The sequence below is a fragment of the Ziziphus jujuba genome, chromosome 1 (assembly GCF_031755915.1).
Source record: "Ziziphus jujuba cultivar Dongzao chromosome 1, ASM3175591v1".
NCBI classification, from domain to species: Eukaryota; Viridiplantae; Streptophyta; class Magnoliopsida; order Rosales; family Rhamnaceae; genus Ziziphus; species Ziziphus jujuba.
The window spans coordinates 23276113-23348201 of record NC_083379.1 but is presented as its reverse complement, the minus strand read 5'-3'; the positions used below and the strand labels follow the sequence as shown (position 1 = coordinate 23348201).

At 36.0% G+C, this 72089-nt stretch overlaps 2 protein-coding genes across 3 annotated transcripts; one reads left to right on the top strand and one right to left on the bottom strand.

Annotated features, from left to right (window-relative positions):
- Positions 1-40733: 40733 nt before the first annotated feature.
- LOC107425394 (small ribosomal subunit protein uS5c) lies at positions 40734-42953 on the top strand. The gene is made up of 2 exons (XM_016035401.4): positions 40734-41504; positions 42456-42953. The coding sequence occupies exons 1-2, from the start codon at positions 40825-40827 to the stop codon at positions 42703-42705; spliced, it is 930 nt and encodes a 309-aa protein (XP_015890887.2). The 5' UTR covers positions 40734-40824; the 3' UTR covers positions 42706-42953.
- A 542-nt stretch (positions 42954-43495) lies between these two features.
- LOC107425385 (transcriptional corepressor LEUNIG) lies at positions 43496-57482 on the bottom strand. Of its 2 annotated transcripts, none has more exons than XM_048481390.2 (18): positions 57286-57482; positions 57020-57080; positions 56770-56867; positions 56343-56455; positions 55954-56219; positions 55747-55795; positions 55554-55656; positions 54941-55005; positions 54606-54752; positions 54147-54221; positions 53982-54035; positions 53733-53880; positions 52512-52621; positions 52260-52409; positions 45302-45457; positions 44785-44901; positions 44498-44698; positions 43496-43894 (listed from the first exon to the last, which is right to left on the bottom strand). In XM_048481390.2, exons 2-18 carry the CDS (start codon positions 57052-57054, stop codon positions 43748-43750), a joined length of 2034 nt encoding a protein of 677 aa, XP_048337347.2. In that variant the 5' UTR covers positions 57055-57080; positions 57286-57482; the 3' UTR covers positions 43496-43747. The 2 variants fall into 2 exon arrangements, with proteins under 2 accessions (XP_048337347.2, XP_048337349.2); XM_048481392.2 differs by having other exon boundaries at positions 54941-54990.
- Between the last annotated feature and the right edge of the window lie 14607 nt (positions 57483-72089).

Here is a 72089-nt window from a genome sequence, read left to right as displayed (position 1 = left end):
CATATGCATCCTTCAGGAGTTCTCATGGCTAGCTTCCAGGTACGACCGGTGTTGGTGGATCGTATAGTAGAGACCCAAATGGAAGATCCTAAGTTGAGGACAATTAAGGGCAAGGTACAAGAAGGTCTTGATCCGGAATTTTCCATAAGGAGGGATGGAGCCCTCGTGTATAAAGGACGACTTTGTGTTCCGGATATTCCAGGACTCAAGAAGGAGATTTTAGAGGAGGCGCACAGCTCGATGTATGCGATGCATCCTGGGAGTACCAAGATGTACCGGACGCTTGTGAAGTATTATTGGTGGATTGGTATGAAGAGAGAAGTGGCAGACTTCGTATCAAAGTGTTTGATTTGTCAACAAGTGAAAGCAGAAAGACAGAAGCCTTCGGGACTACTCCAACCTTTACCGATTCCCGTGTGGAAGTGGGAAGAACTCAACATGGACTTCGTATTCAAGCTTCCTTCCACACCTAGAAGGTACGACGGCATTTGGGTAATCATTGATCGTCTCACCAAGTCGGCACACTTCCTACCGGTACGAGAACGTTTTTCACCCGAGAAGTCAGCCCAGTTGTTCGTGCAAGGCATACGTGGGATCAGTTCAAGATGGCCTTCTCTACTGAGTTTTGTCCTCCTGCCTACCGTGAAGCAAGAAGGAGAGAGTTCGAGGAACTGCGACAGGGGAACATGACAGTGATCGAGTACGAGAGGAGATTCCGAGAACTATCAGAATTCTGCATGCACCTAATTCCCGACGATCACACGAAGAAGGTGAGGTTCATAGACGGATTGAAAGAGAGCATCAGCTACACCCTTTCTGGATCAGTACATCCCACCTATCAGTCCGCCAGGGATGCAGCGCTCGAGCTAGAGAGACAGGAGGAGATACACAGACCCGCGAGGCGCAGATCATTCGAAGGTTCGTATAGCGGAGTACCTCGACAGGTGGCAGCTAAGAAGAGCCATAGCTCAGGCTCAGACAGTGATGGGTTAAGCCCACGAGGCAGATTCCAGAGGAGAGATAGTTATCGCATGCCCCAGCCAGCTCGCCATTCGATCAGTGTGGATGCAAGCTCGTATCAGCAGTCACGCATTGGTTCTCCGCGGATTTGTCCACTTTGTAGGGGGAATCATTCTGGGCAGTGTCAGATGGATGGTTTATGCTTTCAGTGTGGGCAGCCAGGCCACATAAGGAGGGATTGCCCTTATGGTAGCGGCAGTGTGCTAGAAGTAGGTCGACGGACACAGCATAAGGGGATATTTCCAGGATAGAGTTCCCAGGGGAGTCAGCCAGTAGGAGTTTCTTCGGGATCAGTACAGCCGTCTGCAGGATCGAGTCGAGGTAGAGGAAGGAGAACCCAGCAGACAAGTCAAGGCCGGGTGTTTGCTAGGACGCAGCAGGGAGCCAGGACTACGCCCGACGATTTCACAGATCAAGTGATGGAAGCAGACCTGATCCTGTTGGATCTATCCGGACTTGAAGTAGTGTTGGGCATGGATTGGTTGGCAAGGAACTACTTAGTCGAGGAAGCGACATGGGAGCCCGAAGCGCAGGTGCGTGATCAGAACCCTTGTTTGTTCCAGTGACGCGCGGAAATTTCGAGGACGAAATTTTTGTAAGGGGGGAAGGCTGTAACACCCCGTCCCAAATCGCACCGGAATCCGTGCACGTTGACCGAGGTTGACCGTTGACCGTTGACCGAAGGGGGTCAAAAGTTGACTTTTTGACTCGGTGGGAATTTCGAGATGACTAGGGCATCGTGGCGAAGTGCACGATGCCACGAGTTCGTAGACTGGTAGCACGTCGAAAACGGAGCTACGGTTTGAAAGTTATGGACGAAACAAGTTGCGGTCCAAACTGTCCAAGGGGTGCCGGAGTTGACTTTTTGTTTATGGGGAATTGAGCTTTGACTCATGCATGGTTGTGAAGTGCTCGTCGATACGAGTTCACAGACTAGCGGCACGCTCAAAACGGACATCCGGTTAAAAAGTTATGGACGTTTGAAGTTTACCAGATACCGTATTATTTTAATGTTTTTGGGTCGTGAACAGTGAAATGCCACGTGTCAGCTTCTGAGTGGTCCACGTGGCATGAACAGTGTCACGCAGGGTTTTAATTTTGAAAAACTCTCGGGGAAGAGAGAGAAAGAGATAGAAGAGAGAGAAAGAGAGAGAGGAGAGAGAAAGAGAGAGAGAGGACCCGCCGGCCGCCGGCCATTTTCACGTTTTTCCAGCCTAGTTACTGTACACGCGCCGGCCAGCCAGATTGCCCACCTCATTTCCGGCAAAACCTCCAAATTTCACGGCGAACGGCCGCCGGACGCGCCCGGATCGGACGTCCGAAGTTTGGCGGCGATTTTTCCCCTCCACCGCCGGCCACCGCGAATCGGCACTATTCCGGCCGATATACAGTACACGCGCCATACACCCAGCATCCTCTCCTCAAGTCCGGCCTACCCACCAAAAATCACGGCCATCGGACCACCGACGCGCCGGGATCGGAGCGTTTTCCTGCGAGGGGTCGAAAATCTTCAAACGGTGATTTCTCCGCCGTCCGACCTCCGTTTTGCTCACCGTCGGTCCCGTTGGATTGCTCTCCTCACGATCTACAAATCTGCAAAATTTCACAGCAAACGGCCACCGTCGGAAATTACTGTTCCGGCGACGGTTGCCGGTGACGTGGCGGCCCGCCGGAAATTACTGTTCCGGCGAGTACCCGAAAATTTCCGGCCAGCTCCAGTCTGCAGTGTTCGACCTCCTGAACCCAAATCCGACTTCCGTTTCCACCAATTCGCGACGGTTTGGGAGAATTGCGGAGCCGAAACCCGAAAAGCTTCCCGATAAAATTCAAACCCCGTCGGGTACGATCATCGAAAATTAAGACCGGATCTGTGATTAGCATCACTCGAGCTTCGATTCGGTATATGATTCGTAAATTTTAGTTATCGTTTGTGTTTTGACCCCCCGGGTACCGGGTATTATTTACCCGAATAAAATATTAATTTATTTGACTGTCTGTGAATTTTGTTCTAGGAGCACCGGTGAGTCGTAGAATTGATCCCGTAGTGGATCATGGGTTAATTGCGTGCTCCAGGTGAGTGACCCACCTTCAAATTAATTTTGGGGAATTTAATTGATGAATATATTATGTGTGAATTAAATATTTGGAATTTAATTTCTATGTGCCAAATATTTATTGAATTTATTGTAGAATTATTTATGAATTTATTGGAATTAAGAAAATGCGAATTCTACAATTTATGCCATGTGGAATTATTTTATGGTTTTGAGGATTTTGAAATTGGTGTGGTTTTAATGGTAAATTGGGCATGATTTGATTTTCAAATATTTCAAAGAAAATATTTGGTTATATTGGTGATTTCAATTTTTATAAAATATGCCCATGGAATATTATGAGATTTGATTATGATATTTCGAGAAATTATTTATGCTATTGGGAAAATGTGGATATTTGAATTGATGGATTTGGAAGTTGGTGGATTTGAAAATCATGGAATTTATGGTATGGATTATAAGGAAATTGTGGAGAATTTCCCGGTTCAAGCGGATGGATTATGCCCGCTATGCTTATGAAAAATGTGAAATTTGTTTTATGATTTAAATTTATGGATTTTATGATTTTTAGATGCACCGTGCACGTACTGGTGTTCTGATTATGTGATATGGTATATGTGATATGGTTAGTGTGCACACGGTTGTGATTAGCGCGCAGGTGGGTGTGATTAGCGCGCAGGTGATGTGATTAGCGCGCAGGTGGGTGTGAGTAGCGCGCGGTTGATATTATGAGAGTGTCCTGTGGATGCCATCGGAGAGGGCGGCCACCCCCCTTTGGCCGGGACACCAGGTTAGCAGCGGCGCTGTGGGACGCCACGCGACCGTATGCCGGTTTCTCTCTATAACCTCCTGCCTGGCGGTACCTTGGGACGCTGGGTACTGTTGGCGCCACTGGTATATAGTGGGTGCATCAAATGATTTTCAGAACTGTGTTTTAAAAATAAAATGTTTGGAAACTGAATTGGAATTAAAAATATAATTGTTACCGCTTCTGGTATTTAATTGATGTCTTGGTTTTCGGGGAGTATGAATAAAGGGTTTTGTGAAAATGTTTTAAAAGGGGAACCTTTCCAACTGAGAGAATTGTAAGGGTTTTGAGAGAAATTATTATTTCCAAATAATTATTATTTATACTTATTACTGTGATATTATATGGTATAGTAGTAGGGTCGCTCACTGAGATGATTAGCATCTCACACTCTTAAATTCCGTTCCTCTAGGTTCCAGGTTGTCGGTGTTCATTCGGAGCGGACTTGATCTTCCTCGCTGTTTTACTTCGTGAAGTACCCTGTTCTTCTTTATTGCAGTTGTATTATTTCTTTCATTCTTGTTGTATTTATTATGCACTGGATTACTGTATTTATTTTGAAGTGCTGAAATTTGTGGAACCAATTTGTAGTATTGTGGGAGGAATAAGGGGATATTTTTGAAGTGTGTTTTCAGTGCAGGTAAATTTATGGTAAGTAAATCCCTTAGGGGAGGTGCTGCCGGATTTTCCGTTGGAAGGTTCGGTGGTATTTCCCTGGGATCAGGGCTGTCTAGGGTTCCGGAGGAGGAATTCTGGACGGGTCCTGACAGTTGGTATCAGAGCTCTGGGTTCTAGTATTCCGAAGGGACTGTGCATTGTTGTGTGTCCCATCCATGTCTAGTCTCTCGTTTTACCCGCGTGGAAGCGTTCTTTCTGTTTGTCTCGAAGTAAATTCGTTGCCCGAGTTTGAATAACTCTAATCTTCGAGGGTGTCAATTAGGATCATCTAGCCTAACGGGGACTTCCTATGGCCTAGTCGATGGTCGAGGATGCCTTTTCTTTTTGAAGGTCAAGCTTATCATCGTGAATGGTATCCGTTTCGTTCATGGAGAAGAAGGATGATTGCCTAAGGATGTGTGTCGATCGATTTCAAGGCGTCAAAATATTTTCCCGATCGATTATCAAAATTTAAATGCTTTTCAAAGTGGTATTTGAAATTAAAGGTGTTTTATTCAAGTATTTTTGGTTTGTGCTCGTACATGTATCTGTATGTTATATTGTTGATATTATATTGCACCATATGGAGGCGGCGAACCAATGTGGTCCATGTAGAGCTAGCCCCATGATCATGTTGCCTACGAGTCTAGGGGATTGGACGGCCAATATAGGCAACCACCCTGGTTTGTATTGGTAGCCGAGTGTCGGCGACAGTTGGAATCATGGATTACGTAACATGTAGAAGGTGTCATACGTACCTCCATTACAAGCGTGCATATTTTATTTTATGCTATGAATTTTAAGGGTTAAGTATCGCCAGTCGAGAATCAAAAGCAGGGTATCGTTGAGTTCAAAAAGGAGATCCTAAAGGAAGCACGTGATTCAATGTATGCGATACACCCCAAGGGTATAAAGACGTATGGAATACTCACTGGATGACATGGTGGTTTGGCACGATAAAGGAAGTTGCAAGATCCGAATAAAGGTACTTAGGTCACCGATAAGTAAAAGTAGGGAGATGTAAACATGGATTTCGTGCTTAAACTATCGTTCACAAAGAGAAGGTACGACAGCGTTTAGAGAATCAAGCAAGATCCGGATAGCGACTAAAGTTCTACTTGGTGGTTGATGAGGTTAATGAGATGAGGATGATTCCTCAGGCATGGTTAGATGATTAAGCATGGTTATTTTCATTCTAGAAGCTAAGATCTTGATATCTTATTTCCTTGGAGATTTAAGGTTCGTATTGGTGGTGCTTTATCGATTCAAGGTGGTTGATATTGTTGGTGATAATTTACAATGATAAGGAGTATGATTTTTGGGACGGAGTTAGAATTTAAGAAGTGTGGAATACTTTATTGGGTTAAGGATCTAGTGATTTGTTCATAGTATTGGTGGTGATGCTAGAATTAAGATTTAAATTTCTTATTGCTTGAGGTGTGGATTCATGGAATTTATTTGAAATAAGGGAAACTTAGGGTTTTCAAGAATGATATTTGGATGTTGAGAATTTTATTCATGACCTTGATGAATTTAGTTAAAAGAAAGATTGATGTTTGTCGAGGTTAAGACTATTGGTTAATCAATGAGGAGCAAGGGTTTTATAATTGTAAGTACTAGGAGGGTAATCGAAGATAAGTGAATTAATCTCAACCTTAACTTGGTGATACCAGTATTTGAGGAAATTAGACTTAAGTTCTAATCTAACCTTTTAAAGTGCTGATCGAGTCACGAGAGTTGGTTGTTGGTTTAAGGATGCATGCTTTAGAAGCACCTTATGGTTAGCGTTCGACTATGACCAAGACTTGTAGATCGTGTTCTCGTGGACCAATTTGACTATCCTTAATTAGTGGGCATGAGAAGGAAAGTTGCACAAGAGGGAAGTTAAAGTCACTATTAGGCGAATGTAGTGGCAGATGCTTTGAGTGGGAAGGCTACTGGATCCCTTGCTCACATCCAAGTCATCCAACTACCTCTCATGGTGGAGTTGAAGAAGATGGGGGTGTTAATGCATATGCATCCTTCAGGAGTTCTCATGGCTAGCTTCCAGGTACGACCGGTGTTGGTGGATCGTATAGTAGAGACCCAAATGGAAGATCCTAAGTTGAGGACAATTAAGGGCAAGGTACAAGAAGGTCTTGATCCGGAATTTTCCATAAGGAGGGATGGAGCCCTCGTGTATAAAGGACGACTTTGTGTTCCGGATATTCCAGGACTCAAGAAGGAGATTTTAGAGGAGGCGCACAGCTCGATGTATGCGATGCATCCTGGGAGTACCAAGATGTACCGGACGCTTGTGAAGTATTATTGGTGGATTGGTATGAAGAGAGAAGTGGCAGACTTCGTATCAAAGTGTTTGATTTGTCAACAAGTGAAAGCAGAAAGACAGAAGCCTTCGGGACTACTCCAACCTTTACCGATTCCCGTGTGGAAGTGGGAAGAACTCAACATGGACTTCGTATTCAAGCTTCCTTCCACACCTAGAAGGTACGACGGCATTTGGGTAATCATTGATCGTCTCACCAAGTCGGCACACTTCCTACCGGTACGAGAACGTTTTTCACCCGAGAAGTCAGCCCAGTTGTTCGTGCAAGGCATACGTGGGATCAGTTCAAGATGGCCTTCTCTACTGAGTTTTGTCCTCCTGCCTACCGTGAAGCAAGAAGGAGAGAGTTCGAGGAACTGCGACAGGGGAACATGACAGTGATCGAGTACGAGAGGAGATTCCGAGAACTATCAGAATTCTGCATGCACCTAATTCCCGACGATCACACGAAGAAGGTGAGGTTCATAGACGGATTGAAAGAGAGCATCAGCTACACCCTTTCTGGATCAGTACATCCCACCTATCAGTCCGCCAGGGATGCAGCGCTCGAGCTAGAGAGACAGGAGGAGATACACAGACCCGCGAGGCGCAGATCATTCGAAGGTTCGTATAGCGGAGTACCTCGACAGGTGGCAGCTAAGAAGAGCCATAGCTCAGGCTCAGACAGTGATGGGTTAAGCCCACGAGGCAGATTCCAGAGGAGAGATAGTTATCGCATGCCCCAGCCAGCTCGCCATTCGATCAGTGTGGATGCAAGCTCGTATCAGCAGTCACGCATTGGTTCTCCGCGGATTTGTCCACTTTGTAGGGGGAATCATTCTGGGCAGTGTCAGATGGATGGTTTATGCTTTCAGTGTGGGCAGCCAGGCCACATAAGGAGGGATTGCCCTTATGGTAGCGGCAGTGTGCTAGAAGTAGGTCGACGGACACAGCATAAGGGGATATTTCCAGGATAGAGTTCCCAGGGGAGTCAGCCAGTAGGAGTTTCTTCGGGATCAGTACAGCCGTCTGCAGGATCGAGTCGAGGTAGAGGAAGGAGAACCCAGCAGACAAGTCAAGGCCGGGTGTTTGCTAGGACGCAGCAGGGAGCCAGGACTACGCCCGACGATTTCACAGATCAAGTGATGGAAGCAGACCTGATCCTGTTGGATCTATCCGGACTTGAAGTAGTGTTGGGCATGGATTGGTTGGCAAGGAACTACTTAGTCGAGGAAGCGACATGGGAGCCCGAAGCGCAGGTGCGTGATCAGAACCCTTGTTTGTTCCAGTGACGCGCGGAAATTTCGAGGACGAAATTTTTGTAAGGGGGGAAGGCTGTAACACCCCGTCCCAAATCGCACCGGAATCCGTGCACGTTGACCGAGGTTGACCGTTGACCGTTGACCGAAGGGGGTCAAAAGTTGACTTTTTGACTCGGTGGGAATTTCGAGATGACTAGGGCATCGTGGCGAAGTGCACGATGCCACGAGTTCGTAGACTGGTAGCACGTCGAAAACGGAGCTACGGTTTGAAAGTTATGGACGAAACAAGTTGCGGTCCAAACTGTCCAAGGGGTGCCGGAGTTGACTTTTTGTTTATGGGGAATTGAGCTTTGACTCATGCATGGTTGTGAAGTGCTCGTCGATACGAGTTCACAGACTAGCGGCACGCTCAAAACGGACATCCGGTTAAAAAGTTATGGACGTTTGAAGTTTACCAGATACCGTATTATTTTAATGTTTTTGGGTCGTGAACAGTGAAATGCCACGTGTCAGCTTCTGAGTGGTCCACGTGGCATGAACAGTGTCACGCAGGGTTTTAATTTTGAAAAACTCTCGGGGAAGAGAGAGAAAGAGATAGAAGAGAGAGAAAGAGAGAGAGGAGAGAGAAAGAGAGAGAGAGGACCCGCCGGCCGCCGGCCATTTTCACGTTTTTCCAGCCTAGTTACTGTACACGCGCCGGCCAGCCAGATTGCCCACCTCATTTCCGGCAAAACCTCCAAATTTCACGGCGAACGGCCGCCGGACGCGCCCGGATCGGACGTCCGAAGTTTGGCGGCGATTTTTCCCCTCCACCGCCGGCCACCGCGAATCGGCACTATTCCGGCCGATATACAGTACACGCGCCATACACCCAGCATCCTCTCCTCAAGTCCGGCCTACCCACCAAAAATCACGGCCATCGGACCACCGACGCGCCGGGATCGGAGCGTTTTCCGGCGAGGGGTCGAAAATCTTCAAACGGTGATTTCTCCGCCGTCCGACCTCCGTTTTGCTCACCGTCGGTCCCGTTGGATTGCTCTCCTCACGATCTACAAATCTGCAAAATTTCACAGCAAACGGCCACCGTCGGAAATTACTGTTCCGGCGACGGTTGCCGGTGACGTGGCGGCCCGCCGGAAATTACTGTTCCGGCGAGTACCCGAAAATTTCCGGCCAGCTCCAGTCTGCAGTGTTCGACCTCCTGAACCCAAATCCGACTTCCGTTTCCACCAATTCGCGACGGTTTGGGAGAATTGCGGAGCCGAAACCCGAAAAGCTTCCCGATAAAATTCAAACCCCGTCGGGTACGATCATCGAAAATTAAGACCGGATCTGTGATTAGCATCACTCGAGCTTCGATTCGGTATATGATTCGTAAATTTTAGTTATCGTTTGTGTTTTGACCCCCCGGGTACCGGGTATTATTTACCCGAATAAAATATTAATTTATTTGACTGTCTGTGAATTTTGTTCTAGGAGCACCGGTGAGTCGTAGAATTGATCCCGTAGTGGATCATGGGTTAATTGCGTGCTCCAGGTGAGTGACCCACCTTCAAATTAATTTTGGGGAATTTAATTGATGAATATATTATGTGTGAATTAAATATTTGGAATTTAATTTCTATGTGCCAAATATTTATTGAATTTATTGTAGAATTATTTATGAATTTATTGGAATTAAGAAAATGCGAATTCTACAATTTATGCCATGTGGAATTATTTTATGGTTTTGAGGATTTTGAAATTGGTGTGGTTTTAATGGTAAATTGGGCATGATTTGATTTTCAAATATTTCAAAGAAAATATTTGGTTATATTGGTGATTTCAATTTTTATAAAATATGCCCATGGAATATTATGAGATTTGATTATGATATTTCGAGAAATTATTTATGCTATTGGGAAAATGTGGATATTTGAATTGATGGATTTGGAAGTTGGTGGATTTGAAAATCATGGAATTTATGGTATGGATTATAAGGAAATTGTGGAGAATTTCCCGGTTCAAGCGGATGGATTATGCCCGCTATGCTTATGAAAAATGTGAAATTTGTTTTATGATTTAAATTTATGGATTTTATGATTTTTAGATGCACCGTGCACGTACTGGTGTTCTGATTATGTGATATGGTATATGTGATATGGTTAGTGTGCACACGGTTGTGATTAGCGCGCAGGTGGGTGTGATTAGCGCGCAGGTGATGTGATTAGCGCGCAGGTGGGTGTGAGTAGCGCGCGGTTGATATTATGAGGGTGTCCTGTGGATGCCATCGGAGAGGGCGGCCACCCCCCTTTGGCCGGGACACCAGGTTAGCAGCGGCGCTGTGGGACGCCACGCGACCGTATGCCGGTTTCTCTCTATAACCTCCTGCCTGGCGGTACCTTGGGACGCTGGGTACTGTTGGCGCCACTGGTATATAGTGGGTGCATCAAATGATTTTCAGAACTGTGTTTTAAAAATAAAATGTTTGGAAACTGAATTGGAATTAAAAATATAATTGTTACCGCTTCTGGTATTTAATTGATGTCTTGGTTTTCGGGGAGTATGAATAAAGGGTTTTGTGAAAATGTTTTAAAAGGGGAACCTTTCCAACTGAGAGAATTGTAAGGGTTTTGAGAGAAATTATTATTTCCAAATAATTATTATTTATACTTATTACTGTGATATTATATGGTATAGTAGTAGGGTCGCTCACTGAGATGATTAGCATCTCACACTCTTAAATTCCGTTCCTCTAGGTTCCAGGTTGTCGGTGTTCATTCGGAGCGGACTTGATCTTCCTCGCTGTTTTACTTCGTGAAGTACCCTGTTCTTCTTTATTGCAGTTGTATTATTTCTTTCATTCTTGTTGTATTTATTATGCACTGGATTACTGTATTTATTTTGAAGTGCTGAAATTTGTGGAACCAATTTGTAGTATTGTGGGAGGAATAAGGGGATATTTTTGAAGTGTGTTTTCAGTGCAGGTAAATTTATGGTAAGTAAATCCCTTAGGGGAGGTGCTGCCGGATTTTCCGTTGGAAGGTTCGGTGGTATTTCCCTGGGATCAGGGCTGTCTAGGGTTCCGGAGGAGGAATTCTGGACGGGTCCTGACACTGATGCTTATGAAGATGTACAAATAGTAACAGCAAAACACATAAGGGGATTTATTTAGACCAACTAAAATGACAACCAGATTGGTCATTGTTTGAAATGATGTTTTGAAATTGATTGTGTTTGAAGTTACTCGATTAATTAAATAGTCTACAAAAGTGAGTGCTTCTCCTCAGTAAGATAATGTCGTGTGAGCTTCAATTAACAAAACTTATGCAACTTCTCATAAGTGTTGATTTTTGCGATCTACAGCCCATTCTATTAGGGTGTGTTAGAACAAGTAGTATGATGAATCATTCCGAGTTCTTCTAAATATTGGTGAAGTTCAATAATTTAATATTCTCCATGATTGTCACTACAAAGAACTTGAATATTTGCATTGCACAGAGTTTCAACTAGTTTATGAAACTTTTGGAATAATTAACTCACTTCGCTTTTTGATTTCATCAATATAACCATGTCATCTTAGCAAAATTATCAATAAACAATACAAACCAATTTGACCCACCCCAAGCAATGTCTTTAAATAAACCCTAGACATCATAATGAATAATAATAAAAATAAGTGGACTTTTATTCGTTCATAATGGAAATGAAACATAATGATTTTTTCAAGTTCTTAAATATTACACCGAAAACTAGAAACATCGACTTTTGTAAATAAAATGGGTTTAGATATCCAAATGAAACATACTATAAATTGAAAGATTGAGGGCAAGGTTTATCTAAGGAGAACAAGGTTTTCTGGTTGTTGGAAATTTGATTTTGGAAGAGACTTGCTCGGCTTTGTTTTGAATAAGCTGGAAAAATTTTCCAGCAAGGCCGGTATGGTGTTTCTCTCGTTTTCAAAAGTGAAAACTAAAGTATTTTTCCAAATCTCAAATCCATTCATTCATTAAAATTTTTGTACATATATATAGCTTATAAAAGTGGTGTCAAAGCGCATCATGACCTATCCTATGCACCAATATTTTTCAAGTTCTTGATGGCGAAGTAAGCATATGTGTAAAGGTAACTTTATCACATGCTTCATAAGATGTTGACAAGTGTTGCTGCCTTATTGAGTACTTCATGTTGAAGTAATCCTCATGCATGATGCCACATGTCTTCACATGTATTGGAGGAGAGGTAGGCTGAATGGTTAAGCTCTATGTCAACAAGCAGTTGTCCAAGTTATCATCCTTATCACCAAGGTGCTTCCATGTCATTAAGATGCTTAAGTTTCCTTAACCCTAATTTAGCTAATACACATTAATCAAAACATTTTGGTGTCTTTGTGCACTAACTTAACTAACATAGATTACACAAAATTTGGCTAGAACATAATACAAACAAAATACAAAAAACAAGATTAGATAGCAACCCCTCGGCCAAGGCACCTTGTACTCGGGTTTGCTTATGTTCATGGCTAACAATGCCATGATTCTCTAACACTCATCCTTGGTAATGTTAGGCATGATATCTAGTAGATTCCTAAGCTTTTGAAGTCTTTCTTTCTGCAATGGCTTTGTAAGAATGTCCGTTAGATGATCTTGAGTGGAGCAATGCATTAAGTTTGTTTCTTTGTTTCTTTCAACCTCTCGGATGCTATGGTACTTCACACGGATGTGTTTTGTTCTTATGTAATGCATTGGATTTTTGGTAATGGCAATAGCTGAAGTATTGTTACAATAAATGGTGGTTGCATTTGTTTGTTTGCAACTTAAGTCATCAAGCAATTGCTTGGTTTGATGTTACAGCCGCTGAAATGTATTCGGCTTCTGCTGTTGATTAAGCTGTGGTTCCTTGCTTGTGTGAACTCCAAGAAAATGGGCTTGAATCGAACATGAATAAGTTTCCAGAGGTACCTTTTATGTCTTCTAAGCTGCCTTCCCAATCATTATCACAATAGCCAATTAGCTCACAAATTTTGCCATGGTTGTATAAGATTGCATAGTTAGCCGTGCTTTTTACATACTTTAGAATTACCTTTGCAGCTTGGTAATGATTCTGAGATAGAGCACTCATGAACCTTGATAATACACTTATAACATACATGATATTAGGTCTTGATGTACATAAATAAAGCAAGCTTTCTATTAAACTTCTATAAACCGATCCATTAGCTTTATCATATCCATCATTGATTTTAAACTTAGCATTTTGAATCATTGTTGTTCCAACGAACTTAGCATTTTCTAGTTGAAATTTATCAAGAAAATTTAAAGCATATCTTTGTTGAGATAAAAATATATTTATTTGTTTGCTTAATCTTCAAACCTAAGAAGTAACTCATTAAGCCAAGATCAGAAATCTCGAAGGTTTGCTTTACTTTGTCTTTGAACTTTTGGATGGCTTCGGTATTGCAACCTGCTATAAGCAAATCATCAACATAAAGAGAGATTAGTATCTTATTTTCATGTGATTTGGCTTTGATGTAGAGGGTAGGCTCATTGTCACTCCTTGAAAGACCTTAATGAGTAAGGAAATCATAAATTCTTGCATACCAAGCTTTTGGAGCTTGTTTGAGTTTGTACAAAGCTTTATTGAGCTTGTTCATTTTCCCCTCCTCTCCTTATTTAACAAAGCATTCAGGTTGCTCAACATAGACTTCTTCTTCTAATATACCATTTAAAAAGGTTGATTTCACATCTAAATGGTATATTCTCTAAGAATTATTGGTTGCATATGCTAGAAGTAGCCGAACAGTTTCATGTCTTAAAACTGGTGCAAAGGTCTTCATGTAGTCTACTCCATATTGTTGGACATATTCTTTCACAACCAATCTTGTGTTTGTTTAAGGTGCCATTAGGGTTTAGTTTGGATCTAAAGACCCATTTAACACCTATAATATGCCCATCTCTTAGTCTCAGCACAAAGCTCCATGTTTCGTTCGTTTCTATCATGTAGAGCTCATCCTTCATTGCAGCTTGCCATTCCTTGTATTATGCAGCTTCGTTGTATGTTGTTGGATCATGTCTTGCCATGCTTGCTCTTTCATAAAGTTCAGCAATTGTTTTTGTACCTTTTTTACCAACATAGTCTTCATTGGCCAGATCATCATCTTTATTGTCTTTGACAACATCAAGATCACTTTGATTCATGGAAGGAGTTCTTGATTGAATATAAATGTTTGCTTCCACTTTATTTTCTTTCCAATTCCAATATGAGTTCTCATTAACTACAACATGATGAGAATCCGCCTACACCGGTGCAAACTACTAGTCTCTAGAGTGCTGATCCTGTGCATTTGAAGATGGGGCCAATTACTAAGGCACAAGCTAAGATATTTAAGAATAATCTGGTTAGCTTCATACAATGTGTGATTAAATATCAATAAGGCATGGTTATACCCTAAGATTCTAAGCCTATACTGAGCATCCAACTTGTGAAGGCATAAATTGACCCAGGAAGATGTGTTGGTGCATCTATGGACTCCGGGCAGAAAGGGTTGGGTTTATTAGCTTATGAACATGATTGAGCTCATCAAGGGATCATGGAATCATGCCAAGGTAGAATCAAAGCTGTCCAAAAACAATATTTGCTCAAACACTTCAATTTAAGCCGAAATGAGCATGATTGGCACTAAGAAGGATATAACTTGTAATCCAAGCAAGTTTTGGTCATTCCAATCAAAGGCAATGTGCAGGACCAGTTCTAATCCTATATGGCATATTGGATCTGATTTGGAGCCTTAATTAGTTGGTGATTGGATAAAGATAGCTTATTGGGAAAACTAGTCAACTACTTTCCAAATCTGAAATTTAACTTCTGTTTTAGGAAATAGTCTTTATGCTTGGTTTTTGTTTAATTATTTTCTTGAAAAATTAATTTAGGAAAGTTGATATTTTTCTATTTTGATTGTAAATTAACTAATTCCTATTTCAAAAATAAGGAATTAATTAATCCAAATTAGTTTGGGAAAAAACTTGGAAATTCGACCACTTTCCTATTCTTTTGCTATGTTGGCCGAATTTTACCTAATGGTTTTAGGGTTTATTTCTTTTGTGATTTTAGCATATTTAAGAGCTTATTTTTCAATGAAAGCAGCTTACATTATTGACTCAAAATTTATAGTGAGAATAATTTTCTTTGTTCTCTTTGAACACCCAAAATACCAAATAATGATCAAGTATTTTAGTTTGACTTATTAATAGAACATCCATAACCTATTATGGGATCTTTATTATATATCAAAGTTTCAAATCATAAGCTGATTAGGGATCAAGGTGACCATTAGAACCTAAACTTTATTTTAATCTGTACTAGTATAATACTGGTTTAGGAGCAAGTCGACTTAGATTCGTATCAATAATACCTTACTAGTGCTGAATGATTGGAAGCCCATCTCATCATTAGCTAGCCACTGAAATTTCAAATTGAACTGCCGTATGGCTCACCTAGACCGATCTAATGAATCCAATGGCAATGACCCACTATTTTTTACTTGGTTAATTAGACCTTTAGCCATTTGACGCCACCCTATAATCTTGTCCGTCCTATTTTGGACCCTTTGACCTCCGTTTGCTAAAATTCCTTATTATTTAAGAGATGCATTAACAAGAAGTTTGGCTAAATCTTTTGACGAATTTTTGTGCCACAGGTAAAACTTTTGGAACAAGATGAGCATATAAATGTGATCCCCATCTCATGAGCTTTTTACTGAGATATAATCTGTGAATTTTGGTTGTCATTTGATAATTTTTTCATCTTTTGAAAAATTAGCTTAATATCGAATAAAAATGGATTGTGGTTGAACAATTTTGGACTAAATTGAGTTGTAGCTATGTAATTAAATGTTAATAGGACCAAATAATGGTTCAATTTCAAAAAATTAGACTTTGGTTGCTGGATATTTGAATTTTAAGTGCTTAAAATTATTTGGATTAAAATTGGTAAAGGATTTGACACAAAAACTTAAATTGCGAGAACAACAATCAACAACTATTCCCTATTTTGTTCAAATTAATTCTTGTTTATTTTTTAAATCTCTTTTCTATATTTTATCCTTGAATTATTGGTTTATTAATATTCTGGTTAGCTTTTTATTCATTCTGAAAGTTTGCTTGTTGATTTACCTTGTTTTACTAGAAAAACCGAGAACTAGGTTTTATTAATTCACTCGGTATTGCTTTTTTTTGCTACTGTTTTGTTGATAAGTTTAATTAGAACATACTTATGATCTAATTGTTGTTTTGCATGTGTTTTAATTAGAACTTTGAGATAATTATCCAAGTGGAAAAAGGCAAGAGAGTGTGAGCTTAAAAGAGTGTAAAAGCCGAAACTAGTGTGCAAACACGAGTGTCGAGACATTGTTTGAGTCAAAAACGTGAGGGAGTCAATTCGGTGAGGATTTTTATATTATTTTTACTAACATGGTATATTTAAGGATGAGGAGAGGAGATAGATCATTAAGAATTAATGAAGAAGAATTCATAGAATTCTAGGCTGATTCCTGAGCTACAGGAAGTGAAAGTGAGCACAAGGACATGATGGTGGTCTTGAACCATAAAGAATTAATGAAGAGGAATCCGTAGGATTCAAAGCTAATTCCCGAGCTACGAGAAGTGGAGGTGAGCACAAGGACATGATGGCAGTGACCAGTTACAGCAGATGAATGCTCGCTTTGATCACCTAGATCAAAGGATGGACAGGTTAGAAACATCATAAGATGGGCCAAATCTAAGGTTTGATGTACATGGAGGCCGAGGTCGACGTCAAGAAGGCTGAGGGCGACCTAAAGAGGAATTCGGGGAAGGTAATTTTGGAGATAATCTTGAAGAAGAAATTGATGATATCTTTGCACTCCAAGGAAGACCAACCCATGGGAGACCAGCAAGGAATGAGGATGATGATCTTGGAAATATTAAGGTCAACATACCACTGTTGGAGTTTGGTATGGTTTTTGGGTTCACTTAGCCAATAGTATTGTACACAAGGTATTAGTCTTGCGCACAACCTTTAATATGGTTTTTGATTTGGTATTTAGGTGATTTTTGTGTTTGTTTTTGGTATGGTGATATTGAAGTTTGTTAGGATTTTGTTTGGAAGAAAGAAAAAGAAGATGAACAAGAAGAGAAGATGCTAAAGCAGTCCACACAAACTAGATAGCACAATGCAATTTTTTTCATTTCATTAATTTGTTGCATTATATAAAAACAAAACTTGTTTTACACATGTTAAGTATGTGTGAGACCAAATGGAAGTCTTTAAAATAAAATTTACATATTTCCCACTCAAAATTCTGATACATAACCATTCAACCACCAACTCACATGTGAGTACACAAATCTGGCAAAGGTTGGTTTGAACTTCAAAAGATTACCTCCACCAAATCAGGTAATGTTACTTTGACCTAATCGAAGGCTGGGATATTGTCATCCAAATTACTTGAATTTTTACATGTAGCATTTGAAATATTGAGGATAAAATCTGGAGAAAATCAGGTCCAGAAGAATTGGATAAGGCCTTCAATTCATCTCAAACCCGTGGACCATAACTGTTAAAAATCTCAGCAGTTATGCCAACTTGCAACCTGCATATCTTAGGCTTCCCAAGTTCTTTTTGAGTCATTCTTTCTGCTATATTTACTTTTACATGTCTAATACAACATATCCAAAAACCATAACCTGGTTATAAAAACCCAGAATATTCAAGCCCCAACAATGGACCTATGCTGCTAGAAACATAATTTCCAGCACATGACCATTTTACAAAACCAAATCAGTACCCAACAAAAAGACAATTCATAAGCTAAATACAACAAAACTTAGGCATTCAAAAGATATTAAAAGGAGCATAAAACATAGACATAAATATTGCTTTAAGATGTTCAACAAAATATTTCTTATGAAGAAAGAAAGATGGTGCAAACCTTTGTGGACTTTGGCTTGCACAAGTGACAAGATTACCACCTTTTCAACCACCACCTTTTATAGGAAGAAGTCATTTGGAGGCTTACCTAGAATGGGAGGAGCGGATGGAGATGATGTTCGACTGTCATAACTATTCGGAGGCTAAGAAAGTTAAATTGGCAACTTTGGAATTTGGTCATTATGCATTCCAATGTGCCATGAGGAAGTGATTCATACTGACCCATTACCATAGGTTCCTGCATCAAACACTCCAATCTTTAACATAAGGAAGTAGGATCGTGAAGGACTATTATAAGGAGATGGAGATGCTCATGATGAGGCTGAGCATGAATAAGAACCATAAGGAAACCATGATAAGGTTTTTGGGTGGTTTGAATCAAAAGATAGCCAACCAAGTGGAGCTACAACAATATGTAGAATTATAGGAGATGCTTCATATGGCTATCTAGATTAAAAACCAATTCAAAAAGAAGGGTACAAGCTCATGGTTTGGAGGAGTTACAAACAGCAGAAGGTCAAATCCAAGTGCTTGGAGAAGCAATCTTATCTATGATTCTAAGCTAATACTGAAACAAGGTGAGGAGAGCACCAATCAGCCAAGGAGAGATGATAGGGTCGAACCTACTCAAGCACATAAATCTAAAGGTAAATCTGATCTAATCCTCCAAGAACTAAGGATATTGTTTGCTTTAAGTGCCAGGGCCAAGGCAATATTGCCGACCAATGCCCAAACGGAAGAATCATGGTGTTAAAGGACAATGGTGAGTTGGAATCCGATAGTGATGAAGCTGAAATTGAGTCTGAGCATGAAGAGGAGAAAATTGAAGATGAAATCAAAACCCTAAAGGCTTCAAATTCCAAATAGAGCTTGGTGGAAAAGAGAGTGGTGACTATATACAAGGATGAGGATTAAGTTCAAAAAGAAAACATCTTCCATATCCGATGTGAAATCCAAGGTAACATTTGTAGCATGATAATTGATGGTGGACGTTATGCTAATGTCATTAGTAATATTGTGGTTGAGAAATTAGGATTAATAACCATTAAACATCCCAAACCATATAGATTACAATCGTTTAATGATAGTGGAGAGATGAAAGTTAACAAACAAGCCAAAGTAAAATTCAGCATTGATAAATATATGGATATTGTATTGTGTGAAGTTGTTTCCATGCATGCTAGCCATATTTTGTTGTGAGTCCATGGCAATTTGATAAAGACACAATACATTATGGAAGAGAGAATGCTATTGTTTTTAAATTCAAGGGAAAGAAGATTAAGTTGGCGGCATTACTTCCAAAGGAAGTGTTTAGAGATCAACTTCAAATGAAACAAAGGATGGAGACTAAACGACTCAAGGAGAAAGCAAGCATGGCACCCACGGTTTCACCATCCATCCAAGAGGGTAGGTTCGAACTTGCTGTCCAAGATAAGTATTCTAAACTCAATTGTGAGGGGAAAAATAATGACAAAGCTGAGAGTGAGAAAAATTTGAAAAAGCCGAGAGTGAGGGGAAAAGGGGGGATCCTGAGTGAGAAAGAAGAAGAAAGGAAAGACAAGAAAAAGAAATTTTTTTACCTTACCTTAGGTGAGCTTAAAAAGGCATTTGTGTGTAATAAACCTATGCTGGTCATGATTTATAAAGATTCTTATTTAAAGATGTTTTTGTTGTATAAAACTTTATCTACATTGTTAAAAGCTTTACTTAGTGGAAATTTGAAAATTTGGAAGAAATTATTTTCTAACTTTAAAAAGTGTGATTTCTGTAAAGATCAATTGGTATTTCTAAGATTTGTTATGATAGTGCTTGACCCAAGAGATTGCATTTGGTTACATCTACAGGAGAGGTTTCCCGAACAAAGAAAGTTGAAGCTTATGCCATGTGGGGATGGACCTTTTCAAGTCTCGGAGCGGGTCAATGAAAACACCTATAAGCTTGACCTACTGGCTAAGTGTAATGTTAGTGCTACATTTAATATTGCTAACTTATCTACTTTTGCTACAGGTGATGAATTTGATTTGAGGGAAAATCATTTTCAAGAGGAGGAGAATGATACGAATCTACCTGTGCTCGTACAATCGACTACCCGCTGGGTGCTGATCCTGTACAAATGAAGACGGGACCAATCACTAGGGCACAAGTTAAGAGATTTAAGATCAAATTAACTAGCTTCATACAAGGAGTTGTTACATCTCGATAAGGCAATCTAATATGTAAAGAACCAAAGTCCGTTTTATGCATCCAAGTAGTCAAGGCTGAGATGGACCCGGTAGCTATTTTGGTGCATCCGTGGACTCCGGGCAGCAAGGAATGGATTCAACACTTTATGAACTCATTAATATCACCAAGAGACCATGGAATCATGTCAAGGCCGAACTAAAGCTGATCAAAAGCTTCTTGCGCGCATAAGTCTTCAATTTGGCCGAAAATGCTCACTTTAGGTGCTGGCTTTGACTTCTTTTGTTGATCAAGCAAGTTTGACTTAGTCCAATCAAAGTCCAATGTATGGGAATCAATATTAATCCTATTTTAAATCTTACATGTCATATTGGAGCTGATTTGAAGCCTTTACAAGCTGAAAATTGGTCAAAGATAGCTTAGTTGTCAAACTACTCAACTAGTTTCCTAATTTGAGTTTGACTTTTTATTTTAGGAAACTATCTTTTATTTTGATTTTATTTATTTAATTTTTGGACAAATTACTTTAGATAAGTTAGAATTTTATTATTTTGATCTTAAATTAATTAATTTCTTTTTCAAAGTTAAGGAATTAATTAATACAAATTAGCTTATAGAAGAGTGTAAAATTAGGTAATTTCCTAATTTGATTCTATGTTGACCAAAATTTCCTAATCCTTTTAGGATTTTATATTGTTCATGCAAAGCCTGTAAAAAGGCTTATGTTCAATGAGAAATCAGCTCACATATTATTCAAAAAATTAATTGTGAGATAGAATTCTTTTTGTTCTCTTTGAACATTTAAAACACCATTAGAAAGTGAGTGTTTTAGTTTTGATTTATCAATAGGAATTTCATAACCTATGGTGGCATCTTCATTATATCAAGGTTTCTAATCACAGGTTAGTTTGGGGTTAAGGTTTTCCCATAGGAACTTGAACTTAATTGAGATCCGGGCTAATATTATACGGGTTTAGGGGCGAGTCAACCCAGGTTAGTATCAGGTTTGATCTATCTTATTTGCTTTATTTTGTTTTGAGTTATTCTATAATTTTAACACTAGGTTAAGATTGTTTCCTATCTATCCACATTCTGCATATTTGAAAAAAAAAAAATTTCTACATAGCCGAATTTGTTTCTCTATTTAGCCAACTTTTTGCTTCCTAGTTTGTTAGTTGTTTTGCATATTAGCTCTTAGTAATTTGGCTAATTGTTAATTATTCTTTGCTATTTTAATCTTAATTAGTTGCATTCATATATTCAAAACAAAACAAAACAAAAAAAAAAGAGATTTGAAAACATATTGTATAATAAACCTAAAAATTTTGCAATTTGTTCTTGTTTGAAATGTGGATCGGGTTTGGTGAGATTTTGGCATTGGAATTGAAATTTTGGTGTTGTTTATTGCTATTGGAGTTGGTGTTTATAATCTGTGAGTGTTTAAAAAAAAAAAAGGAAGAAAAACCGAAGATTAAAAAAAAAATCTGCACAAAGACCTGTTTTGGTTGCTATGTTGCTTATTATTTACTCAATATTTGGTTGCTGGATATTTGAATTTTGAGTGTTAAAATTGTTTGGATCAAAATTGGTAAACGATTTGAAACAAAAACATAAATTACAAGAACTACAACCAACAACTATTTCATATTTTGTTCATATTGTTCTTGTTCATTGTTTGAATCTCTTTTTTTAAAATGTTATCCTTGAATCATTAGCTTATTGATATTTTGGTCTACTCCTTAATTAAATTCCAAAAATTACATTGTTATTTTACCTTTTTTTTTGTTAGTAAAGCCGAGACTAGGTTTCATATATTCACTCGATATTTACTTGTTTTAGTTGCTGTTTTGTTGATAAGTTTAATTAGAGCATACTTGTGATCTAGTGCTGTTTTAAGTATGTTTTAATAGAACTTTGAGATCATTCCTTGAGTGGCAAAAGGCCAAAGAGTGTGAGCTTAAAAGAGGGTTAAAAGCCGAAACTAGTGTACAAACACGAGTGTTGAAACCTTGTTTGAGTGAAACACATGAGGGAGTGAATTTCGTAAGGATTTTTACATTATTTTTACTAACAAGACATATTCAAGAATGTGAAGAGGAGATGGTTCATTTAGAAACATTGAAGAAGAATCTATGGGATTCAAAGTGGATTCTAGAGCTAAGGGTAGTGGCGGTGAACGTACTGACATGATGGCAATCTTGGAACAATTACAACAGTTGAATGCTTACTTTGATCAACTAGATCAAAGGATGGACATGTCTGAAACATCACAACATGGGCTGAATACAAGACATGAACCACATGCAGGTCAGGGAGGCCATGGACGTTATAGGGAGGAATTCAAAAGAGGTAATTATGGAGATAACCTAGAGGAGGAGTTTGAATATGTTTTTACACTCCAAAGAAGGAAAACCCGTGGGAGGCAAGCTAGGGAGGAAGATGATGACCTTGGAAATATTTAGGTCAATATACCACCTTTTATAGGAAAGAGTGATCCGGAGGCTTATCTAGAGTGGGAGAAGCGTACGGAGATGATATTTGATTGTCATAACTACTTTGAGGCAAAGAAGGTTAAATTGGCCGCTTTGGTATTTGGTCATTATGCACTCCAATTGATGCGAGCCCGCCCGAGCTCACACCACCGATAACTCGCTGGGGTACTGATCCGATATGGATGAAGTCTGGACCGATCACTAGGGCTCAAGCTAAGAGGTTTAAGGACAACCTTGCTGCCTTTATCCAGAAAGTAATTCATTGTCAAAAGGGCTTGTCCATACCTGAAGATAAAAGACCTGTTTTAAGTATCCAAGTGGTGGAGGCTGATACATCGGATACCCATACATCGGACATTTTATATCAGACACCCTTGCCTCAGACATCGGAGCCTTGCCTCGGACATCTGATCTCGGACTTCGGACATCGGATGTAACTTAGCTCGGAGAGACACCAGTTAGCTCGGCCAAACACAACTTAGCTCGAACAAACATCAGTTAGCTCGGCCAGACACAAGTTAGTTCGGACAGACATCAATTAGCTCGAATAGGCCATAAGTTAGCTCGGACATCAGGCAGACATAAGTTAGCTCGGTTGAAGACATAATTCCGCCTAGATGTCAAAGTCAACTTGTTACCTAATTTGCGATTGACTTTATTTCTTTTTGGGTTTTTATTTATTTATTTTCTGGACAAATAACTTTAGGAAGATTTTTATTTTATTGTAAATTAATTAATTCCTAATTTAATATAAAGGAATTAATTAATCAAACTTAGATTAGGAAAGGAAGTATAGTTGCGACCAACTAGGTTTCTTTATGTGTGTGGCCGGTTTTCCCTTTGTTTTTAGGGTTTTATTTCGTGGCTTTGTAGCCTATTTAAAGGCTTATTTTTCAATAAGAATACAACTTTGATTTGATTAAGAAAATGCTTGTGAGATTAATTATCTCTTTGTTCTTTGAGAACACCTAAAACACCATTAGAGAATTGGTTGTTTTAGCTTGACTTATCAATAGGTTTTCCATCCCCTATTGTGGCGTCTACATTATACCAAGGTTTCTAACCATAGATTGGTTAGGGGTTGAGGTCAATTCCATTAGAACTTGAACTTAATTAAGATCCGGGCTAATATAATACAGGTTTAGGAGCAGGTCGTCCTAGGTTCGTATCATTTGGTATCAGAGCTAAATTTTATTCAGGTTTGATCTATCTTTATTTGCTTTATTTGTTTTTGTGTTGTTCTGCAATTTTAGCATTAGGTTAAGGTTGCATCCATCCCATACATGTTCTACATCTTTAAAAAAAAAAAAAAATCATTCCTAGTTGAATTAGGATTTCCTAGTTTTATCGTATTTTTGTTTCCTAGTTTGTTGGTTGTTTTTCATCATTGTTCTTGTTAATTTTGGCTTTTGTTGATTGTTCTTTGCTGTTTTAGTCTTAGATATTTGCATTCATATATTCAAAAAAAAAAGAAAAAAAAAAGGGTTTGCGGCAACATTTAAAAAAAAAAAAAACTGCATATTTGTGTTTATTTGGAGGTCACGGGTTTGGTGTTTGTTTTGGAGTTGGAACTGAAATTTTGGTAATTATCCTTGCTACTGCAGTTTTTTATGTTCTGTGAGTGAAAAAAAAGAAAAAAGAAAAAAGAGAAGAGTATTTTGGTTTGTTGGAGTTTGATTTGTTTGCTGGAAATTTGTTGGAGCTGCTGGGTTTTTTTTTATTATTTATTTAAGTTGCTAGGAAATTATTTTTGCTGCTGGATATTTGGATTTTGGGTGCTTAAATTATTTGGATTAAAATCAGTTAAAGGATTTGATACAAAACTTGAATTACAAAGAACAACAACCTACAACTATTCTATATTTTTGTTCAATTTGATTCTTGTTCATATTTGAATTTCTTTTTCTAGAATTTTAGTCTTGAACTCATAATCTATTACCATCTAGTCCAGTTCTTCAAAATTCCAAAGTTTTCTCATTAATTTGCTTTATTTTGTCTAGAAAAGCCGAAAATAGGTATTTTCATTTCGTTCGGTATTTGTTTATTTTTGCTTACTGTTTTGTTGATAAGTTTAATTAAAACATACTAGTGATCTAATTGCTATTTTGTGGGTGTTTTAATTAGAACTTTGAGATAATTTATTGAGTGGAAAAAGGCAAGAGTGTGTGAGATTAAAAGAGGGTAAAAGCCGAAACTAGTGTGCAAACACAAGTATTGAGACCTTGTTTGAGTGAAACACTTGAGGGAGTGAATATTGTGAGGGTTTATTTTATTTTTTGCAGTATTTTACTAACATGGCAGATTCTAGAATAAGAAGAGGAGATCCACCCTTGAGGATCAATGAGGAAGAGTCCATAGCATTCCATGGCGATGCCCGAGATACCGGGAGTGGAAACCAAGTGGACATGAGAGCTGTTTTGGAGTCAATACAGCGGGTTAGTGCTCAAGTTGAGCATGTGAATCAAAGAATGGGAAGGCTAGAAGCCTCACAAGGAATGCCGAATACAAGAAATAGGCAAGAATTCCATGGAGGGCAAGGCCGAGGACGAGGAGGTCGCGAGAGACCGAGAGAGGAATTTGAGGAGGAGAATTTCGGTGGAGACTTTGAGGAAGGCATGGACGAAACCTTTGCTGTCCAAGAGAGAGCTGGCCATGGAAGATATAGGAGGGAAGATACAGATGATGATTTGGGAAATATCAAGGTTAACGTCCCACCTTTTATGGGTAAAAGTGATCCCGAAGCTTATTTGGAGTGGGAAGAAAAAATGGAGATGATTTTTGACTGCCATAACTATTCGGAAGGTAAGAAGGTGAAGTTGGCAGCAATGGAGTTTGGCCATTATGCACTCCAATGGTGGATAAATGAGCAAAGCACCCGAAGGAGAGTTGGTGATGACTTGATTACGACATGGCGACAAATGAAAGGAGCCATGAGAAAGCGGTTTGTGCCATCACATTACCATAGGTTGCTGCATCAAAGGCTTCAATCTTTGTCTCAAGGAAGTAGGTCTGTGGAGGATTATTACAAAGAGATGGAGATGCTCATGATGAGGCTGAATATGAATGAGGATAGGGAGGCAACAATGGCGAGATTTCTTGGTGGTTTGAACCGTGACATTGCCAACCAGCTTGAATTGCAACAATACTTGGAGTTAGAGGAGATATTGCATGTTGCCATTAAGCTTGAGCACCAATTCAGGAGGAGGGGAGTAGGATCACGGCTTGGAGGTGTTTCCAGCAGTGGGAGGTTCAATTCAAGTGGCTGGAGAAACAATTCAACTAGTGAAATCAAACCAAAGTCGAAGGTGGGGGAAGAAAGCTCCAATCGGCCAAAGAAGGAGCATAAAACCGAATCTGTCCAAGCCTATAAAAATGAGGTAAAATATTATCCTAAACCTTCAAAGTCCAGAGAAATAATTTGTTTTAAGTGCCAAGGAAGAGGACACATAGCCAGCCAATGGCCAAATAGAAGAATCATGGTATTAAAGGGTGATGGTGAGCTGGAATCTGCAAGTGAAGAAAGTGAAGCTAAAACCGAGCAAGAGGAGGATTGCAATGAAGATGAAGCCGAACCTGTAGATACATCTAATGCCGAGTTGAGCTTGGTTTCAAGGAGAGTACTTGCTGTCTACAAAAATGAAGAGCAGATACAAAGAGAAAACATCTTCCACACTCGCTGTGAAATACAAGGTAAAATTTGTAGCATGATTATAGATAATGGGAGTTGTACTAATGTGATAAGTAATCTTGTAGTTGATAAATTAGGCTTGAAAACAATTAAACATCCAGAACCCTATAGGTTACAATGGTTAAATGATAGTGGTGAGATGAGGGTAAATAAACAAGCCAAAGTAAAATTTAGTATAGGAAGATATGAGGATGTAGTTTTATGTGATATTGTACCCATGATTGCTGGACATATACTATTAGGTAGGCCATGGCAACTTGACAAAGATGCTACTCATTTTGGTTGAGAAAATAGTATTGTTTTCAGGTTTAAAGGAAAGAAGGTCAAGCTGGAACCATTATCTCCTAAAGAGGTTTACAAAGACCAATTACAAATGCAACAAAGGAGAGAAGCAAAAAAGCTCAAGGAAAAAGCAAGTATGGCACCAACGGCTTCACCATCCTTTCAAGAAGGTAAGATTGGGGTTGCTGACCAAGGTAAGGTTTCTAAGGTTCATACTGAGTGGAAAGATCAAGGGAAAACCAAAAGAGAGGGAAAAGGAAGTGGCAAACCCGAAAGCTTGGAGAAGGAAGAGAAATCCGAAGGTTTGAGCCAATCCAAGGGAAAAAAAAGAAAAAGAAAGAAAAGAAAGGTTAAGTAGCAATTTTTATTTGAGTTTAAGGGATATTAATAAGGTTATTGAGTGTAAGAAACCTTTGCTGGTCATGATTTATAAAGAAAATTATTTTAATGATCAAACTAACTTTTAAGAACTTGAATTGCCAAGTTCAATGATTTCTCTTTTAAAGGAATTTGGAGATGTCTTCCCAAATGAGATTCCAAGTGGACTACCACCTATTCGAGGGATAGAACATCAAATTGACTTTGTTCCAGTGGCTGCCATACCAAATAGACCAGCTTATAGGAGCAATCCGGAAGAAACAAAGGAACTGCAAAAACACGTAAGTGATTTGCTTGATAAAGGATACATTCGGGAGAGTTTAAGTCCATGTGATGTTCCTGTTTTGTTGGTACCTAAAAAGGATGGTTCTTGGAGAATGTGTGTTGATTGTAGGGCTATAAATAACATTACCATCAAATATAGGCATCCCATTCCTAGATTAGATGATATGCTTGCATGGTGCTTGCATGTTTAACAAAATTGATCTTAGGAGTGGTTATCATCAAATTAGGATGAAAGAAGGTGATGAATGGAAAACTGCATTCAAAATTAAATATGGGCTGTATGAATGGTTGGTTATGCCTTTTGGATTATCCAATGCACCTAGTACTTTCATGAGGCTCATGAATCATGTAATGCGTCCATTTATTGGTAAATTTGTGGTTGTTTATTTTGATGACATTCTAATATATAGCCGAAATTTGGGTGACCATGTGGATCAACTTAGGCAAGTTTTGCAGGTTCTTAGAAAGGAAAGATTGTTTGCTAACATTAAAAAATGTGAATTTTGCAAAGATGAGCTTGTGTTTCTAGGATTTGTAGTAAGTGCTGCAGGAATCAAAGTTGACCAAGCTAAGGTGAAGGCAATTCAAGAGTGGCCGGCTCCTACTTCTATCACCCAAGTGAGGAGTTTTCATGGCTTGGCAAGCTTTTATAGAAGATTTGTTAAGGATTTTAGTACCATAGCAGCACCATTGAATGAAGTTGTCAAGAAGAATGTCGGCTTCAAATGGGGGGAAGTACAAGAAAAATCTTTTAATTTGTTGAAAGAAAAATTGTGTAATGCACCTTTGTTAGTTTTGCCAAATTTTTCTAAGACTTTTGAAATTGAGTGTGATGCTTCGGGTGTAGGTATTAAAGCTGTCTTAATGCAAGAAGGAAGACCCATAGCCTATTTTAGTGACAAATTAAATGGAGCTGCCCTAAACTACCTGACTTATGACAAGGAGATGTATGCTTTGGTGAGGGCTTTGGAGACGTGGCAGCATTATCTTATGCCAAAGGAGTTTGTGATTCATACGGATCATGAGTCTTTGAAGCATATCAAGGGTCAAGGAAAGCTCATACCGAAGGCATGCCAAGTGGATTGAATTTATTGAAACCTTTCCATATGTGATCCGCTACAAAAAAGGTAAGGAAAATGTGGTTGGCGATGCATTATCCCGAAGGTATGTCCTTTTTCTACCTTAGATGCTAGATTGCTTGGATTTGAATAACTGAAAGAACTTTATGAGCATGATAGTGACTTTGGAGAAATCTTTAGAACCTGTTTGACACATGGATTTAATAAATTTTACATATCTGAGGGATATTTGTTTAAGGAAAACAAACTTTGTGTGCCTAATTGTAGTATTAGGGAATTATTGGTTCGGGAAGGACATGGGGGTGGTTTAATGGGTCATTTTGGTGTTTTAAAAACTTTATCCTTGCTGCAAGAACATTTTTATTGGCCTAACATGAGGAGAGATGTTGAGAGAATCTGTGAAAGATGTTTGAAGTGCCGAAAAACAAAATCAACATTGAAGTCGCATGGATTGTATAAGCCTTTGTCGATTCCTACCTATCCTTGGGTGGACTTTTCTATGGATTTTATTCTTGGGTTGTCTAGGTCAAGGACAGGTAAGGATTCAATATTTGTTGTAGTAGATAGGTTTTCTAAGATGGCACATTTTATTGCATGTAACAAAGCTGATGATGCATCCAATATTGCTAATTTATTTTTCAAGAAAATTGTGAGATTGCATGGAATGCCAAGAACTATTGTTTCGGATAGGGATGCTAAGTTCTTAAGCTATTTTTGGAAAACTTTGTGGGCTAAATTAGATACTAAGCTTTTATTTTCAACTACTTGTCATCCACAAACTGATGGGCAAACCAAAGTAGTAAATAGAACCTTGTCTGCATTGTTAAGATCATTAATTAGTAGCAATTTAAGAACTTGGGAAGAATGTTTGCCTCATGTTGAATTTGCATATAATAGGTCTTTACATTCAGCAACTAAATTTACTCCATTTGAAATTGCTTATGGTTTTAATCCTTTGACTCCATTAGATTTAACACCTTTACCTTTAAGTGAGCGTGCTAATCTAGATGGAAAACAAAAAGCTGAATTTGTAAAGCAGATTCATGAGAAGACACGAGCAAACATTGAGAGGAGGACCGAGCAATATGTAAAGGTGGCTAATCAAGGCCGAAAATCAATGGTGTTTGAACCTGGAGATTGGGTGTGGCTGCATTTAAGGAAAGAAAGGTTTCCTGAACAAAGGAAATTCAAACTCATGCCAAGGGGCAATGGACCTTTTCAAGTTTTGGAGAGGATAAACGACAATGCCTACAAACTTGATTTACCGGGTGAGTATAGTGTTAGTGCCACCTTTAATGTTGCTGATTTATCTCCTTTTGCTGCAGGTGATGACTTAGATTTGAGGACAAATCCATTTCAAGAGCAGGGAAATGATGCGAACCCGCCCGAGCTCACACCACCGACAACTCGCTGGGGTACTGATCCGATACGGATGAAGTCTGGACCGATCACTAGGGCTCAAGCTAAGAGGTTTAAGGACAACCTTGCTGCCTTTATCCAGAAAGTAATTCATTCTCAAAAGGGCTTGTCCATACCTGAAGATAAAAGACCTGTTTTAAGTATCCAAATGGTGGAGGCTGATACATCGGATACCCATACATCAGACATTTTATATCGGACACCCTTGCCTCGGACATCGGAGCCTTGCCTCGGACATCTGATCTCGGACTTCGAACATCGGATGTAACTTAGCTTGGACAGACACCAGTTAGCTCGGCCAGACATAACTTAGCTCGGATAGACATCAGTTAGCTCGGCCAGACACAAGTTAGTTCGGACAAACATCAGTTAGCTCGGATAGGCCATAAGTTAGCTCGGACATCAGGCAGACATAAGTTAGCTCGGTTGAAGACATAATTCCGCCTAGATGTCAAAGTCAACTTGTTACCTAATTTGCGATTGACTTTATTTCTTTTTGGGTTTTTATTTATTTATTTTCTGGACAAATAACTTTAGGAAGGTTTTTATTTTATTGTAAATTAATTAATTCCTAATTTAATATAAAGGAATTAATTAATCAAACTTAGATTAGGAAAGGAAGTATAGTTGCGGCCAACTAGGTTTCTTTATGTGTGTGACCGGTTTTCCCTTTGTTTTTAGGGTTTTATTTCGTGGCTTTGTAGCCTATTTAAAGGCTTATTTTTCAATAAGAATACAACTTTGATTTGATTAAGAAAATACTTGTGAGATTAATTATCTCTTTGTTCTTTGAGAACACCTAAAACACCATTAGAGAATTGGTTGTTTTAGCTTGACTTATCAATAGGTTTTCCATCCCCTATTGTGGCGTCTACATTATACCAAGGTTTCTAACCACAGGTTGGTTAGGGGTTGAGGTCAATTCCATTAGAACTTAAACTTAATTAAAATCCGGACTAATATAATACGGGTTTAGGAGCAGGTCGTCCTAGGTTCGTATCACCAATGGTGGAATAATGAGCAAGGTACCTGAAGGAGAGTTGGAGATGAACTTATAACCACTTGGCGACAAATGAAGGGAGCCATGAGAAAGAGATTGATGCCGACTTATTACCATAGGTTGCTTCATGAAAAGCTACAATCATTATCGCAAGGAAGTAGGACCATAGAGTACTGTTACAAGGAGATGGAGATGCTCATGATGAGGTGATGCAACCATGGAAAGGTTTTTGTAAGGTTTAAATCAAGAAATAGCCAACCAAGTGGAGTCACAACAATATGTGGAATTGGAAAAGATGCTTCATGTGGCTATTAAAATTGAGAACCAATTCAATAGGAGGGGTACAAGCTCACGATTTGGAGGAGTTTCTAATAGCGGGAGGTCTAATTCAAGTATTTGGAGAAGCAATCCCACATATGACACACGACTAAAACCGAAGCTAGAAGGGGAAAGCTCCAATCGACGAAGGAAGGATACAAGGCCGGATTCAACTTAAGCACCCAAGTTGGAAGGTAGATCTGATCCTAAACCTTAAAGAACTCATGACATTGTTTGTTTTAAGTGCAAGAGTCGAGGACATATTGCCAACCAATGCCCGAATAGAAGAATCATGGTGCTGAAAGGTAATGGAGACTTGGAATCCGAAGCTGAGGAGTCCAAAGCTGAAATTGAATTTGTAGATGAAGTGATTGAGGATGAAGAACAGGATGAAGTCGAGACATTGAAAGCCTCAAAAGCCAAACTAAGCTTGGTAGCAATGAGGGTTCTAACTGTATATAAAGATGAAGATCAAGTCCAAAGAGAAAACATCTTCCACACCCAATGTGAAATTCAAGATAGGCTATGGAAATATGATAAAGATACTATACACTATGGTAGAGAGAATTCTATTGTATTTAAATTTAAGGGAAAGAAGATTAAGGTGGAACCATTAACTCCAAAAGAAGTATTTAGAGACCAACTTCAAATGCAATAAAAGAGAGAGGCCGAATGACTCAAGGAGAAAGCAAGTATGGCACCACAGCTTCAACAAGTATGCATGAGGGGAAGATCGAGCTTAATGTCCAAGGCAAGTCTTCTAAACTCAATGGTGAGGAAAAAAATCAAGTAAATGCCGAAAGCATGAAAGAGAAAAAGAAATCCATAAGTCACCAAGAAAAAGAGAGGAAAGAAAAGAAAAAGAAATTTTTTTATCTTAGCTTAGGTGAGCTTAAAAAGACACTTGTGAATAATAAACTAATGCTGGTTATGATTTATAAAGATGCTTATTTAAATCATCAAGCTAACCTTGAAGAGCTTGTATTGCCAAGTTCTATTTCTACTCTTTTACAGGATTTTGAATATATCTTTCTGGAGGAAGTTCTTAATGGTTTACCACTTATCTAAGGGATTGAACATTAAATTGATTTTGTTCTGGGAGCTGTAATTCCTAATAGACCTGCATATAGAAGTAATCTTGATGAGACAAAAAACCTACAAAGGTAAGTAAGTGAATTGCTAGACAAGGGTTATACTCATGAGAGCATGAGTCGATGTGTTGTACCTATTTTATTAGTACCTAAGAATGATGGATCATGGCTCATGTGTATAGATTGTAGGGCTATTAATAATATAACTATTAAATATAGGCATCCAATTCCTAGGTTAGATGATATACTTGACGAATTACATTGTGCATGCATGTTTACTAAAATAGATTTTACTAAAATAGAACTCAGGAGTGGGTATCGTCAAATTAGGATGAAAGAGGGTGATGAATGGAAAACCACATTTAAAACTAAATATAGATTATATGAGTGGTTGGTAATGTCTTTTGGTTTAACTAATGCACCTCGCACTTTCACGAGATTGATGAACCATGTTATGCGCCCATTCATTGGAAAATTTGTGGTTGCTTACTTTAGTGATATTCTTATGTATAGTAGAAATTTAGATGAGCATGTAGGACATCTTAGTCTAGTTTTAGGAGTACTAAGGAATGAAAGATTATTTGCTAACTGATGAGAATCCGCCCGTACTCGTGCAATCGACTACCCACTGGGGTGTTAACCCTTTATAAACGAAGTCGGGACCAATCTAGGAAATTGAAAGATAATCTGGTTAGCTTCATCCAATCAGTGACTTAATCTCAAGAGGGTATGACATTTTCCAAAGAACCAAAGCTCGTCTTGTGTATCTAAGTTATGAAGGTGGAAATGGACCCGGCAAGCTGTTTTGGTACATTTTTGGACTCCATGCAGTAAGGAATGGATTCAACACTTTATGAACTCAATTGATATCACCAAGATGCCATGGAATCATATCAAGGTAGAAGAAAAAGCATTTAAATTCCACTTGAGCACATGACTCCTCTTGTTTGCCGAAATTGCTCATTTTGGTGCTGACTTTGACTTCTTTTATTGTTCAAGTAAGTTTGACTGATTCCAATCAAGGGGTGACGTATAGAAATCATTATTAATCCTATTTGGCATCCTACATGAAATATGGGAGCTGGTTTGGAACCTAAACTAGCTGGAGATTGGATAAAGACAGCTTAGTTGTCAACTAGTCAACTAGTTTTCTGATTTGAGTTTGACTCTTTGTTTTAGGAAACTATCTTTTATTTTGGTTTCTATTTGTTTATTTGGTGGAAAAATTAATTTAGAAAGTTGATATTTTATTATTTCAATTGTAAATTAATTAATTCCTAATTCAAAATAAAGAAAATAATTAATCCATATTAGATTAGGAAAATATTAAATTTCGGCCAACACCATTGTTTCCTTATCACTATAGCCGATTTTAACCTAGTATTTTAAGGTTTTGTCTTGTGAACCTTAGCCTATTTAAAGGCTTATTTTCTCAATAAAATTTAGTACATTATTCATATAGAAAAATATTTGCTAGAAATAATTTTCCGTGTCCTCTTTGAACACTTAAAACATCTAATAGAAATCAAGTGTTTTGCTTTAACTTATCAATAGGATATCCATCACCTATTGTGATGTCTTCATTATATACCAAGGTTTCTAATCATAAGTTGATTGGAGATTAAGGTTTCCATTAGAATATGAACATAATTAAGATCCGAACTAATATAATACAGCAATATATGGAATTGGAAGAGATGTTGTATGTAGCAATCAAAATTGAGAACCAACTTAAGAGGAAGCGTAGTAGCACATGGTTTGGAGGAGCTTCAAGCAGCTAGAAAACAAGTTCAACTAATTGGAGAAGCAATTCAGCATTCAAGCCAAGACAAAAATTGAAAGCAGGATGAAGGGAATGCCATATGGCTAATGAATGATACAAGGCTCGAACCTGTACAAGCACAAAAGCCAAAAGGTAAGGCTGATTCTAAACCAACTAGAGCTCATGATATTATATGTTTTAAATGTTAGGAATGTGGACATATTGTCAACCAGTAAAGATTACGGTTTTAAAGCATAATGGAAAGTTGGAATCAAACAGTGAAGCATCAGAAGCCGAGACTGAACATGTTGAGGAAGAGTTTAAAGAGGAAACATGATGAACCCGTGTCTCCGAAAGTGTCAAAGGCTGACCTAAGCTTGGTGGCACATAGGGTTTTGATCGTTCATAAGAATGAGGATCGGGTACAAAGGAAAACATCTTTCATACTCAATGTGACATTCAAGGTAACATTTGTAGTATGATTATAGATAGTAGAAGTTGGGCCAATGTTATAAGCACTGTTGTAGTGGAGAAGTTAGGTTTAACCACAATAAAACATCCAGAACCATATAGGCTTCAATGTCTTAATGACGGTGGAGAGATGAAAGTAAATAAGCAAGCCAAGGTAAAGTTTAGTATTCTGTTGGGAAAACCATGGTAATTTGAAAAGAATACCATACATTATGGCTGAGAAAACTCAATTGTGTTTTGATTCAAAGGCAAGAAGATTAAGCTTGAGCCATTAACACCAAGGGAGGTGTTTAGCGATCAAATGCAAATGCAACAAAGGAGGGAAGCCGAATGGCAGAGAAAGAAGACCATTATGCCACCCACGACTTTAACAAGCCTATAATAGAGCAAGGCCAAGCCTAACCACTCAAGTAAGCCTTCTAGACCTAAGAATGAAAAGAAAGAGAAAGAGAAGAAAAAAGAAGAAAAGAAAAAGATGAACTTTTATCTTAGCCAAGGTGAGACTAAAAAAGCATTTTAAATAAGAAACCTATGCTTATCATGTTGTATAAAGATGCTTATTTAAATCATTTAGCTAATTCAGAAGAGCCTATATTGTCAAACTCTTTTTCTTCTCCTTTGCTGGGGTTCGATGATGTCTTTCAGAAAGAGATTTCTAATGGTTTACCACTTATTCGAGAGATTGAACACCAGCATAAACATCTAGTTGCTGGGGTGTTGACCTTATACAACTGAAGACCAAGAGAATTACTAGGGCACAAGTTAAGAGGTATAAGGACAATCTTATTAGTTTCATACAAAGAGTAATTAAATTTCAAGAAGTATATTAATATCAGAAGTTTCTAAGCCCGTGCTGAGCATCTAGGTTTTTGAAGGTAGAAATGGACCCAGGAAGCTATTTCGATGCATTTAAGGACTTCAAGCAGCAAGGGATGAGTTTGTGTGCCTATGAACATGTTTGAACTCACTAAGAGGTCATAAAATCATATCAAGGTAGAGGCAAGGATGCCCAAGCACACCTTATAGCATCCAAGCTTCCAACATTGGCCAATTTTGCATAATTGGCACTGAGAGGTGGTTTACTTGCATTCCAAGCAAACTTTGACTATTCTAATCAATTGCAACATTTGGGGACTAGTTTTAATCCTACTAGGCATTCTATATGGAATATTGGATTATATTTGAAGCCTAAATTAGTTGGAGATTGGACAAGAACAGCTTATTTGGAAAGCTAATAGACTACTTTCCAAATTTGGAATTTGACTTTTATATTAGGAAATAGTCTTTGTTTGTTGTTTTCATTTAATTATTTGCTGGATAAATTAATTTAGGAGGGTTGATATTTAATATTTCTTATTGTAAATTAATTAATTCTTATTTAAAAATTAAAGAACTAATTAGTACAAATTAAATTAGGAAAGATTTAGGAAAATTGGCAACTACTCTTTCTTTAGTCTTATTGGCTAAATTTTACCTATTGGTTTAGGGATTTAATTTTTGTCATTCTAGCCTATTTAAAGACTTATTTTCTTAATAAAATGGAGATCATTATTCACTCAAGAAAGTACTTATGAGAAAGATTTCTTTTTCGTTCTTTTAGAACACCTAGAACACCAAATAAAGAACGAGTATTTTAACTTAACTTATCAATAGGACATTCCATAACATATTGTGGCGTCTTTGATCTATACTAAGGTTTCTGATCATAGGTTGATTAGAGGTCAAGGTGACCATTAGAATCTGATTCGATCTGAGCTAATTTAATATGGGTATAGGAGCAAGTCGACATAGATTTATATCACAAAGTGAAATTTGTACCTCTCAAACAAACCATTTGGATTCTGTTTTTTTGAAAAATCCATTTGTATCCAAGTATGATTTTCAAAGATAGCATCAAATATAGTTGAAATGGCTCTATGCACTCATAGAATTTCAAAGCTTGAGTGACCATCCTTGGCTCAGTATAAGATGGTAGGGAATGCTTTGTTGCCATATAAAAATCTAGGAATTTTCAAAGCATAAAAATATTGTTAAGAGAGCAAGTCTTCCTAGGATGTCGATGTAGAGGGGGAGTAGTAGATGAGGGTGCTGCATGTGTATTTGAAATTTTAGGTTGTGTTAATGGAACAAGTGGCAATTGATTGCCATTTTCCATGAAGGGAGAACTCTAGGGGATGCACAAGAAAGGGTGGTGAAAAATTGGAGACTACAAGCATAAGTTGAATTGTATAGGGAAGAAGACAGAGAAGATAGTGGGTTGTAGTGGAATGAGAATAATGATGTGGACCAGGGAAGGGAATATGGAAATGGGTAACCTCTATTGTAGAGGGACTATTGAAATCCTCCACCAACGTTGAGGAGTAGACTTGCTTAGAATAGGAATTAAGAAAATGAAATTAATAAACAATCATCAACTATAACCCCAAAAGAACTAGATTCCATAAACATCATAGAGGAAGAATGAAAGGAATATCTTATTGAGGTAATCATATTTGCTTTAGTAGATTTCAAAAATAACATGACATGAATGGTAAAGTTTATCAATTTGTGGGTCATAACATTTGTACCCACTTTGTTATGTTAAATACCCTAGAAAAATACACTGAATGGATTTTAAGTCAAGTTTAAGTTTGGCATAAGTTTTGAGCCATGGATAACAAAGATAACAAAAAGATTTGACAGATGTATAATTAGGAGCTCTATGAAATAATTTTTCAAAGGAAGAAATATTATTTGTAAGTTACATCGTAGGTAAAGATTTGTAAGAAATACTGCAGTGGTAAAAGCATACATTAAAAAGCTCGAAGGAAGATGACCGTTAGCTTGCAAAGACACTCCAGTTTCTTGGATTTGTTTATGACACCATTCAACATACCCATTACGCTAAGGAGTATGTGGTGTAGTAAAAAAGTAACTTATGCCATGAGCTTGAAAAAAAGTTTTAACCTTGACAAATTCACCTTCATTATCAAAACAAAATGAAATTATAGGTTTTTGGAAATATTTTTCAAATACACGTTTAAATCAAATAAACATAGATTTATTTTTAAAAGGAAATAACCATAAATACTCAATGAAGTGATCACAAAACTAACGTAATAAGAGAAATCATCATGGGACATGATAGGAGAAGGGCCCTAAACATCTAAATATATTAATTATAATAGTTGACTGCTAGACATAGACAAGACTCCTAAAGGCAACTTATGAGGCCTGTTGTACTGACAAGAGTTATAACTAAATTGTCTAAAATCTAAGATGATAAAGAATGACAAGAAATAACTTGTCTAAAAATTGAATTGGACATATAACTGAGACGATGATTCCATTGCTGAGGATTAACTTTGACATTGTAAATGAAGGAGGAAACAACTGGACAGGCAAAACTACTGCATTTGGCCATTCATAGATGCCTCCTCTAAGTGGACCCTGGTGTAGAAATGTTCCAATCTACAAGTCCTTCTTTCATTATCATTATAAACTTATAGATAGAAAGCAAATTCTATGTTATCCCAGGTATATATAGAGCAACAAATAATAATAATAGTTTAGGAGAACCAGAAAGTTCAATGGACCCAATATGAGTTATAGAAAGGGTATTACTGTTTTCAACCGCAACCTCATCAGTACCATCACATTTAGAATGAAGATTGATGTGAGATTCCACATCGGTTAGAAAGGGGAATGAAGCATGCCTTGGTGTGGATACATTTCCCTTGAGAGGCCTTTTAAAACTGTGCGGGCGGGGCCCAAAGCGGACAATATCTCATGCGGATGGACTGGGCTGTTACAGTTAGTATCAGAGCCAATACCCATATAGGTGTGTCAGCGAGGACGCTGGGCTCCAAGGTGGATTGTGAGATCCCACATCGGTTGGAAAGGAGAATGAAGCATGCCTTACAAGAGAGTATGGATATCTTTCCCTTGAAAGGCCTTTTAAAACTATGCGGGCAGGGTCCAACGCAGATAATATCTCATGCAAGTAGACTGGGCTGTTACAATTGACATTATGGAAATCGATAGAGATTTATGAGAAGCACCTAAATCAATCAACCAAGAAGATGAAATCGAAGAAAAAGATGCGAGCAGTCCTAAAATGGAACCCGAATAGAAAGCATGTAGTTGTGTAAAAGGATTTATATTAAGATTAAGAAAATATAACTGCTATTGTGGGAAAGGAGTGAAAGTCCATTGATGCATAGTTGAGGACAAAATCTAGCCGAAGGCCTTACTGGGAACAAATTTGAAAATGTCCACAATAATTGGAGGAGAAACCAGGTGTAAATGGCCTATTGGAAAGATAAGAATTTAATGAAGCATATGACTTTTTGGTTGTGGAACCTCGACATCTAGCAGAGTTATTGAAGGAGGTATTACTACTGGCAACATGAGCATTAATGGCAGGGTCATCCACATAATTATCATTGCCCTTTAGAAAAGTAGCATGTTCAACCAACTTCTCACATAATTCTCCAAAGGAAATTGAGGTGTCACATAGAGATATCCTTAGTTGAAAGACCATTAATGACATACAATATAAGTTCATTATCATTAACTGGTTTGCCGAGAAGAGCATACTCATCAGTGACAGAATGATTACCTTGAGGTTTAATAAGCCATTCACAAAGCCAAAGGGTCTAGCAAAAATCGTGGCTAACCAAGACCAAGCATCATAAGAGATCTGTGCACTAGATACAAACCTGTTAACATCCCGAGAAAGAGAGACAAGAATGGCACCTAACAAAAGTTTGTCTTGACAGATGCAAAATTGATAATTTTTTGAGATTAGGGGTAGTGGAGCCAATAAAAGTTGGAGAAGGACAAGAGAAAGACCCATAAGCATACCCATAGCGATCATATCCAATTAACAACACATCCCATTGTGCTTTCCAAGGAAAATAATTTGAATAAGTGAGTTTGATTAGAACTTGTGTGGCAACACTTATGACCTCCTAAGTTTTGGATGATAAAGAGAGTTCGGTGAAAAATAAGTAGAAGACAAGGAAAATGATGATAAAGAAGGAGAAGAAGACATGATGAATCAAATTAGGCGAAAAAAAGAAAAGAAAAACTCGATTGAGTGTTTTATTTCTCTGATACCATGAAGGATTTTTAAAGGTATAGAAAAGTAGCATAGCTTTCATTAATATAAATACAACTTAAATACAAAAGTTAAGAAACCCTAGCTAAGTACTAGTACACGTGATATATGTACACACAGGTGGAATAAATATTAACAATTACATAAACAATAATATCCTATGATCTATCAAAGATGAGTTCACGTGGATTAACTTGTATTGGCTTTATTTCATGAAATATGCATTCTCATTTGCAGTTTTATATATTGTATAGAGATTTGGTATGTATTTTTGGACTTAATGGTATATGGATTTTTGGTTTAACTAAGGAGATTCCTTGTAAGTTAAGGAAAGTGATGATTTGATTAATATTGTTTCAAGGCTTAAGGTTCACTTAATTTGGTGCTGCTGGTTTAAGCTACTTAATGACAATAGAGTAATTAGCATCATCATCAGTAGAACTTTTGTGAAGATCGAGTTCTGTTAAGTTAGGCCTGGGTTCCTGCAACAAGCTTTTCATGTTTAGTTTCATTGTTTTCCCCATATTCCTATTCTTGTAATCTGTTATTTGTTTTGCAGTTTTTCTTGTTATTTGTTTATCTATCTATTATCTTTTTCATGCTTTCTAACAGTTTTGTTATGGTTTTAGGTATTCATTAGTCAAAATGACAAATAGATAAGGATTTGACATAGTTTCGAATTCATATAATTGTTTCTATTTTATTTATAGTTTAAAGTTTAATTTTATAATATATCTTTTATTAGTTTAATTTTTTATGTATTTTTTATTTTTAAATAAAGTTTTGCTTTTGTATTTTCTTAAATTATGTTTTGGTAATGTGTTTAGTATGTTTATTCACATCGAACTAACAAAATTGGAGGTCATAATGAATTGTTTAAAACCAAAAAGACTTCAATAACAATTAAAATTTAAAAAAAAAGAAAAAGAAAAAGAAAAAGACATCTGTCCCTTTTTTTTTATTTTTATTTTTAAAATAGGGCAGAATGTAAGCAAATAATGAAAAATAATGGTGCATAAAAAAAAAAATAAAAAAAAATACCGTGTCAATGATCACTGTCCGGTGATGAAGCAACATGACATGGCATGACTCCATATCACCATCATCATCATCATCATCACAACAATTCAAAGCTTTGGGATAAGTCTTCATCCACTACGCTACGCTGATCCAAAAAAGGAACCCAGTGAAGCCCAGCCCCCAATTTTACTCTTCACTTGCTCACCATGGCCATGCCCACCACAGCCTCTGCTACCCTTTCTTCCCTCTCCTCTCTCTCTCTCCACTCCATCCGACGCCTCTCTCTCCTCCCCACCACCACCACCACCACCATCAAAGCCTTCTCTTTCCTTCCTTCTCTATCCTCATCCTCTTCGCGCCCCACCATCATCTTGAGAGCCAGGCCCTCCGACATTGACACTTCCTTCTTCGACAACGTCGACCCCGAGGAAGATGTAGCTTTTGATCCTCCAGAAATCCCCGAAGGCTTTGTTTCTCCGCCCTCCTTCGACGAGGGCCCCATGGAAACCGAAGACGAAATTGCCGCCGCATACGAAGAGCTCTACGGTCCGGCCTACAGCGGCGTTAGCGTTCTGGGAAACGACATTTACGTGATGGATTCCAAGGTGAAGAAAACAGGTGGGTTTGGTTCAAAAGTCAAGAAAGAGAAAGTGAGAGATGGATTTGAGGAGAGGGTGGTTCAGGTGAGAAGGGTCACCAAAGTGGTCAAAGGAGGGAAGCAATTGCATTTCCGGGCTATTGTTGTGGTGGGTGACAAGCAAGGCCAAGTGGGTGTTGGGGTTGGCAAGGCCAAGGAGGTTATCGCCGCCGTCCAGAAGTCGGCTGTGAATGCCAGGCGCAATATCATCACCGTTCCCATGACCAAGTATTTGACTTTCCCCCATAGGTATGGAGGCTTCGTTTTCTTTATATAACCCCCATTGTGTATAAAATCGCTTTGTTTGAAGGGTTACTAGTGGGGATTTGTTGAATGGTTTTCCTAGTATCAGGTTTAGAATTAGAAGTACTTTTATTCGGGGTTTGGAGTATCATTGAATTATTGAAGCCTGCTGCATTTTATGTTTGGTTTTGAGGGAACATTACTATTTCTTTCACATTTTGATTAACTCTGTTGAATGCTCATTTCAGGGGTAGCACTGGGAACACCTGTTTCAAAAAATAAAATAAAGTAAAATATTTTGTCTTCGGAATTAATCTTACTTTATAAGGAGCACAAATGCTACATGCTGCAGCACTATGTGTTTTATTAGAGGTAGTAGAACCTAATTAATCAGTATTGCTTTTTTAGCTGTTGGGATAGATAGAATATGAGTGTTTGGGAATACTTCAAATTCCCTTGCCTTGGATGGCCATGTGCTTTCTAAGATTCTGTTTTAGGCTATTGCTATAAATTCCTACTTGAATCATGTTTCTTCAGTTTAATGGAAGTTTTGGCTTCAGACAAATGTGTCTTGAGTTTATATTGATCCTATGGGATGTATGAAAACTTAAGCGTATAGTATTTGTTAGAAGATTGAAGACATGGCTTATCTTCATCTGATTTTCACGTGGCACTAGCTATTATCATGAATTAGCTTTTACAATATTGTTCATCTAGAAGCGTTTCATGAATGTTGAAAAGAATCTTGGTAGTACAAAATTAAAACTTCGGCTAAGGATATCTTTCCTTACATTTTTGGTCTAATTGACTGCAATGGTAGTTGACCAGTAGCTCAGACCTAGGATATATCTTTAATGGACCTGAGAGAAACTGAATTAAGACACAATATTGATATATTTAGTCTTATCATCTCTTTACTGTTTGCATATGTTACTTAATTGACCTAATAACTGGCAGATCTGAAGGAGATTATGGAGCCGCAAAGGTAATGCTTAGACCTGCTTCTCCTGGAACTGGAGTGATTGCTGGAGGGGCTGTGAGAATTGTTCTCGAAATGGCAGGCGTTGAGAATGCTTTGGGAAAGCAACTGGGGAGTAAGAATGCTCTCAATAATGCCAGAGCCACAGTTGTTGCAGTCCAACAAATGAGGCAGTTCCGTGATGTTGCTCGTGAGCGTGGGATTCCAATGGAAGAGCTATGGAAGTAATGGAACTAGCAAAGCCATTATACCATGTAGATTTTATACATCTGAATCCTTGTAAGTTGTAATTGAGTGCCTCTTTTCTTGGCAGGGAACTAAAACGTAGGTCCACCTTTAGCATGAATATTTGTAAGCATTCACCATCCTGCAAATTTTATTATTATTTTTATTTCCTGATTGGAAAGTGGATGCATTTAAACCCGGCTTAGCCTGTTGGCAAATGAATGAATCGGCAGTCTCATTGCCATTCAACCTTCTCTGGGGCATGGTTTCTAATGGTCAGATTCGTTAGCTTCTTTTACTTTATATGAATGACCAATGTTGAACGGCTTTGATTCTCTCTCCTGAAGATGAACATTTTGGATTCCTATCAGAGTGCTGTATCGAAGGCATAGGCTTGGCAGCCTACAGTTTTCTAATTTATTGTGTGTGTGTTTTTTTTTTTTTTTTTTTTTTTTTTATCTGCTCTTTTTGAATCTTGAGGGTCATCATTATTATTTTACTCTGTTACCATCTAGTTAGTAGTTACTGTTGTTTCTTTTCGTTAAGCATGGTCTAATAATTTTTAACCGTGTCCATTTTATAAAATGGTTTGTCTAGCGAAAATTGGCTTCCTTTTTTTCCCATTTTTAGCATAATTGATGTAATTGATGAAATATCCTACCATAGGGATTAGGAACAGTACAATCAGTATCAAGGTAATTTGTAGGCACACATCCTGAAGATATTTTACTGAATGCATAAACACAAACATGTTTAAGAAGCTCATAAAGGCAGTCTTATATTGCAAAGTCGGTTTATAATATTAACATTTCATTGCAAGTTTTTGAGTCTATAACGGGTATATATTTATGAAGGATTGGAGTATAACTATTGTGCGTTTTTGCACCTTCTTTTAAACCTTTTCTGCTATGACTATTACAAAAGTATCATTGAGCAACCCATTGCCTTTGGAAAGAGCTCCAGTAGCCTATATTCTAATAGTGTATCAGTATTCGAAATCTAAATTAGAAAAATCTCCTTGCCTTCTCATGCTGGCATGCACACTTTACTTCCATAGCTTCACACACTGGTCATGGCTCGCTGAGGCTACCATTTCAGTCTGTACTGAGTCCGCTAGAGCAGTAACTAACCCACTATGCGCTGAAATTGACAACGTTTTACTGGTCTCGGTTGGATTCCACAGCTCAAGGAACTGAAATTAATTTTAAGAAACCATATAAAATGAGGTCTCACAAAGAAAAATCTGCAAAAGATCATTTAAGTAAATGATAACCTTTATTCCACCCTACGGAGTCTGCAAAGTTTAGCCTCAATTTGGAAAAATATAAATTGACATATCACGGTCTTCTAAAACCAGTTCTTTGAACTCCTTCATGGTACATAAGACACAGTAGGCGTACCAGAAAGTGACTTCTTTGCTATTTATCGCAGATAGACCCATAAGTGATGATCAAACTATTTGATAATATTTTTCTCAAGGAAAAATTAGAGGGTCAACGTAAATGTGCTACCGTCAGATTATGGAAAACTAATCTACCAAAATTTTCAATGAGGAGAGAATCTTGTCCATGCTCATATGGGCTTCCATTTTTATTGATTTTTTATCTATGATATCTTTCCACCCAGAGTCTTATCATTCTTTTCAAAAATGGTGACTCAAAAAGCTTGCATTGGTAGTTAGGCGTCAAGTTAATTGACAGTGGAAGTGCAAAATCTCACTTTCATTTGCAGAGACGAACACAATCACCCTGACATTGTTAGATTGCTAGCATCAGTATTAGAGATTAACAACTACCTGGTAACCGCCAACAATCAAGAGCTGAGAATATCCAGGATGAAATGTGCATGATTGAAACTTATTGCCATTTGCCTGCAATTCGTGGACACATTTTCCGTCTGATATAGTTGACCAAACTCGAGCGCTCTCGTCACTAACAGAAGCAATATACTTCCCACTTGGATCCCAGCAAATTGAATGGATATCTTTGACATGTCCCTGAAAGAAGTTTACAACAAATCATGAGAATTGAAATGTATAAACAGAGCTATAATTAAAATGACTTTAATGAATTTAAAGATGACCTTGAAGGACGAATGGAGATTTCCGGTCTCAACATCAAATAAATTGATTACATTTCCTGAAGCTGTGGCCAGAAGCTTTCCAGACTGTGGCTGGAATCTAACTTGTTTTATGGCTCCCTGTAATTATTCCCCACGGATAACCATATCAGCATTTAATAGATAAGAGTTCCAAGAGAATTTTACAAAATGATCTTCAAAGTAAAAAAAAAAAAAAAAAAAAAAAAAAAAGATGCATTAAGAGGGAATTGCCATCATAACAATGAAATGATTCCTAAATTGTTTTAAGGAGTTGATGAAACCAGAAAATGCAAGGCAGCATCATGAGATGACATTACTTTTGTCTTTCATAATTCTTTCATAACTTGAGAAGAATAAATATAGACTTAAGGACTTTGCGCTTAACCATCCAAATATTTCATGTATGGCATAAACATAAAATTAAAAACTTCGGACTTGAAAGCTTATCCTGTTACAATGCAACATTATGTTTTAAAAAACTAAATGCTTGAGATCCAACCTTAGATACACGCAGGCAAGAAGATTGGTTGACATTCCAGAATCGAATTTCATCATTTATATCACATGAACATAGGAGATCAATCTTCCTTGGATGGAAATCTATCGATAAAACTCGTTCAGCATGCCCAACTAGCTGGAACAATGATTTGCTTGGCTACAATAACAAAGGTTCAAACTGTTTAGGCCCAAAGCAAAAAGTAAACATAAGCATTGGTGACGGAGAGTAGGCATAATTACGATTTTATTATTATTAGATTTTATTATGGTTTTGATCTAGTTTCCAGCTTTAATCATTTTCCTTATTGTTTTTTCTAACTTGGATGTTTTATTACAAATAAGGATCACTAAAACCCTATTAGACAGATTATTGAGATAATGGATTAGTAAATAAAGTTACTTTCCCGCTGGGGGCTTTCCCTATCCTTCCCTCTCTAAGGTTCTTCTACTTCTCACCCTATTAATATAACTTTACCTCATTCCTCTGTTTTCTCTCCCCTTTTATTCCATTCTTTTTCACATTCGTCAAATTCTATCTATTTCTTCTCTTTCTCTCTCTCTCTTTCTCTCTCACCTGTGGCGGGAAAGCCACTTTCCTAGCTATTAACTTTTTGACAAAGCCAAAGGCGGTGCAGTGGGTATATGCTGTCCACAGCTTGCAACAGCTAAGAGTACCAATTCAATTCCAACACTCACATTGCCAGTTTTACTGCCACATGCACCTATATATACATCTCCACGTTTTGCAATTCCATTCCATTCTCTTGTTAGCCCATCCCGTTTCTTTGGGGGAAAAAAAAAAATACTTAGAAACAGAGGGAAAGAAGGAGAGTATTAGAGAAAGAATTTTAAAAGAGTTTCTCCTAATTATTTGTCTTTCCTTCGTAAAAGAGAGTATATGTTTTATCCCATTACAAGACAGAGGATATTATCAATTATGCTCTTTTTATTTTAGAAAAAATTTATTATATTTTTTTGCTATAATAAAATCCTTTTACAATTGCTTATTATTGTATGTGTATTTCATTTTGATATTTTTCACACAAATTTCTCATTTTTATAAGTTTTACTTTTGCTACAATTGTGTATCCCTTACCATAATATCCTAATAGTGGTATCAGAATGCCAAGTTTATAGTTAGTTTTTTGTGCTACAGTTAGATCTAGTTAGTAGAAAAGAGGCACCTTTAACTAGGGGTGGGCTCGGTGCGGTTTGGTTCGGTTTTATAGATTTTTTTAAACCGAACCGATCAATTCGGTTTGGATTGGATACGAAACCAAACCAAACCGACCACCATGTTCAACCCGAACCGAACCAAACCGATGATCATTAGTCGGTTTGGGTTGGGTAAACGGTTTTGGTCGGTTTGGATCTCGGCTCAAATTTTTTTATTTATGTTATTTTGAGATAAAAATTGTACACATTGGGTTCAAAATTGTATAAAGTTTTTTTAGACCTTTTTAATTATCAATCTTCAATCATATTCATGCATTATATTTTGAATTAAGCATCTTTTTCAAGCTATTATCTAAATTAAATAATATCTAAATTAAATAATTTTAATATACATTCAACTAGCAAAAATACCAAATAAACTAACTATTAACTACAATGCAACATGAAACCATACAACAACAATACAAGTAAGATAATACAAAATAAAACCATATAACTATAATATAAGTCTACAACTACAACCTAATTATACAAATACATCATACACCAACAAATAAATTCTATAACAAATCTACAACCATTATTAATTATAAAATAGAATACAATCCATATTTGAAATCTTAAATTTTAAAATGAACTTATAATTAAATAAACTAACAATCCATAAAAATAAAAATTATTTTAAAAAGTCTTCTTCCATACTCTTCAATCACATTCTCACAATAAATAAAATAATAGTTTTATTTTATAATTATATACTATATTTATATATAAAAGTAAAATAAAATGTTAATTTAATTGATGATCGGTTTGGTGCGGGTTGGGTTGGATAAATTTTATCCAACCTACAACCCGAACCGACCATTTCGGTTTTTTTTATATATTTAACCGAACCAAACCGATTAATAAATTAAAACCAACCCAAACCAAACCAAATATGTCGGTTTGGTCGGTTTGATCGGTCCGGTTCGATTTTTGCCCACCCCTACCTTTAACAATGGATATGAAGTACGAAATAGAAAAGTTCAATAGGAATAATTTCTTATTGTGGAAAATGAGAATAAAGACAGTTTTGAGAAAAGATAATGGCTTGGGGGGCAATTGAAGAAAAGCCCAAGAAGATCCTTGATAACAGCAAGTGGAACGAGATGGATGGCAATGTTATTGCTAATTTGCACCTAGCAGATGAAATATTGTCAAGTTTAGCGGAGAAAAAGACAACAAAAGAAATATGGAATACTCTAATAAACTTATACAAGGCCAAATAACTACACAACAAAATATTCTTCAAGATAAGGCTTTACACTCTTTGAATGATGGGATTAACTACTTTGACTGACCATATCAACACCCTCAATACTTTGTTTTCACAGCCCACAACAACTGGGCAAAACGTAAACACAAAAGAATGTGCTGAAATTTTGCTTCAAAGTCCATGTGATTCATATAATCAACTCATTGTCAACTTAACCAACAATTTAGAAATTTTAGTCTTCGATGATATTGTAGCTATAGTTTTTGACGAAGAAAGTTGGTGCAAGGACAACGATGATAGACTAGGAAGTTCACAACAAGTTGAAGCTCTGATGGTGACGAGAGGGAGATCAAAGGAATGTGGTCTTAGTGGGAGTTAAAAATTAGAGTATATCAAAATTTAAAAGTAAGAAGATATTAAATGTCATCACTATGGCAAGAAAGGACACTACAAAATGGAGTGTTGGCATCTAAAGAAGAACAAAGAAGCCAAAGGAAAAAGGTGCTGAGTCGTAAAAGTTAAAAGTTGTGTGGCGAATACATCAGATGAAGATGAAAGTTTATAAAGTGAAGTATCAATAGTTATTGAGGGCAAAAAAAGATTTGCTGATGTTTGGCTTATGAACTTAGGAGCAACATGGCATATGACCCCTAAAGAGAATGGTTCCATCATTATGAACCTATCTCAGGAAGATGTGTGCTCATGGGGGATAATCATGAATTGAAGATCTCCGGCATTGGTACCATCGAATTGAAAATATATGATGACACGATTCGTACAATCCAAAAGGTATGGCACGTGAAAGGCCTGAAGAAAAATCTGTTGTTTTTGGGACAATTAGATAATAATGGGTGCAAAACCCATGTTCAAGATAGGATCACAAAAATAATTAAAGGTGCTCTTATGGTGATGAAAGCAGAAAAGATAACTGTAAAGTGTACATGCTTAAAGGAGAAACATAACAAGATGGAGAAGCATTTACAACATAAACAAGTTCTGCAGAAGAATCGATGATGATGTGGCACCATAAGCTTGGTCACATGTTGGAACGACGTTTGAAGGTTCTCGCTAAACAAAAGCTTGTTCTAGGGCTCAAAAAGGTTTCATTATCCTTTTGTGAGCATTGTATTACTAGTAAGCAGCACAAATTAAAGTTTTAGAGTTTTACTACTAAAAGGAAAGCAACTTTAGAGCTGATCCACTCCGATGTTTGGTAATGATTACTTAAGGAGATATTGGGTGTATCCAATCAAGAGGAAAGCAGGTGTATTTTCAGTTTTTAAAATATTCAAAGCATGGATAAAATATGAATCAAAGAAGAAGATCAAGTGTTTGAGGACAGACAATGGAGAAGAATATACTGGTGAAGAATTTGATAGCTTCTGTCAATAAGAAAGTATCAAGAGGCAATTGACGGTGGCATACACTCTACAGCAAAATGGAGTAGTAGAGCGGATGAAAAGAACATTGTTTTAACATACAAGAGCAATTTTGAGAATTGTAGGGATAGCTAAGTATTTTGGACAAAAGCAATTAAGATCATCTGTTATGTGATCAATTGGTCACCATCAATAGCAATTGATTTGAAAATGTCGATGGAGATGTGGACTAATAAGGTAGCTAATTCTTCACACTTACATATATTTAGAAGTCCTGTTTCTATTATGTACAATGCCTAAGAAATATCAAAGCTAGATCCAAAATTTTTAAAAAATGTATTTTCTTAAGATATACTGATGGAGTTAAGGGGTGCCGCCTATGAGATCCCACTGCCTACAAGGTGATAATCAGCAAAGATGTGATATTTACAAAAGATAAAATACAAAAAAAATGAATATGATAGCACTCAAAAGAGAAACTATATGCTATTATAGTTCAAGTTAAAGAAAGATATAGACAAAAAGTTCTAGATTTTTCTGAAACAGCATCAGAGCATGAAGAATAAAAGCAAACTGAGTTTGCCACTCCACAAGTTCGACAGTCAAATAGGGAGAGAAGAGAATCAGCTTGGTACTCAAAATACATTATAGAGGGAAATGTTCCATACTATTTACTAACAGAAAACGGAGAGCCATAAACTTTCCAAGAGGCTACAAAAAGCCAAGAAGCTTTTTTCTGGATGATAGCAATGCTAGAAGAAATTGAAGCTCCTCATAAAAACAAGACATAGGATCTTAGTCCATTACTACAAGGAAGGAAGGCTATCGACAACAAATGGTTCTACAAGATCAAATGAGATAGCAGTGATCAAGTAAAGTGGTGTCGTGCTAGATTGATGCTGAAATGATTTGCTCAGAAAGAATGTGTTGATTTCAATGAGATACTCTCTCCTGTTATTCGACTTAAAATAGTTCACATAGTCTTGGCAATGTCTGCTACATTTTGACTTGTATTTAGAATAGTTGAATGTGAAAACTACATTTCTTCATGAAACCCTTGAAGAGATTTTACATGCTCCAACCAGGAGGTTTTGAAGAAAAGGGAAAGGACAACTCGGTTTGCAAGTTGAACAAATCTCTATATGGTTTCAAATAGTCAACAAGATGTTAGTATAAGAGATTTGATTTCTTCATCATGAGTCTTGAATACAACAGATTTGGTAATGATTTCATTATTCTACTTTTGTATGTTGATGACTGGCACCAACATTTCTTCATAGAAACTTGAAGAAGAGATTTGCATACTCTAACCAGGAGGTTTTGAAGAAAAGGGAAAGGAGAACTTGGTTTGTAGGGCAATAGAAATGTCTTGAGCACAATATGCATCAGTAATGGGTAGCTTAATGTTTGCTATGATATGTACAAGATCAAACATTGCACAAGCAGTGGGAGCAGTTAGTCTATACATGGCAAATCCTGGTAGAGAACATTGGAGTGCTGTGAAAAGGATCCTAAGACATCTGAAGGATATCTCAAATGCTGCATTATATTATGGATGATCAAACTTTACTGTCAAAGGCTACGTTAATTCATATTATGTAGGTGATCTAGACAAAAACAAATCCACCACAGGATATGTCTTTACTCTCGCTAGAGGACCTATAAGCTAGGTTTCAAAAGTATAGTCTATCGTGGCTACTTCTATAACAAAAGCAGAATATATCGGAGCTTTGCAAACTAGCAAAGAGATGATATGGTAACAAATGCTGCTAGAGGAGTTTGGATACAAATAAGAGAAGATAACTTTATTTTTTGATGGTCAGAGCACTTTACATTTAGAAAAGAATCCAGCATATCATTCGAAGACAAAACACATACAAGTTCCATTTCACTTTGTTCATGAGAAGGTGGAAGAAAGGAATGTGGATCTACAGAAAATCCATACTAGAGACAATCTAGTAGATGTTCTAACAAAGCTAATTAGTACTAACAAGTTTATGTGTTGAGATCCTCTATTGGCCTAGCAAAAGCATGGGAAGCATGGGAATAAAATAGCAAATATAAATGATAGAAGGGTTACAGCAAAAGTGACTTAGGTGGGAGATATGTGGTGATAAAGCCACTTTTCTGGCCATTATACATCTCCATACTTTGCAGTTCCATTCCATTCTCTTGTAATCCCATCCTATCTCTTTGAAAAAAAAAAAAATACTTAGAAATAGAGAGAAAGAAGGAGAGTATTAGAGAGAGAATTTTAAAAGAGTTTCTCCTAAGTACTTGTGTTTTTTTTTTTAAGAGAGAATATGTGTTTTCTCCTATTATAAGAAAGAGGATATTATCAATTGTGCTCTTCTTATTTTAAAGAGAAATTATTATATTCTTTTGCTATAATAAAATATTTCTATAATTGCCTATTAATATTTTGTATGTTTTTTATTTAGGTATTTTTCACACAAATTTCTCATTTTTATAATTTTTATTTCAGCTGTAATTGTGTGTCCCATACTACAATATCCTAATATCATTCTTCTTTTCCTTCTCTTCTCTACTATCCTACATCAGTTTGCCTGCAATGCCAAATTTATATCCAGATTACGTGGATAACTTGAGCAGCAGACCTCTAGTATTCCTGTCTGTATATATGGAAACCAAATACTAATTAGATATATGTTCTTTCAAGGTCCTTTATACTGTCAGCAATTAGTGGAGAGGGGAAGCAATAAATTGAAACTTCTAAAACTGCGAATCATACATTGTATTCTAGTGATATTCTATGTTTCAATATTCGAATAATCTGGTGGTTATGACGAAAATTCAATACATAGAATCTAAATTTGTGAAAAGAGGCCTTTCGACATTTTAAATAGAACAAAATATATTATCAACTTAGATCAGTGTGGACAGGTGTTTCCCTGGGAATATTTTTATACATTAAAGGAGATGCCGACATAAAAAGATGAAAACATAATAAAAATTTGTGAAAAGTTATATAAGTATATATATAAAAATAAAAAATAAAAATTGTAAGCTATCATGAGAAATAGTGCGTTCAATGTCAAAAGCCTTTGCATGCAAAAGGAAGAAAATAGAACTGAACTGCAACAAAATTTTTTGTCCAGATTGGAATGGAGCAAGAAGGTAAAACTTACTCTAGCTGCATCCCAGATTTTCACTGTTCTATCAAAGGAAGATGTTGCAAAAATAGATGAACTAGGTCCAAATCGGACATCTGTAATGAGAAGAGAATGTTCTTCTGAAGTATTAACAAAATCAAAAGTTTCCACACTCCAAACGAAAACCTGTCAGTAGATGATGATATCAGCTATGAACTCATGAAAAGATCTTGATAACTGATTAACAACAAGCTAAACTAAAATTTAAAGATGGATATTTTAAACCACCTTCTTTTCATGCCCTGCACTGGCCAATAACTTCCCCTCCGATGAAAAATGGCAGCACAAGACCTTGGCTTTGCTCAAGTGAAGGGAGGCAACCTCTTCAAAAGAGAAACCTACCAGACAGTAACATAAAAATTGTTAAAAAGACTAACTTCATGGTTTCTAGCATAAATATTGCAGGCATCATTTTGTCATTGTCACATTATGCATAGTTTACAAAGCTAAATCTACTTCAAGAACAGAATAAGAAAATATTTTGCAGAGTCTATGGTAGATTATTGTTAAGTACACAATGTCCGTACAGCACTTGCTGTCGGAAGATCAGCTAGAAAATTTGGTACTTGGAGGATTAAACCATCAAGTGTACTAGTAAGAGACAAGCCTAATTTCCTCATGCCGGCTTTCGCGTAAGACTCCAAATACTATATGGCAATCTTAAAAAACTCAAAAAATTTTGCTTTCAGACAGGCAGATAATAATATTAACATATTCAACGTTTTCAAATTCTATAAAGCAAATTGATTATTTTTGGATATGTGTTGAGGGATTTTGAGCTGCTGCTGATCAAATCTTTCAGAAAAATAAGAATTGAATGTATTACCTAAAATAACCTACTTCAAGTAATAGAAAGGCAAAGTCAACTGTCATCAGTTGGCTTATAAGGCACAGAATTCTAATGCAGTGATGTGCATTATGCTAAATATAAAATTTCCCAACCTAATTAATTTACTCTAATGACAAAGTTTTCATGTTTGCAGCTACCACCTTTTAGAAATAGCATCATAGCTGATAGTTTTACGTGGACAAAGGCTTCATTGGTGTTTCTATTTTTTCAACTATAAATATGAGCCTCAATTTCTTTATTTTATAAAAAAAATAACTGATTTCAAGCAGCAGCAGTTTTGTATTAGTGACAATTTTGAAACTTAATCATGTAAGAAAAAGGGTACTAGCAATGGTTAATTTGAGGATGGCAGAGAAATCATGAATGGGCTCTGTGTCTCTCTGTCTGTGTCATTGTCTCTATTATTCCTCTTCGAAAACAAAAAAGAATGAAATTTAGTATAGCAATTTTTTATGTGCTAAATTCTTTATGATACTTACATAATGCAAAATAAAATTTATAATTCTGACATATTGGGAAAAACAGACTCACAGATATTGCATAAATAACAGTTAATGGTAACCATAAAGCATTCTTATCTTTAAATCCAAAAGAGTTACCTTGATGCTCATTTTTATTACAAGCTGTGGAAGGACGTTTTAAAATGCTGAAAGGTGTGTTCGTATCCTTGGCAATGTCGTCATCATGGCACAAGAACGACTCAACATTGTCTAACACAGGTACATCCTCCTTAGCTTTCTCACAGTCCTATGGTTGGATTCCATGAGCAAACTCATAAGTAGCAGATAAAAATGCTAAGATAGAGTGTTTACTAGCAAATGGCTTATTCGCCCAAGGGAATGACCTACAAAAGGATTTTCTCCAGCTTCTAAATGTGATGCTGCCTTCCTCTTTCTGCCATTCTATATAAGAGCATATCATAACAGCAGTTACAAATCAGAAGAATGTGAAGAAGTTTGGAGAACTTTTCTGCAATTAGGAAAATTTTTCTGCAAAATAAATGGTTCAATAACCTTTAATATCTTCTGCTTCTGTGGCCGATCATATTGAAGTTGGTGCTCTGCCATTTGTTTCGTAGGAACCATCATCTGAGTCATTCCAATCATTTGCTCATGAGGATTAGGATTAACAAGAAATTATGAACTCAGGTCTAACAAAAAAATTCTTGAAGGAATCTGAAAACTAAACTCAACGTTTTTTTTTTTTTATGGGAAAATTAAAATTTACATTTGGTACGAAAATGGCCTTCATATTTATGAGGAGTATCTCCAAAACGGCCTTCAAATTTATGGACATCAAAAGTCCACTAATAAAGGCCTAATCCCAATTTTTTTTCCAGACAACTACAGAAGTACTAATCATCTCACTGCTGTCTAAGGGTACTTTGCTTATGTATACTTATACATGTCTATGCATTCAAGACACTCATATTGCAACTCAAGCTGGAAGTTAAAATCATTGTTTCCCCTAACCTGTCTATCCTTTCCCCGACATTCACTCTGTTGAGGCATCGGATTTGACCAATGAATATTAGTAGAACTTCCAGCAACAGATTTTTGTTTTTCAGGTGCTGTCAATAGTTGAGCCAAAAGTGGCTGCTGAAGCTCTGCTGTTGATTTCTGCAAAACCAGTTGTCTGTTTAAGATCTGGTGCTTCCCTTTCCAGGAAAATATTAATAACTTCCAATTTAAATTTTTAGATAAAAATCATTGGAACTTTAAATCGATGCTAACAGGATATATAATTCTACAATGAAAATACAACCTACAGATGATGCTTGAACTGTTTGACAGAAAATATAACATACTTGAAGAGGCCATGCATTCAGTGGCACTGGATTGACTCCTTTATACATCCCTGCTTTATACATCCCTGCATAAATTTGCGAAAAAAATTCACATGCCTTAACCGAAAAGAAGTACAAGACGAAAAAAAAGAATGACGCATTATTTTGCAATGATAACTCTATTAGCTTTATAGTCCTGTCAAATTAAATCCAGAGGCCTTAACTACATATTGTATTTATTGTCCATTTGGTAAGAATAGCAAGTAGAGTTTTCAGAAAAATGTTGCTAACAGTAAAGCTTTTGAGAAAATCGTGAAACTAAAAAATAGTTTGGCTATTTGTGTATTAAAAGTGTGTAACAGGAATGAAGGTAAAAAGACCAAATGCAGTACTGGCAATTAAAAGATTCAGCAAATGAAACAAAAGACTCCTATAATACAGCTTCTAAAGTTTCAGGAGAAACTCTTGTGTTTTTCCTATTTAAAGTAACATAGCACTAGAAGCAAACTGCATATAGAAATTAGCTCCTTGATGCACATATGCATGCTGAGCACTGTAAAACTAAAATTGAACCAGGTTAGTGGAAAATCTAAATAACAATGCATAACTATCAGGAAGTATGAAGTAGTCAAACCTGAATCATGAGATCCCGTCATTTGGAATACGGCATTTTGCAGTCCACAAAGTGAAGGATCAATAGCTACAGACTTCTCTAAGTTGATACCAATTCTGTTGTCCTGCTTTCAAAATTTATTTATTTACTAAAAAATTCAAGCAATTTGCATGTACATTAGAGAACAATATAAGTTAATTCAAAGACTACATACTCTCATAGCCTGCTGTTGAATCATCCTGAACATATGTTCCAGAGGATTGCTGATACATGAATGGAGAATGTTAAAGAAAAAGATGAGAAATGCTCAATACATAAACTAAGTAAACCAACAGTAAAATGACCGCAGACACAGGGATAGAATTCCACATTTTAGTTTCATCTATGTTGAACCAAATCATATAACATACTGCAGAAGTACCTTGAACTGGTTGCAACCGACTTTGAGAGATTCACTTTGTTGACATCAAGTAAATGCAAACTGGGATCAAGCTTGCTAGCAGATTCCGTTCGATGATGCTCGTCCTCATAAATGTTTGCAGCCAACAAACTAGAAGCTGGTTGCCCCAACATCTTACGACAGTTGTTATCCATTTGAAATTTTCCGGGCCTAATTTGCTGATTCATTGCTGAATGTGACTCCATCAGATATTTATTTCGTTGTTCATTCTCCTTCATTTGCAGAGTCTGAAAATTGAGCAAGAAACTGCTTAGTAGCATGACCTTACAACCAAAACACAGCATCATCAAGAGGCCAAGACAGATAGGCTTATTAAGAAAAAGAAACTTCAATTTCAGCAAAAAGATCACCTTATTAAGATAGGCTTCAGCCTTGTCTCCCTGATTCTTTGGATGCATAGAGGCCCAAACATCATGAAGTACAGACCACCATTCATATAAGAACCCTTCAGGGGAATCAATCACTAAAAAAAAAAAAAAAATTAAATAAATAAATAAATAAATCCAATAATAATAAATAATGCGCGTTTAAAATTGGAAATATAAAAATGATCCAAGTTGTAGTGTATATGATTATTACTAAAAAAAGAAAAAAAAAAGTTAGTAGCGTGTATGATTAGTTATGCAATGAAAAACAATGGAGCAGTAACTGTAATCGAAGGTTAGAACAAATAAACCTACATTAAAACCAAAATTCAATATTCTTTTACATAAATACACTCTAACACAGCTCATTATATAGAATGATAATATGTCAAACAAATTATAGAGTACGCACCGACTTGGCAATCAGGAACTTTGGCCTCGCCTTTGAAAATTGCAGCAGTTTTATCCATTTTCTTTTTCACCATATAATCATGCAAATACAGGTCGAGCCTATGTCACCCAAATTAACAACAACCTTATTCCAATTAACTAAGCATTAAAAAAAAAAAAAAAAAAAAAAAAAGGGGAACAAACAAAGCGCACACCGATAATTATCTACAGCAATTGGTACAGCAGCCACATTGAGAAAAATTCTAACTTACATCATCTGAGGATCCCAGTCATCAGGCGAAGCCATATATGATTACCTTCTAGAACGTTCAACTTCACAAACAAGCCCTCTCGTCAGAGTGATAAAAAGAAAAAACGGCAAAGCGTTAACTCAACGGGGTAAATAGATATGTACACGTTCATATATATTTATATATATATATATATATATATAATGGAAATGAATTATGTATATACATATATACATAGATAGATAGGAATAAGAGTAGGAAGATAGAAAGTAAGAAAGCAAAGCCACCTGGAGGGGTTTTCTTATAGAAAAGAGAAGAAAACGCCACTGCTCACAGCCCGGCAGTGTGAGTTAGGCAGTGAGCGACAGTGCCATGCAAAAGAAACCGCAAAATGGGCTACTACGAAACAAATTTCGTTTTAGGGAGAGAGAGAGAGAGAAAGAGAGAGAGAAAGAGTTTTTTTCCTTTGGCTTTAGGATGGATGATTTATATTCACGAAGGGTGATTTATATACAATGCGAATATGGGGCACCGTACCCGCTCGGTTGTCTTGGCTGCTCTCTAGGGCGGCATTTTTTTCAGCAGTGATGGAGTACGGAACGGGGGACCACACTTGCTTAGGTTTATTTTCGATATATTATATGATATTTTCCAACTTATATATATTTATATATATATATATGTCGAGAAAATTCATCATACATATATAGTCCTAATTATACTTGCATCGTCCTGCTCTAATGGGTTTGCACGTATGTGGATGTACATATTTAATTACAAGTAATTCATATACTATATATATATATATATATTTTATAAAAACTATAAAAAATATGTTGTATTCATTATGTTTGAGATGCAGTATTGGATTGTATTGTTATAAATTGTATTGTATTGGAATGTATTATATTATACATATATTATGTTTGGTGCTGAATTATATAAAATAATACATCATTTGGTACTACAGTATATTATATTGTATTATTTTTAATTATTTATTATTTTATAAATTATTACTATTAGTAAAATAAATATTATAAAAATATTATGTATTTTTCTTTCCATTTTATATATTATTATAATTTATGACAATAACAAAATTTAATATTAAAAAAATAAATGGTATCATATAGTTTAGAAAAAATAAAAAAAAAATTATACAAAAAGCTTAAAATTTACTAAATTGCAAAAAATAAAAAACAGTTTTTACAATATCTATATATATATATATAGAAAAAACAAAATATTACAATATAATCAATTTAATATACATATATATATACACGCAGAACACACTTGCACCACAAATGCACCTTGCACACACACACACACACACACACACACACACACACACACACACACACACACACACACACACACAAAAGACCCAATTCACCACACACAAGTTTAATAATCAAAATCATTTTTCTCTTTCCTAATTTCGTTTACTCTCTCTCACAGCGTCTCTCTCTCTCTCTCTCTCTCTCTCTCTCTCTCTCTCTCTCTCTCTCTCTCTCTCTCTCTCTCTGCCTTCTTCACCCAAATTTCTCTGCACCATTCTTCCTCCTCTTTCTCTCATTACCAGATTATAAGGAGGGAAAAAATAAAATAAAATCGGCGGCCATTAATTTGCAACAAAATGGGTTGGAATTTCTCTTCAATTTTTTTTTTTTTTTTGGTTAGATTGCAAGAAGAGAGAAGATGAAGGGATGCATTTAATATCTCTCCAAAGTATTCTTAATTTTTGTGGTTGAATTGGAAATTTTTTTTTTCCTTTTTGATTGATTTTGACTTTTGGGAGGTATTTGTTTCTGGATAAATTTCCAAAGGATGAAGCGATGGGGTTGGCTCTGTGTGCACCCATGAGAGAGGGTGGACAATAGGGTTTGCATGGAAGAAGGTCCGTCGATCCAAGCCGAAACCGAGGACAGATCAGTCAAAGAGAGGATCTCAACCTTCTCATGGCCCCTCTTCAAAAAAATCATCACGTCGGCTGTGTAGTTTTTGAGAGGAAATGTGGAATAGTTGTAGATGAAGGAAAGTTGTATTAGATAATACAAAAGAAATCGAGTGTATTAGTAATACACCATGAGCTGTATTAAAAAATACGAAGAGGTATTATATAATCCAATATCATCATAACCCAAATGCATCCAAATACTGTATTACATAATACAATACAATCTAATACCTATTAAGGTTTAAGAAAATTAAAGACACTTGAGGTTTAAAAAATTGTAGGAATCTCCCATCCTGTACCAATCATTTTGTTCTCCTAAATGACAGATGAAATGACCAAATTACCCTCCAATCACCTTCTAAAAATCAATTTTAATGAAATTATATAATAACCAATTTATTTGATAATATTTAATATAATAAATTTATTAATATAATAATATTATTTAAAAATTAGTCATTTCCATTATTTTTTCAAATTACATAATTGATAAATAAACTAATATTTCTTAAATACTACTAATAATCAAAAGAACAAAATATATAAGTAAGTTTAAATTCTACTTAAAAATATAATATTCCAAAAAAATATTTTAAATAAAGATTTTTTTTTTTTGTGAATAAGCTAAAAGTAAGTTTTTTTTTTTTAATTTTAACTTTATGTTTCAAAAAGAAAATATTTTTAATTTTAATTTAAAATTTAAACATATCTGGTGAACAAGAAAAAAAATTTATTCTCTCTCATTTTTTACGAAGAAAAAATATATTTGGAAAACATGAAGAAAGAATAATTAATAATCAAATAAAAATTTTTTAGTCAACAAATTCAAATTAATATTTTTATTTTAATTTACAATTCTAAATTAAAATTTCACTAAAAGTTTAAATTTATTTTAAATGAAATTTAAATTAATAGATAATAATTTTTTTTAAATAATTAATAATCAATACCCTTTTCTCTTTCCTAATTTCCCCAATTTTTTTTTTCTCTCCTCTCTCTCTCTCTCTCTCTCTCTCTCTCTCTCCATCTATCTCTCTCCGTGCATCCCACTGTCCCTTCTCCACCCAAATTTTTCTTCACCACTCTTTCTTCTCTTTCTCTCACTACCAGATTACAAAGGGGAAAAAAATAAAATTTGTAGCCATTAATCTGCAGAGAAATTGGTACGTTTGAAAATGGGTTGGAATTTCCTTTCCAAGTTTTTTTTTTTTTGGTGATTGCAGGAAGAGAGTAGATGAAGAAGAAGCCTCCATGAATCAATGATGAAATAGACAATAATGTGATTCAATATCGAGCCAAATCAAGGGCAAAATCAAACCCAACGAATTGACCAGACGATGTCGGCACACCATCAACTTCTGACCAAAAAATCATTGAAATCCTTCTCCCTATTTCAATGTTGGAATCATGTCGTTTTTGGATCTCGATTTCACGTTTTGAACTAATGTTGTCTTGCAAAATTGTGGGAAACGATTTTGCCCCTGTTTCAGCTTCATCTAAGGATCAGTGAACTCCTTTTTAGAGATCTCCGAAGCCAATTTCGCGATTATTGCAGCTCCAAAATTGGATTTGTGCTCTTGCTTTAGCTTAGTTCAATTGGGTCACCATTGTTGAAAGCTTTTTGACCATGAAGAAGGGAATTGTTAACATGTCTATGTTGCTCTTCTGCTCCATTATATAGAGATCAGAAAAATGAAGAGAAAGGATGAAGGAGAGAATTGGATGGAGGAGGAGGAGGAAGAAGAAAAAGGAGGAAAGAAAAATTGAATTTTCATTGTTTTTGCAAAAGTTATTTAAAGAATTAAAATTTCTATTTTTTAATTATTTATTGATTATTTATATTTTTGTTTCCTTATTCAAATTATCTCCTTTATATCTTCCTTTTTTTTGTTGTTATTATTTTTTTAATATAATCTAATATTGTAAAATACTTAATTTTTAGCCAATTGAAGATAGAAAAAAAATATAGTTTTGAGGAGAGCGAGAGAAAAAGAAAAAGAGAGAATAAAAATATGTATAGATAATTTTTTATGGGATATTATCACTATTAATCTCTAAACTATATATTCAATTTACTTTTGTCCTCAAATTTGTTTTTCTTTTGACAAATTCATTCTCAAACTAACATCAACAATGCATCATTGCTCCCTATGCCCTTCTCCATCTACTTGTAATTGTTAAACTAGTTTTACATGTGAGACAATTACGAGGGCATTTGAGATCTTTTCTCACCTCTTTCCCTTCTTTCTTCTCTTATAGCACATCATCCTCTACTAATATTGTAATATCTTGGTTAATTTATTCAATTTTTGTGATTTTTGAACTCATCCAATCATCTTCATAATCAAAAACATAAGAAGGAGCTCCACCTTCAGCTTTCAAGATCCACCAAACACTACGAACCCAACACTCAAAATCTATTTTGGAGGCTCCACTAATCTATATATAAGATTTCCAAAAGCTTTAAAATCAGATAAAAGAGATTGCATCAGGGGTCATTTTCGAAAAGTTTTTTTTTTTTTTTCTTAAGTACAATATTATTTTCAATTTTTATGATCTAATAATTTTGAATATAATGAAAAAATTCATAATTATTTTTTTACTCCATTTTATTTCAATATGCATATCAAAGAGATGATTCAATTTACCAAAACAACTATCATCAATGAAAAATTACCATTTCAATAATATAATTTAAAAAATACAAAAACAATTTAAATGCCAATTTAATTAGAATTTGATTGTTGATCTTGATATATTATTATAGTTGACATTTATGCTTGGATAATTTTTTTCTTTTTTCATATTATTTTAAATTTCATTTATAATTAGTAAATTGAAAATTTGAACAATAAAGACATACTATTGCTCTTCAATTAAAGAAAAAATTTAAATTTCAACAATATTATAATTATTTTTAGTTTATCTTTTAGATTTGCAAACAAAAGAAAGGTGGTGTATACGAGGGGAAGAGGGATAATGAAAAAAGCGTTAAATGTCCATCATAATTGGCTCACGTTTAAAACATGTGAGTTGTACGATTCCAAATTGATGGAAAATAGTCTAAAAATTAAGATGAATTGTTAAAGTTAGTTTATAAATGAAGTTGTCAAAAAAAAAAAAATTTAAGGACTGAAGTGATACTGATTATATAGTTTAGGAATTAACGATGATAATATATATATATATATATATTTTAATTCCTAATAGAAAGAAAAATAATAAATTGCATAAAGACCTTATGAGATTTACATCTAGCATGCATCTCAAGGGCCCATGGGCTGTTAGTAGTTTTAAAAAATTGAATGGACAATTATGCTTTTGTATTGTTACATATAATAGAAGGAGATCCTCACAATTTAGGAAAACCTAAGACAGTGCAATACAATTAAGCCAAGGGTCAAAGGAGGTGGATACGATACACCTTAAAAAAATTATATAATAAAGGACCAGATTCATGCCACCTTATGGCGGGCTTGTATCTAAAATATATGTAATCATAAGCCCATGACATATAATAAGGGATTCATGCCACCATGGTGAGTTTGCATGAGCATGCAAGACTTGTCCAATTATATTTTACCATTTCTACCTCTTTCTAAATCGATTTGAAGAAAAATGTTCTTTCCTTCCAAAACATTAGGTTTTTGTCCACCATTGCCTTTAGAAACAAAATATTTCCCAAAACACCTTTATTTTTCAACCTTGGATTCTTATCCACCATCAGATATCAAATTAAGATGCGCTCACATAAATCACCAATTTGATTTTTATTATTACTTAGGTATGGCCACATGCGTTCTTGTGGACCACTGTTTAATAGTGTTAAATATTGTTTTATTAATTTTTTGTTATATATAAAATTAATAATTTGCTGGATTAATTTATAATATATATTTAACATATTATAAATGATATTATCAATTTCAAAAAAGTTTTATCTGAAAAAGAAAATGATATAGAAAACTAAAATTAATATATACCAATCCATGCGTGAATTAATATTAATATTATTATTATTTATTGATAAATTTTAAACATTTTTATTTGGAGTAGGATAAAATAATTTTGATTTTTTTTTTTTTTGTTTTTAAATGAGTGAGTCTGTTAGGATGGGGATAAGCAATTCCATTTGTATTTTTTTAAAAAATATATATACATATATATATATATATAATATTAAAAAAATTGATTAAAAAGAATATATTATAGATATTATATAGAATGATAGTTTTAGACGGTGAAAACCAAAAAGGAGGGAGCAAGAAAGAGACATGGCAGGCAAAAAAGGGGAAAATTTTAGGCCTGACGACGATAAATGGGTTCATTGCCCTTATAAATAGTTTTAGGCCCATATTCAATGTTGACAAAAACAAAATTTTAAAAAAAATAATAATAATAAATAAAGGTTATGAAAGTATCATTTCAATAACATGAAACTTGGTTTCTTCTTTCACATCGCGGCTTTAGGCTTATTAGTTATAAGGCTCTTTCGTTAGGGACAACGAGAGGGAGTCAGAGCAGTGAGGGGCAATGGGGTTTAAACTGTTTTGAGGAAAAGAGCTGCAAAGTTGCGGCACAGAGAGACAGAGAGAGAGAGAGAGAGAGAGAGAGAGAGAGAGAGTGTGTGTGTGTGTGTGTGTGTGTGTGTGTGACACGTGAAAAGGAGTGGCTGGGTGAGAGAACGCATGTGGGAATAGTCAAGGTGAAGCCAAAGCCAACAAAGTCCTTCCAAACAACTTTTTCAGCAAATACACCTAACCCAAAAAAAAAAAAAAAAAAAAATACTCATTCTTTCATTTTTTTCCAACCATTTCAGGTAAAGATCTGCAACGAAATGTGGAACGAAATAAAAATAAAAAAAAGGGAAAAAAAAGAAGCGGCATAAAGAAAGGTAAAAGTTAATAATCAAGCACCATTTTTTTTTTCCAAGAAGAGAATAAGAGAGATAGAGAAAATGATTTCCTGCCGATCATCTTGAAATCAAAAATCAAACAGTGATAATTATGGTGATGCAAGAAGCCAAACAAATGTTGTTAAAGATAATGCAAGTGATAGTGAATCCGAAGAGTTGTTTGTTGCTACTTGTTTTAGTAGCATCAAGAATGATGAAGGATGTATCATTGATAGTGGAGCAACACATCATATGTCTTACAAGCATGAGTGGTTCACAAACTTAGATAGGAGTAGTCACAACAAAGTTAAAATTGGAAATAAAGCCTTGATGGAAGTGAAAGGCAAAGGTGATGTAGGGATACACACCACCAAAGGTATTAAAACTATCCATGATGCTCTCTATGTACTTTCTTTATTTGAGAACTTGTTTAGTGTAGTTCAAATGCTTGAGAAAAAATATACATTACAATTCTCAAACATGACATGCACTATAGTTGATCCTCACGAAAATGAATTAATGTGTGTTGGAATGAAGAAAAAGAATTTTAGGTTGAATATGGATGAAAATGATGCATCGGTTGCATTGAACATCAAAGTTGAGAACACCTCTCAACTTTGGAATAAAAGACTAGGTCATGCTAGTTTTAAGTCATTGGTAGGCACACATGAACTTATTAGAGACATTCCATTGGTGGAGAAGCAAGAACATATGTGTAAAGTGTGAGAAAACAGAAAGCATACTAGACAAGCATTTCAATCTAGTTCTTGGAGATCAAAGGAGACGCTAAGACTTATACATTCGGATATTTGTGGTCCTCTGAGTGTTGCATCCTTAAATGGCAGCAAGCATTTCATAACTTTTATTGATAATGACTCAAGAATGTGTTGGGTGTATTTCCTTGAAAGAAAGTCACAAGCTTTGGAGAAGTTTGTAGAATTTATGAAGTTAGTACAAAATCAATCTAGTTGCACTATAAAGGTATTAAGGATGGACAATGGTGGGGAATACACAAGTGAGGCTTTCAAACAACTTTGTAAGCATCATGGTATAGTTCATCAATTCACTACACCATACACACCACAACAGAATGGTGTATGTGAAAGGAAGAATCGTACCATCATGAACATGGCTAGGTGTTTGTTGTTTGAAAATGGCTTGCTGAAGAAGTTTTGGGCCGAAGAAGTTAATACATCCATATACATCCAAAATAGGCTTTACTCTGAGTCTTTGAGAAGTAAAACCCCATTTGAGCTTTCGTTTGGATATAAGCCTTCTATTGACCATCTAAGGGTATTTGGAAGCATTTGTTACATTCTAGTACCACAAGAGAAGAGAGGAAAGCTTGATGAAAAGTCACAAGTTGATGTCTTGGTTGGCGACAGTGATGTGACCAAGGGATATAGGGTGTACAACTTGTAAACCAAGAAACTTGTGCTTAGTAGAGATGTGAAAATTGATGAGGAAGCTAAATGGATTTATAATAAGGAGGAGTTGACTAGTATGGATGAAGACAATCGGCTTGAAGCTCATGATAAGGATGAGGAATGAGGAAATGATGATGGTGCTACCCATGATGATGAATATGATGAGAATGAGCTAGAAATCTCCATAGGGGCTGATTTGGAGATTGGTGATGGTGTAAGGGGCACGAGAACTCATAATGAGATTTATGAAATGTGTAATGTAGCATTGAATGATCCAATCAATGTATAAGAAGCTATGGCAAGAACAGAGTGGAGACAAGCCATGCAAGATGAAATCGATGTGATAAACAAGAATAACACTTGGAGCTTGGTAACAAAACCGAAGGGAAAGAATGTTATTAGGGTGAAGTGGATCTTTAGGATCAAGTACAATCCAGATGGGTCCATAAACAAGCACAACGCAAGGCTTGTTATCAAAGGATATCTACAACAAGCGGGTGTGGATTATGGAGAGACTTTTGCACTGGTTGCGAGAATGGAACCCATAAGACTTCTCCTTGTAATTTCGGCACAAAAGTCTTGGAAAGTATATCACCTTGATGTGAAGTCGGCCTTCTTGAATGGAGTATTGAAGGAGGAGGTCTATGTTATGCAACCCGAAGATTTTATGAAGAAAGAAAGTGAAGAGAAGGTATACAAGCTACAAAGGCCTTGTACAGCCTTAAACAAAGCATTGGTTTAAAAGGAGTCCTAATAACCTAAATTATATATTATGACTCATGATTGCATGGTGTTAGTGGCTTTTTTATGTTGATAACCTCCTAGTGACCGGTAGTAATGAGAAAGAAGTGAGCAATTTCAAAAGTGAGTTAGAATTGAACTTTGAGATGTCTAGCTTTGGAGAGATGAAATACTTTCTTAGAATTGAAGTTGTCTAATCATCCAAGGGCATCTTCATATCTTAAAAAAGCTATGTGAAGGAGTTGCTCAAAAAGTTTGCAATGGAGGGGTGCAATAATGTTGCCACACCTATGAATGAAGGCATCAAGTTGGTGAAGGATGATGATTCTCTAAAGGTAAATCCTTCCATTTATAGAAGTTTGATTGGTAACCTTTTATATGTATGCTCTACTAGATTGGATATCACGTTTAGTGTAGCTGTTTTGTCAAGATTTATGCATAGTCCATCACAAAATCATATTACTTGTGCAAAAAGAATCCTAAGTATTTGAAAGGTACTAGTGATTTTAGTGTGTGGTACAAAGATGGCATAAATGAAGCTTTGCTTGATTATAGTGACAGTGATTGGGCTGGTTCTTTGGATGATAGCAAGAGCACATCGGGCCACATTTAAACTCTTGGAAATGGTCATTTCCCATGGAATTCCAAGAAGTAACAAAAGGTTGCACAAAGCACCACGGAAGCCGAGTATATTGCTTGCTCAAGTTGTGCTAATCAAGGTGTTTGGCTTAGGAAAATTTTGGAGGACTTGAGCTTGAAGCAAGAAGAAGTCATGATAATATTGTGTGACAATACTTCAGCATTATCAATTGCATAAAATCCGGTCTAACAGGGGAGGGCCAAGCACATACCAGTCAAGTATCATTCCTTAAGGGAATTTGAAGCCAATGGTGAAGTGAAGTTAGAGTATGTGACTTCTGAGCAAAACTTAGTGGATATCTTCACCAAGCCATTAGGAAAGAATAGATTTCAGATATTGAGAGGACTTCTCAATGTCTCATACAAAATTTCCAAGGAGGAGTGTTGAAGTGTGGCAATTTTGCCACTTGATGGTGCATGCATTACCAAGCTAACATGCACACCTTGGTATCACCTTCTTTCTTTTATGAGTTTATATTTTCTTGTATGTTTTTAATTGATGTAAGGTATATTTTATGATGTTTTGTGCGTAATTTATTTATACAAAAGCATAGGAAAAATTATGTACAAAATAGTAAGAACATTATGCTTGAAATGCCTATAGTCCTGGATTCATAATTTCCAGCAACATAGGCCCACCTTTATGTTATATCTCATGCTGCAGAGCGATTTTTGGGTTGAAATTTTGAGGAATGTCTACAGACATATGGATAATACTATGGTCCAAATTTTCAATTAAAATTACATGGATAAGTCCATTTTCTATTCCAAACAGATTGCTGTATTTGATGGGCCCAGCATGCAAAGTTTGGATCAGTTTTGGAGCTCTTTGACCCATGATCCAGTTCCAGAACATTCCTATCTCATGGAACAATATTTCTTGATTACCAATGATGCTTTAAAATAAGTTTTGTAAGCAGATACAAATGGAAACTAAGTAGGTAAAACTAGTTTAGTTTAGTTTAGTTAGACAATAGAAACTTAGTTCAAACCATGTGCCACTTTTTGCTATATTTGGACTAGACATATTGCAGCTGGTTTCTACTTATTTTATGTATGAAAATTTAGGTGTTGACCATTTTATTTTTTAAATTTAAAATGCTTTACTCATTTTGTAAGCTTACATGCTTGGCATGTGTGAACTAGTTGTAATTTCATGCTTATATTGTTGAATGAATAAGATGGCTGCATATCCAAACCTCATTTTCAAAAACCAACATGTTATCCTTCTCTTTCTCTCTTCTTCAACATCTTAGAATACTCTAGGAACCCTAAAAATCAAAAAACACTATAACCAAAACCTAAAAACACAACTCATACACAACCATTTCCAAGAGCATCATTAAAAGCTTGCTTGTTGCTAACACTTCAAGCTAGCTTGCTTTTATTCATAACCTTCTCACCCCAACATAAAGCTTAAGTAAGACCTTTCATCCAAGCTAAGGAAGTGACAATTAAAGAAACTTCTGCTCCCATAACTCATGTTAAAGAAGTTTTAAACTAGCAGACCATGAATGCTAGAGCTCAAAATTCAATCCTCAATAGGATAGACACCAAACTTGACAGTGGTTAAATAGACAACTTTGATAGATGCTAGACTTGAAAATATATCTCTGAAATTCAAATAATTGAAAGATAGACTAGTATCATCCATGTCAACACTTGATCAACAACTATGGCAAATGAAACTGGTCCAAAGTTTTTTGAAAATGAAAAGGAAATCAGAGATCTCAAAGCCAGACTGAAATAGATCGATGATGATTTCAACAGGCCTCAGGCTACATCTTTCTATACACCACTATTGCCACTGCCTCAATATGTTCTAACAACAAATTACTCTACTATTTTCAAAATGGCTCATGAACTCTTTTACAAGCCTTTAACTGCTAAACCTTTTAAATCTAGTCCTACTTGCAGAAGTACTTTTCTGAACGTCCTCCACCATTCACATCTACTAATACTCCAAGGCTATCACTATTATGAAGTAAGGTTATAAAGAAGAAAGCTTTTTAGAGGAGGTTGAATCGTCCTCATCTGAATTCCAAGAGTCGGAAGGGCAACCTAACATTGACAGTGAAAAAGCATATATCTCTACTCTCTTAATGGCTCAGTCTTTAACAAATTATCAACCTCCAAAGCAAGCAGAACCTATGGTTTCAAAACCTGAAAATGAGGTAGAAAATGACTAAAGGCAGCAGTTTTCCCCTCAACATCAACCACATACCAATTATAAGAATACCACAAGACCATGGTTCATGTTTGATGATCTTAACTGATCTCAATGGATGGAAATAATGCATGAATTTGGTGCTTGGATTAATAATCAGATGAATAGATGAGATTTAAATTTCATGTATGTTATAGGAGAATTCACTTAAAGATTCATCGAAATACCCAAAGATTAGCTTCAACAACTGAAAGAATATACATAATTATAATTTCTCCAAGTTGGTATAGCAATAAAAGCTCTAGGAATAATATATGCAGAGTTCATAGGAGATCACTATCTCCTATCTTTTCAAACACAAAAGGTACGTTTCATGATGAAGTGCTGCTCATTGAAAAGAAAGACATTAATGCCCATTATGAAAAATATATGCGAGATATTACTTAATCAAAAGGATAAATGATCCTAATCTAAACCAGGTCTACATTTCATCTTTTGCAGAAGAATTGCATCTAGAAATATAAAAGTCAATTCTAGCCACCAAGTTACCTATAGAATGAATTACCATATAGGATTAATATAACAGATGGCTTTAACAGCTATAGACAATCTTTGTGAACAGCATCAATCCTTCCAAAATCTAGCAAAAAAGCAACTCTTCTACAAATCTGTCTGCAAAAGACATGACTTGCAAATCAAGTGCCTTCAAGATGAATGTGAGTACAGAACCAAAAAGAAAAAGCTTTTCCAAGCTTGGCCCAAGAAGAAATAAATTATACAAAGAAAAAGAAATTCAATCCTATCAGAAATCAATTTCCTCCTGTTGGAAATCAATTTCCTCTAATTAGAAAATCATTTACAACAGATGGATAAACATTTCCTATGGCAAGAATTTTTTCCTAAACTTCCAAAACACCATTTCTTTGGTAGAAATTTTTCTAGATTTTCCTTTTTTCCTATTTAATTGCTTTCTTCCATTTCAATTTGTTTAATTATTTAATATATCCTATAATTAATTAATTGTATTTTTTTTTAGCTACATGGATTCAGAAGAGCAACCAATATTTATTTGAAGGTTTTGGGACTTGGAGATATCTAGGATGAAGGTCAAACTTTTGGAAAACTATGTTAAATATTAAGTTTAAGCTAACCCCAACTCAAAAAAGAAATTCAAAGATAGTTGCTTTGGCCACATTATAAACAACACGTTAAATAGGCAGTGCATTTGTGACAACAAGAATGAAATGGTGTTTAATTTTGGAAGTTTTGATGGTAGATTTGCTCGCATAGAGTTTGTATTAACTACATGTTTAGAGTTTAGTCATGAACCCGATAGGAGAGTGAGTTAACCACTCTACGTATATCAGTGCAATATTTTGGAAGAAATCAAAAAGTTACAAACTCACTGATACTTGAAGCTTTCATGACTACAAAATATAAAGATGACGATGAGTGCGACAACAATAGGTTGAAGTTGGCTTTATTTTATTTCCTTAAGATAATGCTACTTGGTAAGAAAAGCATGGCTACTATGACACATAAGCATTTAGAAAAGGTGGATGATTTAGAATACTTCAATAAATATCCATGGGGCATATTATCTTACATAACTACAATCAGATCACTAAAAAGTACTTTTGAGCATTGAGAGTCTATGTTAGTTAACAAGTCAAAGACATATAGTATTTGTGGGTTTCCATTAGCTTTTATGGTAAGTTTATAAAACTATAAATTAAAGTTTGTTTGATAACAATTTATATTTATTTATTTATTTATTTGTTTATTGTTTGATAGATTTGGGAATTTAAGACTATTCCTTTATTAACTAAAAACTTTGGAAATAAGATGCCAAATATTTTAGATCCTTGGATTCTCAACTGGCATATTTTACAAGTACCAAGATTTGAAAAGGTTGCATCTATATTTCATCATCATGATGTAAGAAGATAATACTTATATATATATATATATATATAATTTTACCTTATAAGTAATTGATAGACATGGTTGCTGGAGATTTGTCTTATTTATTTATTCATATATATATATATATATGTAAAAATATATGTATTCTTTTTATAGTACTTGGTGGTTGGTGTACTGAATGCAACTGAAGATAAGCTCTCATATGTTGGCAAAATCACTTGGGATGTACATTAAGATACTAGTTCATAAGGTTCTGCACCTTTTGTCGAAGATAAGTCGCCATAAGATGGCGGTGCAAAAAAAAAAGGGGCTGCTTCACATAAGACTAGTGAAAGAAAGTATGAAATAAAAACATGTAAATATGGAAAATGATAAGGTGAAAAGAGTGAGGCGACTAAATGATATGCCTACAGACCATAATGATCAGCTACACCATCTGCATTTCATCCTTCATCCTTGGCTATGGGAATTGGTGACGATGATGGTGTGATACACAGACTCTGTAGCAACCATCATCCCATGGGGAGGTTTTTATAGATTGTATGAATTTTTTTTTTATTATCAAACCTTTTAATAATGATTGTTTTGTTTAAATAATAAAAATGAAATAAAGTCATACTTTTTGTTTAAGTATATTTTTCTATTAACCGTATTTATTGTTATAACTGATTTCGTTTATTATTGACTCATTTAAGGGGACAATGATAACAAAAAGCCATACAATGATTGTTCAAACTTTCACTTAGGAGGGTTGGGCGATTTGGGAGATTATGACACCCTAAGTTTAGGAGGTAAAAGGAGAGCACATTTGGGAGATGATGCCGCTACTGGTTTGGGAGATGATAAGATAGCTGATTTGGGAGGCAATGTCACTGTCAGTTTGGGAGATAGGATGAAAACAGAAGTTGAAGGTGATGTTAGGTTAGAATATGGAAAGAAAGAAGAGTTGGGACGTAATGCCACCCCTAGTGATAGATAGCCGAGTCCATCAGTTTTTAGTGATACAAGAAAAAGTGTTGAGATTATCAATACAGTGTCTCTGTAGGGAGATGTGCTAGAAAGGTAGCAACTACTAAAAAGTTGATAGACATTGGGAGACATGATAGGAAAGATGCAACTACTATTCCTATTCCTTATAGTGTTGGATGCATACATAAAAACTGCAGTATATCTTACCTTAACCATCATCTATTTTGAATTTTAACCCATACAGATCAAATACCAACTAAACTTGCAAAAAAGTTTATCCAATATATGAAGATATCTAATTGTGCAGCAGAGGTGAACATGGACCTTTTTGTGTGGGCAAAGATTTTTTTGATAGGTAGAACCAG

Coding starts and splice junctions, on each gene's coding strand:
- LOC107425394 (XM_016035401.4), top strand. CDS start 40,825: ATGGCCATGCCCACCACAGCCTCTGCTACCCTTTCTTCCCTCTCCTCT. Junction 41,505..42,455: donor TATTTGACTTTCCCCCATAG/GTATGGAGGCTT, acceptor AATAACTGGCAG/ATCTGAAGGAGATTATGGAG.
- LOC107425385 (XM_048481390.2), bottom strand. CDS start 57,054: ATGGCTTCGCCTGATGACTGGGATCCTCAGATGAT. Junction 54,753..54,940: donor TGAATGCATGGCCTCTTCAA/GTATGTTATATT, acceptor CTGGTTTTGCAG/AAATCAACAGCAGAGCTTCA. Junction 52,410..52,511: donor GTGCAGGGCATGAAAAGAAG/GTGGTTTAAAAT, acceptor ATCTACTGACAG/GTTTTCGTTTGGAGTGTGGA.